This window comes from Acomys russatus, chromosome 18 (assembly GCF_903995435.1).
Source record: "Acomys russatus chromosome 18, mAcoRus1.1, whole genome shotgun sequence".
Taxonomy (NCBI): Eukaryota; Metazoa; Chordata; class Mammalia; order Rodentia; family Muridae; genus Acomys; species Acomys russatus.
The window spans coordinates 40,232,584-40,304,308 of NC_067154.1; the positions used below are offsets into that span (position 1 = coordinate 40,232,584).

A 71,725-nucleotide genomic window follows, 5' to 3' on the forward strand; every position below is an offset into this window, starting at 1 on the left:
GCCTTCTGTCTTCAGCTTTCGAGTTTCAGGTCCTTGCACAACACCTAAGACGTGCAATACTTTTTTTTCGCCCTAATCCTGGCAGAGAACAGTTCGGAGAGATCTCCCTCCGCGTCTCCACCCTGATTTCCCCTCTTCCTAGATTCCACCCGCTCTTCTCCTTCCCTCCGCCCAGTGTTCCGCCGGACCAATCTGTCAGAGAAGTTGTGTACAAACTGCGCCGCAGCCCTGCGCGCGAAGCTCGTGGCCCGCGAGGGGTGCGGTCGGCCGGTCGGAGGCGGGACCTCGTGGGCTTCCTTCCCATTGGCTAGCCTCTGGCCCTGGAGCCTTGCTATTGGCCACGACGCTGCCAGTCGCGTGAGCTGGTCCTGCCCCCCTGGAGTTGGGTGAAATAGAGGCGGGCGTCAAGTGTCAGTAGTCGCGGGGCAGGTACGCGCGCTCGCTGCTTGCTGGTGGAGCTAGGAGGTGGCGGGAGCGGGTTCCGGCGGGCGAGCGAGCGAGCGCTGGGGCGGGGCGGGAGAAAGTGGCGGCCGGAGGACCTCGGCGGTGACGCGTGGCCGAGCTCAGGAGCCCCGATCTTCGTGTCCGCCTTCGTTAGCTCCTGGCTGCCGGCCCAGGGGTCCCCCCGCGCCGAGTCCGCCGTCCCGCGCCAGCCCGGGCCAAGTGGGAATCGCGATCGCCTAGTGCCCCGACCGCCCATGGCCACGCGGGTGCTGACCATGAGCGCCCGCCTGGGACCAGTGCCCCAGCCGCCGGTCGTACAGGACGAGCCCGTGTTCGCACAGCTCAAGCCGGTGCTGGGCGCTGCGAACCCGGCCCGCGACGCGGCGCTCTTCCCCGGGGACGACCTCAAACACGCGCACCACCACCCGCCTGCGCAGCCCGCGCCGCCGCCAGCCGCCGGCCCACGGCTGCCCTCGGAGGAACTGGTCCAGGTAAGCAGAGTGGCGGGCCTCCCTCCCCGGGCTCGGGCGTGTCCCGCCACTGCGAGGCGCCGGCGACAGGGGCCGCTCCAGGCTGGGGCGCGCGGGAGCGGGTGCCTGGGTGGACAGCCCCGCCCTGCGCTCTCAGACGGGGCGCTACGGAGTGAATGGGGAACGAGGCTGGGGGCTGGGGCCCACTCCTACCTGCCCAGAAGAGGCTAAAGACAGCCGCGCGCTCACGCGCACCTTGTCTGTTTCCTTGCGTGGGGATGAAGGCTTGTAGCCACGCTCAACTTAAATTGCTTCACCTTGACCGCCCTCCCTTATGGCCCTCGCCCTGGAAGTCCACCTGCCTGCGTCCTCTGGGATGAAGTAGAAATGCAGATTGGAATACTGGGCTTTCATATGCCTCCATAGTTTACCTTAGAATGGATTGTAAGGCCCTGTTTGGGAAACTAAGAATCAGAAGAGCTAAGGTTGTATTTGAACACTGCTTTTGCCTTAAAAAAACACAGGGACAAAAAAGGCCGGGGATGTTGTTTTCCTCGTGTGCGCGTAAATTTCCTCCCAGAGTCGCGTTGAAAGCTGGCAGTTGGCTTTTACACTTGCCCAGCAGCCGAATTAGAGCAGCGCCTGTTCCTTTCGCCCACGCACGGGAGTCATATAGCCCAGAAAAAACTTCCCGGGACTTTTAGCTAGTCCCAAGGAAAAAAAAATTGGAAACAGACCCACATGCAAACAGCTGGAAGAGCTAAAATCAGAAACCACTAACTGCCACAGGAGCGCAGTGCACGAAAGGGTTTAGTTCGGTTTATTTCAAGACGCTTTGGTTTAATAGCCTCTTGCTGTATTGTTTATTTGCACCCAACACGCCTTTTTCTCCGGGTCTGCAGGTGTCGTCGTGCTTTTAGAGGACAGTGGCATTTGTCAGATGTGACTCACATGGCTACAACATGAATTTTTTATTTTTAAGTCGCGCATATCCGGGAAATCCTGCCCGTCCTTGTCCACATCCAGATCTTAAAGATCTAAGGTCTGAGATGACTTTCTCTTGAAAATTAAGAGCAAAAATGTGACTTCTATTCACCGACTACGGTGCAGTAGTTTTCTGTTCTATGAACCATTTCATTTAGTTGGGTTATGATCTTTTTTCTAACCACTTTTCTATGTCAAGAAAAATTGAGAGAGGAAAAAAAAACCGAAAGCTTTCGTTATATTAGGAGAGAAGAGATCTGGCAAAATACAGGCGGCTGGTCAGTAACTGGAGTTTGTATGTTTTTCAACAATCAGGGCCGGGGAGTCTCTTGGTTCTTTCACTTTGGTAGTTTTTTCACAGGAGATAGCAAGAGGGTCGGTGATGACTGCGCTTTTTGCAGAGGAAGGGGGAATGTAGCATTGGCCTACGGAGAGGACATGATAAATGTTTTGCTGATGACTGTGCTGGCAGGGCACAGCCTCTCCCCACCCACGGGCATCTTAGCACCCGTCTACCAAAGGAGTGATTTTCTCCTTGATAATTAAAGATCTGTTTTAGATAGGGATATGAATAGGAACATCTCATTATTGTATTAACCAATTACAGAACCTGCCGGTTAAAATCAACATTTAGGTCAAACGTTGAACGTGCAGTTGGGTTTGTTTCCATGGAGAACAGGGGTTTTGCTCCAGATGTTGGGAAGTTTTTATTAACCAGAAAGGGAATGAGATGGCCAAAGAACATTTTTATATTCGATAGACTGAGATAAACTAACTACGCTCATGTAAAAGCCCTTTGAAATAATTATTTTAAGATTTGCAAAAGTGTTAGTTTTCAAGTAAAGGATATGTAATGTAGTAGACCTGAACAGAGCGGGGGCAGCTTGGCAATATTCTGATACTGCCCTTTTTTTTTTTTTTGGAGATGGGGTTTCTCTGTATCCCTTGCTGTCTTGGACTCACTTTGTAGATCAGGTTGGCCTTGAACTCACAGAGATCCAACCAGTCTCTGCCTCCTGAGTGCTGGGATTAAAGGCCTGCGCCATCACATCTGGCTTGATACTGTACTTTAATTGAAGATTATCCTTGGGAGGTGGAGGATGGTGATTGAGACTTGATTGCATAGAGAGGAATATGTTTTGTCTTTGCTCCCCTCCTGTATGCCTTTTTCACTTTTTCTGGGGATGATTTGGGGGAGTGATTTTTTTTTTTTTTTTTTTTTTTTTAAAGACAGGATTTCTCTTGTAGTCCTGGCTGTCCTGGCCTCACTTTAGATTAGGCTGGCCTCGAACTCACAGCGAACCTCCTGTCTTCTGCTTCAGTGCTGGGATTAAAAGTGTGCGAACGCCACAGTGTCCCACTTGGGGAGCGATTTTTAACTAAAGACGTGTCATACAGACTTTCTGTTGGCCAATAGTTAGCATGGTTGACAAAATAAACTGGCGTTTATAAGCAGCCCCCGGTATGGTTTGTCGCTGAGTTTTCAGTCAGCCCTTCCTGGCCTTCCTGGACGAGTCGGGTAGATTTATGGGTATTTGTATCTCTTCTTTCAGACAAGATGTGAAATGGAGAAGTACCTGACACCCCAGCTTCCTCCAGGCCCAATAATCCCAGAGCATAAGAAGTATAGACGAGACAGCGCCTCAGTGGTAGACCAGTTCTTCACCGACAGCGAAGGCTTACCCTACAGCATCAACATGAACGTCTTCCTGCCCGACATCACGCACCTGAGAACTGGCCTCTACAAATCTCAGAGACCCTGCGTGACACAGATCAAGACAGAGCCTGTTACCATTTTCAGTCACCAGAGTGAGACGACTGCCCCTCCTCCGGCCCCGACCCAGGCCCTCCCTGAATTCACCAGTATATTCAGCTCCCACCAGACCACGACGCCAGAGGTGAACAACATCTTCATCAAGCAAGAACTTCCCACACCAGAGCTTCATCTCCCTGTCCCCTCCCAGCAGGGACATCTCTACCAGCTACTGAACACACCGGATCTAGACATGCCCAGTTCTACAAACCAGACGGCAGTAATGGACACCCTCAATGTTTCTATGTCGGCGGCCATGGCAGGCCTTAACACACACACCTCCGCTGTTCCGCAGACTGCAATGAAACAGTTCCAGGGCATGCCCCCTTGCACATACACCATGGCAAGTCAGTTCCTTCCGCAGCAGGCCACTTACTTTCCCCCGTCACCACCGAGCTCAGAGCCTGGAAGCCCAGACAGACAAGCTGAGATGCTCCAGAATTTAACCCCACCTCCATCCTACGCTGCCACAATTGCTTCTAAACTGGCAATTCACAATCCAAATTTACCTGCCACTCTGCCAGTTAGTTCACCAAACATCCAGCCTGTCAGGTACAACAGGAGGAGTAACCCTGATCTGGAGAAACGACGCATTCACTACTGTGAATACCCTGGTATGTGGGCTCGGGGCAGCAGTAGCGTCTTATGTTATGTGTGCTTGAATGCTTGCGTGTGAACCTTGGGCTTGAAAATATGTAGGATGGGTTTACTTGACTCTTAAAAATAGATAAATCACCTGTTTTTTGCTTCTTTGTTCGTTTTTTGATTTTTGTTTGGTTTTGTTTTGTTTTTTTCCGAGATAGGGTCTCTCTATGTACCCTTGGCTGTCCTAGACTCGCTTTGTAGACCAGGCCAGCCTTGAGCGATCCGCCTGCCTCCCGGCTCCCGAGTGCTGGGATTAAAGGCGTCTGCTGCCACGCCTGGCTCTCTTTTTTGTTTGTTTATCCAAGACAGGGTTTCTCTGTGTAGCCCTGGCTGTTCCTTAACTCTGTAGACCAGTTTGGCCTTGAACTCACAATAGATCACAAGTGGTGGGATTAAAGGAGTGCGCCACCACTGCCCAAGGTCTTAGCTCCTAGATAACAATTTCCAGTTTTTTTTTTGGTTTTTCGAGACAGGGTTTCTCTGTGTAGCCTTGGCCATCCTGGACTCACTTTGTAGACCAGGCTGGCCTTGAACTCACAGCGATCCGCCTGCCTCTGCCTCCTGAGTGCTGGGATTAAAGGCGTGCACCACCACGCCCGGCTCAATTTCCATTTTTTTTTTTTTTGTTTGTTTTTTGTTTTCTTTTTGTTAATGGCTAGAACATTTTCTATGGAATAAGTTAACTTGGATTTCTTTCTCTTTAGTAGTAAACAAAACTTGGGTTTCATTTAATCTAAGGAATTGTGGCAGTACATTCTAAAAAGTCACCCGAGAGACAATAGTGTTCGTGGTGAAGTACAGGCTGTGTGTGTGTGTGTGTGCAGATGGACAGGCTGTGTGTGTGGAGATCGGAGGCAGTTCACGCTGTGGTGGTGCACATCTTTAATCCCAGCACTGGGAACCAGAAGCAGGCGGAACTCCGTGAGTTAGACCAGGCCAGGCCAGTCAGGATATTGTTAAACAGACTCCGGGTGGGGGTGGGGTGGGGAAGGTTGGTTCCATTAGTGTATGCTCATTCTGGAATGAGATACGAGACCCAAAATATAATTGGACAGTAATAAATATATCTCCCGGTTGCAGGCATAAGTGGGTTTATGATTAATACCTGGCATAATTTAGTGACTGGTGCATGATGTGACACGACATGCTAAATAAAAAACAAGAAAGTAGAATAGAAAATTATAGTCATCTTGGATAATGGCTTAGCAACGTCAGCTCTACGTCCACCAAATATGTGTGCGTGTGTGTGTCTGTAGTACGTACTATAGCAAAGAGTTTGGCTGCATTGCCTGTGTTCTTTGTTGTTGACAGGATTTCTCTGTGTAGCCTTGGCTATCCTGGACTTGCTTTGTAGACCAGGCTGGCCTAAATGTACAGAGATCCACCTGCCTCTGCCTCCTGTGCCCTGTGTTCTTTGCTCCCACAGTGACACAAAAAGCAGATCACCTCTGCCTTCTAATAATGTCAGGGGGCAGGGCGCCTTGAAACTTACTAGCCAAAGCTTCCAATATTAAGTCTACCGTGAGAGATTTTAAACACTGAATCATCAAATGTAAAAGTTTCAAAGGGCCCTGAAAATGACAAGCTGTTCTTCTGTTCCTTTTATTTTAGGTTGCACAAAAGTTTATACAAAGTCGTCTCATTTGAAAGCTCACCTGAGGACTCATACGGGTAGGCAATTTGCTTGTTAATTCTGTGAGTTGGGTAAATAGTATAAGTGGCATTCACCCCTTTAAAAGCCAGTACGTGTTTGATCTCTTCTTTCTTCTGTCAACTTTTATTTTTTAATGGCCTACCTTTTCAGCAAGGGCTTGGCTCAAAATTCAGTTCCCCAAGGAAGTCTGGTTCCAGGAAGACTGGTCTTCCCCTCGGTGAGACCTTGCCCTGTCACCTCACGTAGAATTAATGACCCCCAAAACGTAAACAAGAGTGTTTACTAATGGATTTTAAAACTTTAATGGCAATGCTATTCCTGTCTTGAAAGAAGGGGGAAAAAAAAATCCTGGCCAATCATCTTGCTTTAATAAAGCCCTTTTATGCTAACAACTTCCACTTACCATGTTAAATACCAATGTTTAGCACATCTTTAGTTTCACTGGTGGCTTCAGGTATTTGTGTTTAGCCTATTTATTTACTATGTCTGAAAAATAAGCCTAAGATCTGCAGAGTATGAAATAGGGTGGGTCAGAGTGAAGGGCAGTAGTCTAAACAGCACTCCACACCCAACCCCAGCCCTGCCATTGAGAGGACCTCATTTTTAGTCTTTGATTTCATCATTTGCAGCATGCTTTTATATTTAGTCTCTAATTTTTTTGGGGGGGGGGGAGGTGACAGGGTTTGGTTTTTTTATTTTGAGACAGGGTTTATCTGTAGCCTTGGCTATCCTGGACTCATTTTGTAGACCAGGCTGGCCTTGAACTCACATTGATCTGCCTGCCTCTGCCTTCCAGGCTCAGTCTCTAATTTTATAATGTTTTGTTTTGTTAAATCCACAGCAATCCCTTGTAGGATCTATTAATTTTGAAGCCTCATATCAAAAACACTTAAACTGAAATTCGGTAGCATACTTTAATAAAGGGCTCCACATACCCATAATATTCATGTATTTGGATGGCTACTATTATAATTTTCTTTTAAAAACGGAATAGCCCTAAAGGAAAGAACAGATATAAAAGTGACTGCAGCTTTTTTCCCCCCTCAATAAATACACCCTCCTTACCTAAAGTTCAAAGAATAAGTTTGCTAATAAAAGCAGTGACCTAGCAAAATGTATTATTCCGTCATTGCTATGGAAACCGAAGTATTCAACAGTTCCTTTGAATGGGTGGTTGGATTACTGTGAGGACTCCAATCTCCCTAGGCTAGATGTTACTATGGAAATTGAGTTTTGATAAATGAAGTAGTTATCTCTAACTGCTGCATTAAAAAAGTAAAAGCCTTTGAACAAAGGTCAGTGCTGAGCTAGAGCGCTGAGAGTATGGCTGCAGACATTTTGTGTGCATGTTAGGAAGGCACGCTTGATATCTAAATGCTAAACACTTATTCAAATCCAAACGGTAGATAACCCGCTTTCCGAGAATAGCTTTTTTTTTTTTTTTAAAGGAAGCCATCTCTCGCATTTATCTTGATAGGAATCAATTGTTTGGGCCAGAGGTTTTTGTTTGCAGGTAAGCAAGTAAGTAAAAGCTCCAGCCTAAAATTTGTCAAGCACAGTTGACAGGTGCCAGAAGATTCCATAGAGAAATAGTAAGAAACAGATTAAAATATCCTTTTGCAGCGTGCTTGTTTCTGTTAGGGAAACCGTGAACTTGGGTTTTGGAGCTTTTGGTTAAGGAGAAGTGGAAGCAGCTTAGAAATGTGTGAGCTCTTGCTTCTCCCTTTTTTTTCCTCCTCTCTCCCCCCTTCCTCTCTCACCACAAGTCCTTGACACTGGAGATAGGACACAGGGAATGCACTTTAGAGGTTAAAGTCCCCCTAATAAAAGTGTGCAATTGCATATAACGATGTAATCAACTGCTTATTGCAGGGGTGTCGTCAGGCCATATCTAAATAGCCTTTTCACCCCTGTCAGGGTTTTTACTGTTGTGAATGCTTGTACCTGGGATCCTGGAACTTGACCTGCTGGCAAAGAAATTTAATAGTGGGTAGTCTGAACAATGCCTGTACTTTAAAAAAAAAAAAAAAAAAAAAAAAAAAAAGGAAAGAAAGAAAATAAAAAAAAAGAAAAGCAAACTGAGACAGGATCTAGGCCTAGTTAGGCTTCCATGCAGGGACTTTTTCACTTGACCATTAAGTACTGTGGCCTTAAACTAATGAGTAAGAGCGTGTAATGCGGTTTAATAAAGTTTTGTCTCATAGTCTTTCAACTGCCTTGGGGAGGGTTTGTAACAGACTCGCTCATCTGGATAAACCCGTTCTTAGGTAATCATAGGGCACTGAGGCTTTCTCCTCATTTCTAGTTTCTAGACAATGCCTTTTAAAATTACCTGTGTGCTCGCTGCCATTGTGTCCTCCCTCCCCCCATCCCTGCTCAGCAAATGCACATGAAGCCAGAAGAGGCTTGTGGGGTGATTGTTTTCTTTTTCCTTCTAATGCCCAGGTAGATGCAACAGGTTTTATTTTTTGTCTTAATTTTATTTCCTTTCGGAATAGTACCTCTGATTTAAGAGCTTGTTTTGTTTTTCTTTCTGTCCCGTTTCCTCCCACTTGGAAAACTTGTTTGTTAGACTCTAAAAACTCCATGGCAGGACTGATTGTGTGTTTGACGATATAAAAGAAATGCTTTTCTAATGATCGCTGGCAGACTGCGAAGCACCCCAGCTTTTCTGTGGAAAGTAATTGTAGTTGCTTTTAAATGTCAAGTTACCATATGTCTCAATTGATTTAAGCAATTACAACAACCTTCAGCTATGGGTCTGTTTAACCAGTGATTTGAGAGTGACAGAGGGAATCTAATCAACTGGCCTGTGTCTCCTGCCCATAGCAGGGACAAAAGAGTAAAGCACCAGTCTACTATTTTTTTTTTTTTTTTAAGACAGGGTTTCTCTGTGTAGCCTTGGCTGGCCTCACTCACAGCGATCCGCCTGCCTCTGCCTCCTGAGTGCTTGGATTAAAGACATGCGCCACCACGCCCGGGCTCCAGTCTACTTTTTGAATCATAAGAATAACATGCAAGTTTCCTAAGTTCGTGGACTTGGATTTCTTTATAGAGAAACATACAAAAGCTTAAAGCTCTCCTATGTAGTATGGTCAGACAATCTCCAACACATAACTCTAGCTGCATTTATCTGTAGGTAAGATAACATGCTTGTGAGTTCATATAGGCCTGGGTGAGAGAGTGCTTGTGTATGTTTTTAATATTCATGCACCTACTAATATGTTTCTGCTTAGAATTAGTTAGGGCTGCTGCTAGGCAACAGTATCAATAAGTGGTCTATTCCCAAATCAAAATATTTGTACTCTTAATAGCATTTAAAAGAATATTTCATTGAAATTTTCTGCCTTGTGATGATTGCAAAGGAAGGGCCCACATTGCCTTCATTCTAAAATGTCTCCGGACTGCCTTTCAGACAACGCCACAACCCTGCCGTCGTGAATCACCACCGGGAAGCTGTCTTTTGTAGGCAGCTGATAATACCGTTTGTGTTCATTCATATGCTTTACTGTCTTTTAAAGACAGAACTTTCTGCATCCTAGGCTACCTTAGCGATAAGCTACCCTCCAGACACTGTCCCCAAACTCCACTCTGAAGAGGTAGATCAATTGTTAGTTAGCCTTGGCTTCTGGAGCCACCGGAACCAAATTATCTAGTGGCATTTATCTGTAAGATGTTACCGTGGGTACTTTGAAGGATGTGATTTTGGGTTTCTGCCTTAGTTTCTAAGTTTGACTTGGACACTACATGTGCTGCGCGTACATGTAGAGTCAGGTCTTCGCTGAGGACTCATGTTCCATTGGTCATATGTTGACATCTGAGATGTTTTTATTATAGGGATTTTCCAGCAGAGAAGAACATTCAGATTATTCTACGGAAGGGGGCGGGGCTTTAAAAGAAGGATTTTATTTCAGGCCATAATGGATGAAGAAGCTCATAAAACAGATGGATAGCAGGTAGCTGCATATAGACACAGTATCTAGTGATTTTCATATATTTAAAAGCATTCAGCCAGACAGGGTAGCTCATGCCTTTAATCCCAGCACTCGGGTGGCAGAGGCAGGTGGATCGCTGTGAGTTCGAGGCTAGCCTGGTCTACAAAGTGAGTCTAGGACAGCCAAGGCTACACAAAAAAACAACAACAAAAAAATATTTTTTTATTGGAAAGCATCACAACCCAGCATTGGGTTAATTAGCATTCTTTACTTTCAGTATTGTATTTCACTTGTAGCTTTGGGTTTTGTTTTGTGTTTTTGGTCCTGGGGTTTGTGATAGAGCCCTGGCTGTCCTGGACCTGCTCTGTAGACCAGGCTGGCCTAGAACTCAGAGACCTACTTGGCTGAAATTTATGTTTTTTGATGAAATTTATTTTTATATTGAATTTCAGGCATTCTTTTAAATAGTGGCTTAAGCTACTTGTTCGCTTAGGCCCCGGGAATGGTTAGTTATGAGCAAGAAAGCTTAGAAAAAGTTTCTTTTCCGGGCATGGTGGTGTACCCCTTTAATCCCAGGACTTGGGAATCAGAGGCAGGTGGATCTCTGACTTTGAGGCCAACCTGGTCTACAAAGAGTACAGGACAGCCAAGGCCACACAGAGAAACCCTGTCTTGAAAAGCAAAACAAAAGTTTCTTTTTAATGACTCACCAGGAAGACTAACCTTTGCTTTGGTGGTGGTGGTGGGTTCTTTCCGTCTGAAAAATAATTACATAGGAAATTGATCCAAATATTGTTTTGACGAGACGATAAAGCTTATCAAAAGTTCAGTCTAATTTAATTCAGTAGACAATTTTTGATTGGTTTTGTGAAGGATACCGAGAATGAATCTCGTCTCACCCTGTAGTTTTTCAGCTAGTGGGAGGAGACAGTGTCTACATAGATTAAATAGAATTGCTGAGGTTGAGATAGAAGCAGCCAGCCAAGGATGGTCCAAGGAACGCAGAGAGCAGTATATAAAGCTATATATTCTAACTACCTAGGAATTTTCCCTTGCCAGGTATTTTCAAGTTCTACCTGGTGGCCTACATCTTTTCTGGTGAAAGATTAGAAACAAAGTCATGTTCTAATTGAGGGGAAGTAACTCTGTGTCTGCCCATAATAGCTCATATTCACGGACCTCTTAACAGTTCTGATTAAAGGCAAGGTGTCTTGCTTTAGAAGCACAAATGTGGCCAGCTTGTGCCCAAAACATCTGCGTAGAGCGAATTTCCCTTTGGCTTGATAAAGAGGCAGGTAGGCTTCTGGGTAGGGTGGCCAGGTGAAGAAAGGGCTTGTGATATAAGCACTTTAGCACCTGAGCTGCCTCTCATCACCACCTGATACCAATTTTCTTTCTTTCTTTCTTTCTTTCTGGGTTTAAAAAACACTTCACTGCTTATTTTAGGTGGGTGTTTGGTTTGTTAGTTTATAAGATAGTTTGGGACATTACTAAAAAGCAAACCAATCGAAAGTAGCATCATGTTGTCTAGAGCCTCTAGAGTTGGGTGTTTAAATTTCCCCTGTGAGGACTTGTTGAGAAGCAGCCCATTGAGTGGAAGAGCATGGGGCCTTTCATTATTATTATGACTGTAAGTGCTCAGACCTGGACCATGCACTGTTTTCATGGAGGAACGCAGAAGCAAAGGGAGGGCCAGGAATACAAACTACAACATACCCCTCACTCCTCCCCTCCCCACCTAGAACCCATCAAACAACTAATTGGCTCAAGTGTATTTGATCCCGGAGACTGGATCCACTGAGCCCTAGTCAAAGTCAGCCTATGTGGTGAGGATACAGGCAGAGTACAGTGGACACTCAGTTTCCTCAGATGGGCCATTTGTTCTCCAGGAAGCTTTAGCTTAAAAGTAAAAGTGAATCTACAGTCTTGTTACAAGGGCAGGAGACTGCTACACAAACCCTAATAAAATCTTTTCGTGGAAAAGTACTGGCATGGTTGCATAAAGGAACAAGTCCATGAGCCCAAATCAATATCACTCTCCTCAGTTATGTAAATACCATTTTCTAAGATTCCCTTGGTGGTTTTTATTTCCCCGTTTTGATTATTAGCAAGTGTGGTATTTGAGAAACTAACACCCTTAGGAGGTCAGTGATGATAGGGGAAACAGCTATGGGTAGAGAGCATCTATCACTAGGCAGTGAGTACAGGCCTGTGTGTCTTCCTGAACCAACACTGGCTTCAGTTCTGTTGCTTTTATTATCTACTGATTAGACTGTCTTTTCATCATTGAGAAAGAAACATATGTAGATTTACTTATAAGCCTTAGAGTTACTTCATTTCCTTTGTTGCAACAATCTATGTAGACCTTTCTAGAAAAGGGCCTTGGTACAAGACTATTGAATATGTTCAACCGAGCAGAGAAGCCTCCCATTCTATTGTAGTAGGCTCAAAAGCAAAATTTGTTCATCAGAGAAAAATGTTGTAGCTTAGTAACGATTTTAATATGTGATGAGACAACTTTATTTATTTATTTTTGGTTTTTCGAGACAGGGTTTCTCTGTGTATAGCCCTTGCTGTCCTAGAACTCCCTTTGTAGACCAGGCTGGCCTGGAACTCACAGAGATTCCCCCCTGCCTCTGCCTCACAAGTGCTGGGATTAAAGGTATGCGCCAGCACCACCTGACATGAGACAAGCATCAAACCCCCCAGGGAAAGGACTGTCCTTAGTGTGGCATCTGTAAATGGCCAGCGCTAGTATGGAAACCCTAAAAGTTGAGTCTCTGTAAAGGGACAGAGAGCACCCCACACCCAGTCTCACTTTCCGGGCCCCCTTAGCCATCCATTAGCCATCCCTTTTCCTTCACTAGGGGCTGGAGAAAATGAACAAATTTGAACAGTATGTATGTACTCATTCCTTCCATGGTTCAGAGTGTCATAGTGTTTGCTAATGGAAGATGTAAGTGGGACATTGAAGAAAGTGGGCAGGCCCGGGACTCTTCCGAAGGAGCGAACCAGTCAGCTTCTGATGTGAGTGAGAGAGTTCCCTAGCTCACGCTGGGGCTGTCTCTGCTGACAGTTTAATACTATATGCTAGTAGCTTATCAGCATGGGGCATGTGCGTGTTCCAACTTGGACACATTTCTCAGAGACTGGGCATTCTCCGGCCACCTCTAGTTCTAAGGTAGGGAAGAAAATATGAGTTGTGAGATAAAGCAAGAAGGGTTTCCATTCCACACAACCTTGCCACTGTTTTCATTTTGCCTCTCCGTAGTTGACGCTAGCAGCAGGAGTGAGCAGGAGACCTAAAATACAAACACAGTGGATGTTGAAAGAGCTTAACTGAGCATTTCAAATTGGTGGTATTGGAAAGAGATTCTTTTAAAAAAAATCCAATTAAACTTTTGAAAGCTCTATCCTGTTGAAATATAACTTGGGAGGAAGTCAGTTTGCTTTCCCAGAAGTACTGGCCGTAGTGTTTCTGGCTGAGGAAAAAAGGCTTGAGTCTGCTCCTTGGCCAGAAATGGGGTACCAGCTTCCTCTGTAATGTTTTACTTGAACAGTGTTGACACTTAAACAAATCCCATAGAAACTGCCCCAAGTGGGCGATAGTCGTCCTTGCTTTTATGGTAAGTCTTGGCCTGGGCTCCTGCCCTTCCAGACACGGGTGGTATTCTTGGCTAAATAACCTATAGGTGCACATAAATTGAGAGCAAAACTCCCAAATGTTTTAGGAACTTTAATGGCTACTGTGTGTCAACCAATCAGTAAAGTCAACTTGACAAAATAGTGGTACAGTTTATTACTTTGCAGCCAATAAAAACAGAGACAAAAAGTCCAGTGTCCCCTGCTTCTAAGGTAAACTCTGAAAACTTCATTCTATACTGTGTAATTATGAAATTCACAAAGCTTAAATGATCCTTCTTGAATTGGGACTCCTGGGGAAACTTTTTAAAAAAATTTATTCAAACATCATAACTAGACCTCTCACCAATGGAACGACAGGAAAGCCATGCTTGTTACTGTAATTTATTTTCAATAGACATTTCTATGTGAAGGTCTCCTGTGTGACTGACATCTCTGAGCCTGATAGTTAGTTACCACTACCATTAAGTTTTTTTCTGTGAGTCCAGCATTGTGTGCGAATGTAAACAGAAGAGAAATGACTTTTCTGTTTCTTCAAAGCTGGAGTGTTAATGTAACTTTCTAGATTGAGTTTACTATGAGAGAGCAAAGCACACAGCCCTAAATTCACCAGACTCTGAACTACATGGTGAAATACTCAGAAGTGTGTGTGTGTGTGTGTGTGTGTGTGTGTGTGTGTGTGTGTGTGTATTCCTGCGAAGCACACCTGTGGAGAAATTTCAAATTGAGATGTTCATTTGACTTGTCTTTTTGGAGAGAGCATCTTGTAGCCTAGGCTGGTTTGAAACTCATAATCCCCCTGCATCAGCCTCCCCAGGACTGGGATTACAAGAATTTACCACCATGTCTGGCTGAGATGTGCATCTAAAAAACAAAACAAAACAAAACAAAAACTGGTAGGAACCAGAAAGGGGGGGAGGCCTGTGTGTGCCTTAGGACAGAGAGAGGGAAGGCTAGTGTCTTGTGAGTGACAGTGCAGTGGCATAGGGCCAGCCTCGATTCTGTTCTGGCCTTTGCTGCTTTGTCCTGTGAAGGGGCAGTCTAGGGTCCATTGACCACTAGCTGTGAGAGCTGCAGCTATTGTGGACATCAACATTGTGAACTGCGCAATCTCACAACAACACAGCTTCTGGAAGATGACACTGCTGGGTCAGACAGACAAAGGCCAGAAGGCTGCTCTGCTCAAAACTGCCCCAAGTTTCTTCCCTTTGGGCCCAAACTGGCCTTTTAGTAGCGATCTTTCTGCCTCAGGCAGGCCAGAAAGAGAAAACCTTTTTAAAAGGAAGCTGGGGAAAATGACTTATAAAGCCCCAGCAAAACAAATAACACTTGAAGTCATGACAAGTTTTCATGCACAAAGACTTGGAATTTGGGTATTTGCATAGGAAAATATCCGGTCTTAAATAGGATCAATTGTAAAACAGCATGTGGAATTATAAAAATTAAGTAGTTCTGGAAGTTAAGTGGCTGGTAAATTTGGGAGAACATTAGGGATCAAACAATTGCACACTGGGGTTGGCTCAAATGCAGAGAGCTGGTAAAAAAGAAAACAGAGAAGTTGGGCCAGATTTTTAGGTGTCAACAGTGTAAGCTTCCCCAGACCCGGCCCTTTTGCTTTATTGTATAAAATAAATTTGTTGTGGCCTAGACAGTTGCCAATTTGTTCATTGAGTCAATCTGGGATGGAGGTTGGGACAGGGTCTCTATGTAGCCCTGGCTGTCCTGGAATTCACTGTATAGACCAGGCTGGCTTAGAACTCAGACCCACCAGTTTCCCAAAGTGCTGGGATTAAAGGTGTGCCACCGTGCCCAGCCTCATAGAATACATGTTGATAACCTTTGTGTAGCAACATTTGACACAGAAAAAGTTCAATGCACATGTGTACCAGCAAATGCTAGGATTATGGGTTGTAAACAAAGCCTCCGTAGAGTGGCCCTCATCCAACATGCTGAAGACTAAGCCTCCTGTGATAATCCCAGCACAGAGGGAAGGCAGAGGCAGGTGGATCTCTGTGAGTTAGAGGCCAGCCTGGTCTACAAAGAGTCCGGGACAACCAAGGCTACACAGACAAACCCTGTCTCGAAACAACAACAAAAAGGCCAGACTGACTCCTTACCACTGTGAATTTACCAGTTCCGGAACTGGATTGCTTGAGGAATTTATCGCTTCTCTGGTTTGCTATGTAGACCAGGCGGGCCTTGAGTGTTGTGAAAGGTGGCTGCCATTCTCCACCTGTTGCAGGATGTAGTTTGTCCTCAAGAGTCTGCTTTGAGGGGCAGGCACGCAGCCATGTGAGGTTCACAGTGGGGATGATGGACCAAGGTGTGTGCCCATTGCAGGTGGTCTTGCTGCAGACCCACCTCACCCTGTCTCTTCCTTGTCACAGGTGAGAAACCCTACAAATGCAACTGGGATGGCTGCGACTGGAGGTTTGCACGGTCGGACGAGCTGACCCGCCACTTTAGGAAGCACACGGGCGCCAAGCCGTTCCAGTGCGGTGTGTGTAACCGCAGCTTCTCCCGCTCTGACCACCTGGCGCTGCACATGAAGCGTCACCAGAACTGAGCCGCCGCGCCAACCGCCCGACGCCTCACAGTCCGCTCCACCATCCTTTAAACCGCAGACCTAACTTCATATTAAAAAAAAAAAAAAAAAAAGAACTGGAAATGTATATTTTGTATATTTGAGGCCACAGGAATACATTGTATTGATACCAAAGTGTTTGGCCATTTTGAGAAGCTGGAAGCTTGCTGTGCTTACCCCTCGCTTTATTCAGCAAACTTCATCTCCACACAGGCAGCCGCATCTCAGCGTGGGGAGCCGGTAGGGGTGTTGAGGGGTGCGAATGCTGTCTTTATACAGACTATACACGCAATCATCATTTGTGACAATGTTTAGGATAAACAGACCAGTTGACAGGCACCCAGACAGATTGTCAAGATTTTACTTGACGACATGGACTGTTTTTTTTTTCCTCTCAAGATCAGATTATTCCCATAGAGGAGGTACCTGGCAATTCACAAATAGCCATTGAACAAATGTGGGGTTTTTTTTTTTTTGTTTGTTTGTTTTGTTTTTTATATGAGTTGCTTATATTTGCTATTCAAAATTTTGTAAATATGCAAATCAGCTTTATAGGTTTATTACAAGTTTTTAAGGATGGGGGAATCATACTTTTTTAAAAAAATTAGTGAGTACATTTACAGTCAGAATTTGGTACTTCTCAAAAAATGTTACCAAATCTGTTTTGGGGGGTGGGGGTGGGAGGGTGGGATGATCATTCAAATGAAAGTAAAATGCAAGTTTTACTGTGATTGAAATAAGATTATTTTAAATATGAAAGATTGTTTATGTGAAATTAAACTGAACAGCTTAAAGATAGTTACCCATCACAGCAGTGAAGGGTCTTACCATATTTTACATGGAGAAGGACTGACATCTTCGTCACGTGTCCTTGTTGAACTTAAGACCATGTTTTCGCTCACGGAAGCAGTTTTCTTAGACTGGCATGTTTGTTCATGCAGTACTGTGGGTTAAATGGCAATTTATGTGATTTTTGCATGTAATATCCAGTGAGACACAGTAATTTTATTGAAATTACAGTGCAATGTAGTTAATCTGTTAATACTGACTCGGTGTCTGCCTTTAATATCAGTGATAATGTTGAAAGCTTACCTATATGCAATATCGATAGGAATGTGACATTGATGCTGTTAAACCAAAGGGCAGAAATCATAATAAAATGCCAAAAGCGGTCTTAATTGAATTTAAGTTTGTTTTTAAAATATTGTTTATCATTATTTATTTTGTGGTAATATAGTACGTTTTTTTAGAGAACAATTTTCATAACTTGATAAATTATAGTTTTGTTTGTTAGAGAAGTTGCTTCGGCGTGTAAATAGGTGACAATGGTGTAAATAGTTTTGTAAGAGGCTTCAAAATGTTTATACGTGGACACCTACATCTAAAGCTAACTAACTCGGCTGCTCTTCTGCTTCTTTGTCCCTTATTTTTGTATTGTGGTCATTTCCTATGCAAATATCGGAGCAAGCAGCTGTATAGTTGTAGAATTTTTTGAAAGAATGAGATGTTTATATATTAACGACAATTTCTTTTTTTTGAAAATAAAAAGTGCCTAAAAGATTTTATGTTTTATGTGGTGTCTTCTTTACCTTCCGTAGCTGTGAGTGCGCACATGGGCGCTAAAACCAGCTTCTTCCATGGTTCGGATCAGAGTGGGTAATGGAAGAGTTAACTGGATGAGGAGGTAACAATGCCTCTAATCCCAGCCTCTAACAGGTCTGACTGAAGGACATCGTGAGATAGTACCTAGAAAAACAAAACACTTCGGACCATGCCTCCTTGAAGACATAGGATTTATTTAAAAGTTGAAATCAGGGCTGGCGTCTGATTATGTAGAGCTGGTAGAGTGGCTTGCCTATCGAGCATGCAGGAAGCCTTGGGTTCCATTTGCAGCCCTGTGTAAGCTGGGCAGCACACCTGCCGTCCCAGCCCACATGGAGGGAGGAAGGTGTGAAAGTTCAAAGTTGCCCTTTGCCACATAGTTCAAGGCTCCTGAGCTACATGCCCCAAAACTATGAAAATAGAAATAAAGACAAAGGGAGGAATAATTCCCAATCGCTATTTTGGGGGGAGGGGGGCAGTATTTTTATGTAGCACTGGCTGCCCTGGAGCTTGCTATGTAGGCCAGGCTGGCCTTGAACTCCGAGAACCACCTGCCTCTGCCTCCCAGGTGCAGGGATTAAAGGCATGAGCCACCACACCTGGCTTGGAATGGAATTTCCTCCCCCCCCCCTCCAAGACAGGGTTTCTCTGTGTAGCCTTGGCTGTCCTGGACTAACTTTGTAGACCGGCTGGCCTCGAACTCACAGCGATCTGTCTGCTTCTGCCTCCCTGAGATAAAAGGCATGCACCACCACACCGGGCTTGAAATGGGATTTTTTAATTGTGGGATTGTGCACACCTGTGTGGGCTGGCAGCCGGCAGCACTTGTTCCTCTAGCGGGCTTTCCCCCAACAGCAGCGTCTAGTATTAGTGCTTACTGTTTATCAACCTGAGCTCTTGGGATTTAAGGAAGTGAAGTCTTGGCCTGGCACGGGAAAAGCTCAACTGGGTCTGTAGCAAAGTGTCAGTGAAAGTAAGGGCTGTACCAGAGCAGCAGGGATCCGATTGATACCTGGAAGGCTAAGACCTCAGTTGAGGGCCTAGTAGACAGAGGAAAGGAGACGATGCAGAACTGTAGTCAGTCACTCCATCTTTAGCAACGGAACCCAGTGCTCTCACGTGTAATTCCCAAGACTGACTTCCCTCTGTAAGGAAGTGAGGGCAGGGGGTGAGACTACATTAGAGAAATCTGTTGTTGACACTGCTCTGGCCGGGTGACCAAGGTCCACACCAACAATGATAAGTCATGCTGACAATGTGTCCCCTTCATGTGACTGATGAAAATAAAACTCACCTCTGTGGTCTTTGAACATGTATATCCTGTGTCATGAGAGGCAACAGACAGCACCTGGGCATCCTATAACATCCTGCCAAGGCACACTGAAGCTGTTAAGGCATTGCTAATCAAAAGCCAGAAAGGAGTAAAAGACAGAACTGGGCATGGGGGTCACGAGAAACAGGGGAAACAGGAATGGGAGACCAAGGAAACTCCCAACAAGGAAGTAATTAGCGTACCAATGTTAGTTTACCCATTGTGATAATTGTATTACATTAATGTACACTTAATTACTTAATCTATTTTTGGCTTTTCCAGACAGGGTTTCTTTATGTAGCCTTGGCTGTCCTGGACTCTTTGTAGACCAGGCTGGCCTCCAGCTCCTCGTGCTCTCCCTGCCTCTGTTTTCCAAATGCTGGGATTAAAAGGTGTGTGCCGCTACTCCCTTTCTGGAAAGGAGAATGGTTATAGAGTTTCACTGTGTGGCCCAGGTTGGCTTGGAACTTGCTATTGTATCCCATGCTGGCCCCAAGGGAAAGATTCCATGATCTTTCTACCATATCTAGTTAAATAAAAGCATATACAATAAAAACTTTATTAAAAAAAAAAACACCTGACAACAAATCACTCTGTTTAGTAAGTGACCAAAATGGTGGCAGTTGGATCCCTAGTGTGCTCAGATTTTAAAATGGGAATTGCAGATGGCAGATTTGGCCTTTGTTTCTTTATTTCTCCCTCCTCTTTCCAGGCCTTCAATTAGCATGTAAGTCAGTAACAGTTTGTTTCCTATTGGTTTCTCCTTCTTCCATGGGAGAAAATTTTTTCTAGCCTTAAGTTTACTTCTAGTGATGAAAAATGAAGCCACAGCCTTCTTCCCTTCCCCCACTGTCCCCCACCCCCAGCACTTAAGACAGTCTCTAGCCCAGGTTTCCCTTGAACTCAGCAAGTAGCAAAAGATGGCCTTGAGGGTGGGTGAGGTGGCGCACACACCTTTAATCCCAGCACTCGGGAGGCAGAGGCAGGCAGATCTCTTGAGTTTGAGGCCAGCCTAGTCTACAAAGAGTTCCAGGATAGCCAGGGCTGTTACACAGAGAAACTTTGTCTCAACAAAATGAAACAAACAAACAAACAAAACAAACATAAAAAATAGCCTTGAAGTCCTTCCTGCTGCCTCCAACTCCAGAGTGCAGAATCACAGGCACCTACCATCTAGAGACAAAACAGACTAACTCAAATACATCCCCCGCCCAGCCCTGGCCACAGGCTTCTTGGAGCAAAGAGATAGGTATTCAGTTGTAAATTGTAATTGTGTGAGTTAGCCAGGGCCTTGCAGCTGTAAACCTTTGCTTTCGGTTTGGTCCCCAGACCTCACTGGCATTGAAGTTGCTAACAGTTTGGTAAAACTTGACTCCAGATAACAGAACAAGCTGTTTCTACTTCTTCCCTGTCACTTAACTGTCCCTTTCTCTTCGGAGGCTGCTCTTGAGCAGATCCTGATTCCCCTGCCTCCACTCACTCCCTCTGCTACAGTTTCCTGTGTTGCCTGCACATGGGCCCTTTCTTTTTGCTAGCTACCTGTTTGAATGCTTGCTACCATTATTGGCCAATGTCCTGTTGTGTTTAAGAGACACACAGCACATTAGCATTTGGTTATGTGTTCCGGTTTGGATTCTTCAGATTGTTGCTTCCTTGGCAGGGACCATTGCCACCTCTTTGGAAGAATTTACCCATTCTTGGATTAGTGCTATTAGTGGCTAATAAGGGGCGTGTTAAAAAGCAAATTACATTCTGGTTCTGTGTGGCTTGGCTTAAGCCGCTGTGGCAAGTAAATAAATCTACTGCTGGCCAATTTTCTCCTTTGCATGTGTTGCTGATACAGCCTTTGGTGGTGGATTTTTGATAAGGTAGATGAATGTCCAACTAGGATTATAATACAAGCAAACATGTAATGGCCTATAGATTTTTAAACATTATTAGTTTCCAAGGGACATACTCTTTGCAAAAGTCAACTTGCTCAGTGTATTTTGAAAACTTCAAGAACTGTAATTGCTGGTCACATATCCCAGCATTTCCCTGGAAGCAAAGCACAGCAGTTTGACATAACTGGAGCAAACACATCAAGTTCCAGCCGGCCAGAATGCTGCTATGTGACTTGATTTCTTTTCTTTTTTTTTTTTCTTTTCTTTTCAAGACAGGATCTTTCTGTGTAGCCTTGGCTGTCCTGGACTCAATTTGTAGACCAGGTTGTCCTTGAACTCACAGTGATCCGCCTGCCTCTGCCTCCCAAGTGCTGGCATTAAAGGCGTGCATCACCACACCTGGCTTGTGATTTGATTTCAAATCCAGTAACCTTGGAGTTTTAACTGTGCCCCCTTTTCCCTTCTTTCATGCAAACTTGAAACAACATATTATATTAAACATTGAATTCTATTTGTAGTACCAGAACAAAACAAAAGAAAGCAAAAAGACCTCAAACAGGCAAACAAACAATAAAAAAAAACCCCACAGCTAAAGACCAAAAGACAAATTTAATGGTATATCATCATCATCATCATCATCATCATCATCATATTATTATTATTATTATTATTATTATTATTATTATTATTATTATTTTATATTTATATTTAAACAGGGTCCATGTATATAGCTCTGGTTGTCTTAGAACTTAGTATGTAGAGTAGGCTGACTTCAAAGTCAGAGATCTATCTTCCTATGTCTCCTGAGTTTAGGAGTAAAGGCATGTGTCACAGCATCCAGCTTGAACAGAGAAATTTAAGTAGAGTTCTGAAGAGAGAAAAAAAAACCACAAAAATTCATACAACATAAAAGGAGTCAGAAAAGTGGGGACAAACAGTAAAATGAGAGTTCTGAATCTTCCTGAAACAATTATTACATTAAATGGTAAAGCTACAAGTAGACCCCCCCCCCTTTTTTTTTTTTTTTTTGAGACAGGGTTTCTCTGTGTAGCCTTGGCTGTCCTGGACTCACTTTGTAGACCAGGCTGGCCCGGAACTCACAGTGATCCACCTGCCTCTGCCTCCCAAGTGTGGGGAATTAAAGGTGTGCACCACCACCGCAGGGCTACAAGTAGATCTTTTAAAAGGTAAGTATTTAAGCGTTATTTTTTATTTGTGTGTGTGTGTGTCTGTCTGTCTGTGTGTGTGGGGGTGGGTGAGTGGGTGGATGGGTCTGTGTGCATACTTGCGCATTCATGCTGTTGCTTACATACAAAGATCAGAGGACAGTTTGCAGGAGTTGGGTCCCTTCCACCAGATGTTGGTCCTGTCTTGCCACGGTGTGGGTAAGGCTTCACAATAAGCATCTTTACCTGCTGAGCTGTCTTGTGGGCCCTGTATTCTATAACAGCCCCCCCCTGAGTACCCACTAACTCATCCTCATTGATGGGTAGGACCTCATGGGCTCTTTTCTCACACAGCAGGAAGTGGTGACAGGCCAGGTCTTGTGCAGGTCTGTGAGGGTAACCACAGCTGAAGTGAGCTCATGAGTGGCTGTGCCATGCACATCCAGGGGACACAGACTTGCTGTGCTCCTCTGTAGCTCCTGACCTTTGGTCTGCTTTTACTATGATGCTTCCCGAGCCTTGGAGGGGAGGATATAGATGTCATAGTTGGGGCCACCCACTCTGTAGTAACATAGTCGCTCTACTTGGACCAGTTGGGCTTCTCTACTTTAGCTGCCTCCCGACTTCAAAATGAAGCTTCTCTGAGGAAGGCTGAGGTCATCACTAACCTATGAGCAGAGACATAAAGTCAGTTCATGTTTGAGGCTGGAGGCTCCCTGTCTTTTTGGGGAAAGCCTCCTCTGGAGAGCATATTTAATTGCGTGGGTATCCTTTAATTGCAAGGATACACGCATGGTTCTAGAGGGAAAGTTTGAATGTAATCATCAGTACAAATATGACCCCCACACAGGGACAGGGTCTTTGTCATAGTCAGACACCTGTAGGTCAGTGAATTGGAGGAGATAGAGTGTGGAAGAATCTGGTACCCCTGTATCAGATCCTGGCCTGATGGTAAACGAAGATCAAAGTGATGGAAATTTTTCTCTTTGAAAAATCCGGGGCTAGAGAGTTGGCTCAGTGGTTAAGAGCACTGTCTGTTCTTCCAAAGGTCCTGGGTTCAATTCCCAGCACCCACATGGCATCTCACAACTGTCTGTAACTCCAAGATCTGATACCCTCACACCAGTGCACATAAATTAAAATTAAATAAAAATATTTAAAAAATAAAAATAATTAAAAAAAATTAAAAAAAAAAAATCCAGAGCTGGTTTCCCTTAACTGTATCCCTATAAGTACTTTACAAAGCATAGCTAATACCCATGACCACAGCCAACATCTAATCACCATAGGCAACACCTAATTACCATAGACAGCACTGTATCAAAGATCATACTGTACATCGTGAAGCAGAAAAGTAAGAGTTGTTAAGACTAGCTGAAAAGAGGCATTTCTGGTGGGGCATGGTGGTACATGCTTGTAATCCCAGCACTCGGGAGGCAGAGGCAGGCGGAGCTCTGTGAGTTCAAGGCCAGCCTGGTCTACAAAGCAAGTCCTGGACAGCCAGGACTACAAGAGAAACCTGTCTTGAAAAACCAAAACCAAAGCCAACCAAACTGAAAAAAAAGGCATTTCTGCCAAAAAATACTGGTCAGAATGAATCAGATGCCACTCAGTGAGGGACAGTCTTGTCACTTTGGTGATCACAGTGAATCTGTCAGAACAGCAAGCAGTTTTTCTTTTTTCTTTTTTTGGTTTGTTTTTGTTTTTTCGAGACAGGGTCTCTCTATGTTAGCCTTGGCTGTCCTAGACTCACTTTGTAGACCAGTCTGGCCTCGAACTCACAGCGATCCGCCTGCCTCTGCCTCTGCCTCCCAAATGCTGGGATTAAAGGCGTGCGCTACCACACCGGGCTGTCAAGCAGTTTTTCAGATCTAACAATAATAGTGTGTCCTCTGATACCCAGCTAGTAGTTTAGCACGCATTCCTTGCCTGCCTGTAATCCTCCAGTCCTCCTGCTTGTGTGGGAAACCCTCTAATCACTGAGCCATCTCTCCAGCCTAATGTGCTGATGGTGGTATTACCTTGCTAGAGGAAGAAAATGCTAACCAGGAAGTTGAAGCAGCTTACCCTTCCTAGTTGAAAAGTAGCAATAGAAAGCCAAATGTTCTAGGCAGGAGGTGGTGGTGCAGGCCTTTGATCTCAGCACTCTGGAGGCAGAGGCAGGTCGATCTCTGAGTTTGGGGCCAGCCTGGTCTACAGAGTGAGTTCTAGGACAGCCAGGGTGACACAGAGAAATACTGCCTAGAAAAAATTAAACAAAGAACAAAAAAAAAGAAAAAAGAAAAAAAAAAAAAGAAAAGAAAGCAAGGCAGGTGTTCCATCTTGAGCTCTACAATGCAGCCCTCTTACACGTGTAGGTGATTCCCTATCCTTGTAGGACATCCCATAATATACCAACAAACTAGGGGGCTGGACCCGCAGACAGTTTTCAGTTCATGCACCCATGGCTTCCCCAGGCTCCTGATCCATAGACGTTAGCCTTCTAGAAAATGATGATATCGGGTCCATCTGCTTGGAGAAGGGACTGCTGTAGATCCCCAACTGTCCCTAGAGATCCCCGGGAAGACTGTTAGTCAGGGACAGCAAACAGAGCCAGAGCTTGAGAGGCCACCCAGAAAATGCTCCGTTTACCAACCGGAGACAACTTCACGCAACAGACTGTCAGGTATGTTTCTGCTGCTCACACCTAGAGAAAAGGCAGGAATGGAGGAAAAGGGAGAAATGTGCCCGGGTCTTTTTGATCTGCTTTACTGGCCATAGGTCCTCCTCCCCCACCTGAGTCTTCCTGGGGCAGGAAGTGGTGACATCACCGTGGTTTGTCAGCACGCCTGGGCTCTGAGTCATCACCATTGCTGGCATAGCAATCCCTCAGATTTCCAAGCCTTAACAATGACCAACTGGGATCCAACTTTAATTTACCTGTCCTTCCACCTGCCTCCTACCCTTTAATTAGTTAAAAGTACATCTCAGACACTTTATTCTTCCATGCCTAACTACTTCAGTAGCTATGACAAAGACTGCCTTTAAAATATCGCTATGACCCAAAACGCTTCTGACTCCCCCTTTGAAGCCACATGGTTTGGCTTAGCACCTGTCTCTCTCGGTGGCCCACCAGCCTTCCATCCAGTGCGTGATTTCCTTTTGGAATGTCCTTGAGGATCCTTGTCGTAGCTGCTGAGCTTTGTTGACACTATCCTGCATTGACAAGTTCTATGTTGGGGGTGAAAGGTCATAAGAACTGTGAGGAAATGACAATTCCCCTTACCCATGGCCTCAGTGTTCGATAGGATTGTGGCTTCCAGCTGTTCGCTATCACAATGCCGTAGGAGAATTCTCTCTTCTCAGCCATGTGGGCTGGAGCATTAGTGATGGAACTGTGGTACATTAAATGTACAAATTTAAAACATTTTTGCAATGGAAATTCTCAAACAAATATAAAAGGAGACCTGGTAAAGTGAACAATTATCCTCTGTATTCAGCTTTCACAATGGCCAACTCACATCCAACTCTAATTTATCTGCCCTTCTACCTGGCCCCCACTTCCTACTCGTTAATTACTTAAAAGCACACCTCAAACACTCTATTATTTTGTTTGTAACTATTTAGGTAAGTATGACAAGGATGACTTTTTAAAACATCAATATAACATAAAATCATGTATGCCCTGCAACACAGAACCGCCTCTGCACTATAAACATAACATAATAGTGTTTGTTTGTTTGTTTTGTTGTAAGACAAGATCTCATGCAGCCTAGGCTGGCCCCAAATATGCTACGTAGCTGAGGATGACCTTGAACTCCTGACTCCCTGCCTCCACCTGGGATTACAAATAGGCAACACAATTCCTGATTATTTTGCACAGCTAGGGAGCAGACCCATGGCCTCATCCATTCTAGAGTAGCCCTCTCTATAACTTGGGCCACGTTCTTAGCCTAGAAATAATAATGCTGTAAGCAGAACGCGGTGGCACAAGCCTGGCGTCTCAAGCCTTTGAGGCCAAGGCAGCTTGGAGTACTTAGTGAGACCCTGTCTCAGAAAACAACGATCCTTAAAATCAGGTCATTTTAAGTTCCAATAGATTCTCAGAAATGGCTCAAAAGCGGCACTGATTTATCCTTTAAGCCATAGTGCTGCTCTTGAGAGCGGAATTCTGGAGAGACAGGCAAAGCTCATGGGAAGAACTCACACAACCAAAGCCGAGACACAAAGCAGAGCAGAATTGTCCCTGAAAGCCCAGCAGGCCCAGCCCCAGCTTGCTTGCTCTTAGCCCCGCTACAACACAATCTTGAATACCAGAGGACATCAAAAAGCATCTGTGCCTGTCTCAGAATAAAACAGCTGAGCTAAACAGCCAATCCAAACAGCTGTACCGTTTGGACTGAGCGTTACATTAAAATTAGATGTTTTCTGTCTCCACACTTTTGTTTCTTGGCAAGAAAAAAAGGAAAAAAAAAAAAAAAAAAAAAAAAAAAAAAAAGAAAAAGAAAAAGAAAAAAAAAACCAACAAAACAAAACAAACAAAAACACAACGGAAGTATTTTTCCTTCACCTATAAATGTTATGTTCAAGTGATTTGCACACAGTCTGAAGTGAAATGTTTCTTGTTGTGGGGATCTGACAGGCTGGGCTGTCGCTTATGAGCTGAGACCCTTTATTGTTCTTGCTATTCAACCCTTCATTACTTAGTATTTGCCTGTGTGCTCTGAATACCATTTATAACCCAGACGAGGAAGCTCAGTAGCAAATTTTCTGAAACTGTGTTTGAAAAAAATCATGGAGGGCTGGGCACGGTGGCGCAAGCCTTGTGGGAGGCAGAGGCAGGTGGATCCAATGACTAGCTTTAAAAAAAAGTTTCAGCTGGCCTTGGTGTTGCACTCTTGTAATCCCAACTCTCAGGAAGGCAGAGGCAGGTGGATCTCTGCTAGTTCCAGGCCAGCCTGGTCTACAACAGCCAGGGCTACACAGGAAAACCCTGTATTCAGCTGGGGTGGAGGAGGGGGAACGATGTGAGTTCCGGGCCAGCCTGGTCTACAAAGGGAATCCAGGGCAGCCAAGGCTAAACATTGTAACACTGTCTCAAAAAAAAATCCAACCAACCAACCAACCAAACAACAACAGCAAAAAACAACAACAACAACAACAACAACAACAACAACAAAAAAAAAAAAAGAAAGAAAGAAAGAAAAAAAAATCATGGAAACGCTACACAGAATGATTTAAACGTACTTTTTGTCTTGTTACTGAACTGTTGGGTATTGGTTCTGGGGCCCTGTGCTGCTAGGTAAGAGCTTCACCATGGAACTTTACCCCAGGTCCTTTGTGAACTTTATTTTTATATTGAGACAGAATCTCACAAAATCTGCCACACTGGCATCCAGATTCTGCCTCCAGACCAACTGAGGTCACAGGTGTGTGCCACTGTCACCTTTGTCATCTCATAAGGAAGAATTAAAATACACTTTGTTCTATTTTGTTGTTGTTTGTTTTGTTTTTGTTTTTTAAAGAAGGGTTTCTCTGTGTAACAGCCCTGGTAGTACTGGACTCTCTTTGTAGACCAGGAGCTTACAGAGATCCTCCTACCTTGACCTCCCAAGTACTGGGATTAAAGACCTGCACTACCATACTGGGATTACTTTGTTCTATTTTTAACGATTTAGTTATTTACTTATTTAGGTTTTCTAAGACAGTGTTTTACTCTGCAGCACAGGTTGACTGGAACTCACTATGCAGTCTAGGCTGGCCTTGAATATGTGACATCTTCTTGCTGTAGTGTTCTGATGCTAAAACTGCAGGTGTGTGTTTGTATCTTATTCCTTTTTTGCTTGCTTTATTCAGTTTACATTGCTGAATAATTAGCAAGCCGGGAGTGGTGGCACACAACTTTCATCCCAGCACTGGAGAAGGAGAGGCAGAGGCAGGTGGGTTTCTGTGAGTTTGAGGCTATCCCAGTTGAGAGTTCCAGGCCAGCCAGGGCTACAGGGTGAATTGTACCCAGGACCTCACACAAGCCAGACAGGTGTCCCACCTCCAGTCTACTTTAAAGCGACTTTCATTATTTTGAGACAGACTCTTGCTGTGTAGCCCTGGCTGGCCTGGTACTTGCTTTGTAGTCCAGAGGGGCCTTGAGTTGGTGGCATTCTTATGCCCTCTGCTTACTGGCTTCTGACATATGGTGTGTACCACCATGTTTTGTTTTTGAGCCATGTTCTCACTAAGTTGCCCAGGCTAGCATGGAGCTCAGGATCCCCTTGGACCCATCTCAGTAGCAGGAATTCCAGAGTCGTTTTGTCTTTTTAAAAAAATTTTTTTGGGGTTGGAGAGATGGCTCAGTGGTTAAGAGCATCAACTGCTCTTCCAGAGGTCCTGAGTTCAATTCCCAGCAACCACATGGTGGCTTACAACCATCTATAATGTGATCTGATCATACTGTATACATAATAAATAAATCTTAAAAAACAAAACAAAACAAAACAGGGCTGGTGAAATGGCTCAGTGGGCAAAGGCGCCTGCAGCCAAGCGTGTGACCTGGACCCCACATGGTGGAAGGTGAGAACTCCCCCAAGTTGTCTTCACAGAACACGTGGAAAATAAACCAACAAGACCGTAAATGTAAGCCCGGTGTGGTGGCACACGCCTTTAATCCCAGCAGTTGGGAGGCAGGGGCAGAGGATAGCCAGGACTATATAGAGAGACGGTCTCAAAAACACCCCCCCCAAATTTTTTTTATTATTTACATACACATTTATATTATTACACACATATACAATAAACTACCTATCGCGTTATGTCTTTTTAGAGAAATGCTAATAACGAAGCTGGATGTGGCAGTGCACGCCTGTGACTGCAACATCGTGGGGGACTTCAGGCCAAAGCTTCTCAATTCTCCGGGATAGAACACCCCTCCTCAAAGTTCCTAAGATATTGTGAACTGATGGCTTTGAAGAAAACTAAGAAAGTGGCATAATAGAAATATTGTCGATAGAGAGTTAAATATTTTATAAGAGAAGGAAATAAGGGCACACAACCTTTTCTATTATTAGAGGGATAAATGTAAAATTGCTCTATGAAATCGATCTATAAGTTTGTTTTTATTCTCAATGGACGAGATCCCTCCGAGGACACTTGTTTACACCACTGAGAGTTCATGCAGACGGTAGACATTCTTTCTCCTTTGTGGACAGGCAGACCGGAAAAGGTTAAGCTCATGCTAATGGCCTTTAACTATAGTCATCTGCTTAAAGACACTGTCTCAGTGCTGGGAATATAACTTACTTGGTAAAGGGTACCAAGAACAGTAGGGCATGGATTTGCAGCAGCAAATAAACTGGGCCTGGTGGTCTGTGCCTGAAATCTCAACACTAGAGAGGTAGAAGCAGAAGGAGATCAGGAAGTCAGTGTCATCCCTGGCGACATATTTGTGGCTAGCCTGCACTACATGAGACCTTGTCTCAAAAATAAGTAAGCAAATAACTACATAAATAAATACCCTAGCCCAAAAGCTGTAGGTGGTGATACACATCTGTGATCCCAACACGTGAGTTAGTGATATAGGAAGAGAAGGACCATCACTTAGAAGCTAGCCTGGGCTACCCTGCCAGACAGTATCTAAAAAAAAAAAAAAAAAAAAGCTGTCTCCAAATGCATTACGACACACTTTAGCTTTAACAACTCAAGCACCTGAATGGAAGGTTAAACCCTTGGGAGAAATGTGTCTCTAATTTACTCCACACCAGCATAGCCTCAGAATGAGGAGGCTCCCTGGGTGGCCTGACATGACAAATGAGGCGACCTGGTGCCATGTTGATGTTCAGTTTCTTTCCTTTTCCTTTGCTGCTGCTGCTTCTTCTTCTTCTTCTTCTTCTTCTTCTTCTTCTTCTTCTTCTTCTTCTTCTTCTTCTTCTTCTTCTTCTTCTTCTTCTTCTGTTTTTTGAGACAGGGTTTTTCTGTGTAGCCTTGGCTGTCCTAAACTTGTTTTGTAGACCAGGCTGGCCTCAAATTTAGAGTGATCAGCTTGCCTCTGCCTCCTGAGTGCTCGGATTAAAGGCGTGTGCTACCACCGCCTGGCTAATGTTCAGTTTCTTAATAACTCCTTCTGTCCTGGTCCACTCTTCCATGATGTTCGCAGACAATTGCACAGCTCAGTATATGAGCTCTGTTCAGAACTTAGCAAGCCACCATTGCATGGATGGGTGCCCGCCATCTGGGCACTCTTCATATACTGGACCGAAGAGACGCTTGTCCTGTCTCTGTGCTATGGAAACTTGGGCAGCATTTTTAACCTTAACACAGTAGAGGCTAAGCCTTGGATGTCACTGAGAATTCTTAGTCTATATAACATTTTGCTTTGTTTAAATTTAATTCCCCCAAGTAAGCTAGTCACGGCGGCAGGATTAGAAGTTCAAGGCCACCCTTGCTTGCATAGGTAGTACATGGCTACCCAGGGCTATATAATAAAACAGCAATGTCTGTCTCAGGAGGCTTCACTGTTCAGTAGACTCTGTTTTCCCAGAGTCTTGTTTATATAAGGATTAGCTCAATGTCCTTTCTGTCCTGCACATTTCTTGCTCTGTCCCTTCTCTCTAGGACCTGTCCATGTGGCCCAATGCCTAAGTCCACTAGTTAGGAAGAACTGACCTAATTAATCTAAAAAGCCCAAGAAGTGACATGGTAAACATTGCTGCCGCTAAGCTGTTCAAAGCTGGTGAGGATAAGTTGGTTCAGTTTTCAGGCTGTGTTTGCGCCTTATACAGGAATAGTTATTTGATAACTCATTGAAGGGTTTTTGCTTGTTTGTTTTGGTTTTGGCTTTCTGAGACAGGGTTTCTCTGTGGAGCCCTGGCTGTCTTGGAACTCTCTCTGCAGACTAGGCTGGCCTTGAACTCACGCAGATCCTCCTGCCTCTGCTGAGATTAAAGGTATGCATTACCACTGCCATCACTACTGCCACCACTGCTGCCACTACCACTGCCTGGCTTCATTGAAGAATTCTTTAAGAGAACTTTAAGCAGAGATGATATGTCCAAACAAATATTCCTAGGATGTACATATTTCTGTCTAGCAGTGACACTGTATGACATTGGTCCTCACCTAGCTCAACAACAGCTAAATCATCCATGTTTGTGAATGTTAACAAGTCAGTTCCCTTCTGTTGTCTGCTGAGCAGTGTCTTACCATATAGCAAGTACACTGAATAGCAGGAGTTTTCTTTAGGATCATTGGGACATTTCAAAGAGCTAGCCCACACTAAGTCTCCAGAGCATCAGCCGATATAAATATAAACTGAGTTCCGGTTTTGAAAAAAGCACTGTGCAAGGAGAGTGGCCGAGTCAAAGGCAGCAGTTATGAAAACAGTATTAAGGGTTACCACCGCTGTGCTTCTGTTTACTGCACCTGTCACAGCTACATGCTAGGGGTCTTGTCCTTACTGCCTTCTTTGTCCCTCACAAAGAACTTGCCCGAATAAACCTTACGAGTCCCATTTCATCAATGAGGAAGCAGATGGCTTCTGAGATAGCAATGGGAATCCTCGGCAGATATTCACACATCATGTTTTTCCTTGTCCTTTGCGCTCTTGGAGAATGCTATCTCAGCCTTTAATCCCAGCACTTGGGAAGCAGAAGCAGGCAGGCAGATCTCTGTGAGTTCAAGACCAGCCTGGTCTACCAAGAAAGTCCAGGATAGCCAAGGCTACTCTGAGAGAGAAACCATGTCTCAAAAACTGAGAGAGAAAGAGAGAGAGAGAGAGAGAGAGAGAGAGAGAGAGAGAGAGAGAGAGAGAGAGAGAGAGAGAGAGAGATCTCCATCTCATTCCTTAGTTTCAGCTCTAAAGCCATTTCCCTTGAGGATGTTCTAGATTACCTTTACTCCCAACCCCAGACAGGCTTATATGCCTAATACTGGAGTACTTGACTCTGCAATGCTTTTGCTATTGTATTTATGATATGCATATGCTATTTTTCATTTGATAGGCAATTTTCATTTTTTAAAAAGATTTATTATGAATACAGAATGATCAGATCACATTATAGATGCTTGTGAGCCACCATGTAGTTGCTGGGAATTGAACTCAGGACCTCTGGAAGAGCAGTCAGTGCTCTTAACTACTGAGCCATCTCTCCAGCCCCGCAATTTTCATTTTTTTTTGACGTCAGGGGCTCTGCCTTGATTCCCCCTATAATCTCAAGGCTCATCACATTGAAAGAATCCAATGACTAGCTTTAAAAAAAAAAAGTTTCAGCTGGCCTTGGTGTTGCACTCTTGTAATCCCAACTCTCAGGAAGGCAGAGGCAGGTGGATCTTTGCGAGTTCGAGGCCAGCCTGGTCTACAAAGTAAGTCCAGAACAGCCAGGGCTACACAGAAAAACCCTGTATTCAGCTGGGGTGGGGGAGGGGGGTGATATTTCTCTGACCCTGGGAATTGAGCACAGGGCCTTGTTTGTGCTAGGCAAACATTCTACACACGACATCCCTAACCCCCTGAATATCTCTTGAGGAAGTGAAGAAATGCAGGAAGGAACACTGGAACTGCCTTGGCAAGTGATGCTGGCCCACATCCTGAAAGGAACTTAGACACCAAGTTTTAGTAAATCAGTAATTCCTACTGTCTGTAGCCAGGAGCCAGGGAGTAATTTTGAACATGAGTGACTTTTTTTTTGTTGTTGTTGTTTTTGAGACAGGGTTTCTCTGTGTAGCCTTTGCTGTCCTAGACTCACTTTGTAGACAAGGCTGGCCTCGAACTCACAGCGATCCACCTGCCTCTGCCTCCCGAGTGCTGGCATTAAAGGTGTGCGCCACCACGCCCGGCGAGTGACTCCTCTTGAATGCCAGGCTTAGAGCAAGGGCCAGACTTGTAGGTACCAGGAGGCTCCTGTAAAACCATGGTGAAAGGTAGATTTTTAGTGGGAAGCTTAGTAAACCTATTTTTATTTTGTCAGTCATACATTCCCCATTGAAACCGAAAGCTTAAATGAAAAAAATCCAAGGTTCTCAGTTCCTGGTGGTCTTTTGTTAAAAAAAAAAAAAAAAAAAAATTCCCATTGTTCCTGGCTGGTAAGCAGGTGTTTTCCTACCTTGAACCAATGGTACCCATAAAGGAGCTCGGCAGAGGGGGCCTTCCTGCTAAGTGCCAAAAGTGCCTCTTTGTTTTGTAGTGCTCCGTTTAATGTCTGTCTGTAATTACACCCGTGTTGTTAAAAATCACCTCATTGAAGCTGAGCTGTGGTAGTGCGTGCCTTTAATCCCAGCACTTGGGAGGCAGAGGCAGGAGGATCTCTGTGAGTTCAAGGCCAGCCTGGTCTACAGAGTGAGTTCCAGGACAGACAGGGCAAAACCAGAGAAACTCTGTCTTGAAAAACTAGAAAACAGCAGCAACAACAACAACAAAAAAAACCACTTCACTGTTCTCATTCAGAAAATAAGCAAATAAACAAACAAAACAGCCCCCACCCTCAAAACCCAAAGCCCCTCTCTCTTTCTGGTGCTTAAACTTGGATAAGTCACTTATCTCCCCAAATGGTACTGTATCTTCTTTAAAATTAGACTTAATTTAACCTAAATTTACTTTTCCCCTCCTGAGTTAGCTTTTTGTTCGTTTCATTTTCTTCCATGACAGAGTCTCATGTAGTTCTGGCTGCCCTGAATTCGCTACGTATCTAAGGGAGATCTTGAACTCCAGACTTGCCCAAGTCCACCTTCCAGAGCTGGGATCCCCAGCAAGAACCAACAAGCCTGACTCCCAGCTAAGTTTAATTTCCTACCTTCTACAAACCACTTTAATGAGGTCTAAAAGTTAAAGTAACTAAATTGTACCAGGCCTGCATATCGGCCTTTGGCTGGGTCCTTAAGACAAGCCGGTCTTAACTTTGTTTTCAGACAGATTCTAAGCCAGGCCAAACTAATCTTGAAGTCAAGTGTGGCCTACAACGACTTCTTTCAGTAAGTTTAACTGGCTCTACTGACTGCTAAGGTTCCAGACTGCATCACTATGACCAGCTTGGTCTTGGCTTTTAAAGTAAATCATGTTGATGTTTGAGGTAGGGCGTTGGCTGCTGGTTCAGGGACACCCTGAGCTACAGTATGAGACCCTGTCTCAGAAATGAAATGAAATATAAAAAAAAAAATCCACGTCTAGGTCCCGTGTCTTCAATAATTTGGTACCAGGGGAACAAGGAGACATCTGTATTCCTGGCTTTTCTTCAGCTGAATTGACTCAAATTTTGATATGTTAAGGAGGTCCACGTGGGCTGTAAAGGCCTTAGGAATGTGGCTATATCTCTTGCTATAACCCCTCTGTAGTAAATCCTGGTGAAGACCACAAGCTCTGCCCTACCCTGTCCTTCAGAGTTATCTATGCAATTTCTCTCCTATCTCTCTGAATCCCGGGGCATACTCACAGAGTGACTCTGGGAGTCTAAGATTTGCTCTATCATTTGTATCAAAAGCAAGAATTTCAACTTGAATTCCTTTATCGTACAATCTCGGAATTGTTATCAAGCTTAGAGGCCATTCCAAGGGACATGTAAAATTGGAAGCCTATCTTCATTATCCAAAGGACAAGCAAGGATATCAAGATTAGCAGTGCTCAGAGCAGTGACCAGCAAACGTCATGTGTCCTCATGAGATACTGGAGCAGGGAGAGAAGTCTGAAGGGGGACACACGTGGCGGCCTGCACATGAAAAAAAAAAAGGCGCGGGGGGGTGGGCATCAAAATGCAGACGGAGAGTAGTGAGGAGAAGATAAGATGTGGGAAGACCACACAACACATCGTCCCTGAAACAAGAGGAGTGTTCCTTTACTTCTTGAACAGCCATGAGTCACCCCTTTGCAACCCTGATCTGAAGCCAGCAGGGTCCTGCATCTACCCGGCCCTCAATCCAGAGTCAGATACACTTTACAATAGAGACTGATAAATCTAACAATAGAGGGAGGCCCCAAGAGTGACTTCAGAGGCCGGGCGTGGTGGCGCATGCCTTTAATCCCAGCACTCGGGAGGCAGAGGCAGGCGGATCGCTGTGAGTTCGAGGCCAGCCTGGTCTACAAAGTGAGTCCAGGATGGCCAAGGCTACACAGAGAAACCCTGTCTCGAAAAAAAAAAAAAAAAAAAAAAAAGAAAAAAAAGAGTGACTTCAGAATGTACTAAACTATACTAGCACTAATGACAGTCATCTATCATGACCCAAGGGTTTGTGAAGCCCCTCTGCAGTTTTTGAACCTAAATTCTAAACCTTATATTTATCTATTTATGTGTGGAGCTGGGGAGAGGAGGTGCGCATGTGTCACATGATGCACAATGGAGATCAGAGGACAACTTGAAGGAGTTGGTTCTTTTACTACTACGTAGTAGGTCTGGGGCCCTAACTCAGGTACTTACGTTTAGCAGCAATCACTTTACCTGCTGAACCCCCTCACAAGCACTCCTTTTCTTTTGTCTTTTTTAATAGCACAACTTAAACTACTAAGTGAAAGTACATACATTAAGGTGGCGCACATCTTTAATCCCAGCACTCAGGGGAGGCAGAGGCTAGTGGATGTGAGTTCCAGGCCAGCCTGGTTTACAAAGAGAGTTCTGGATAGCCAAGGCTACACAGAGAAACCCTGTCTCGAAAAACCAAAAACAACAACACAAAAACAAAATCACAAAACAAGAAAAGAAACACATGTTTTATATTTAAGAGGAAGACTTTCATGAGCTGATTTATTGAATGAGTGTGTAAAATCAAAATTACTTTGTAAATATCTAAGGGAAACACTTAGCACCTTGTATACATCATCATACACAATACTGATTTACAGAGTCAACATAGGTCCCATATAATCATTCTTAGAAAGTGAAAAAGTTAGCTTAAAGGCCAGGGAAACGGCTCATCTGGTAAAGGCGCTTGCTGAGAAGCCTGGCCACTGAGTGGACCCACTGAACCCATGGCAAAGGTGGAAGGAAAAAACGCATAGAGAAAAAAAAAAAAAAAAAAAAAAAAAAAAAAAAAAAAAAAAGGCAAGAAAGCATCTTTTGGGTATATACCCAAGAGTGCTATAGCTGGACCTCGAGGTAGCACTATTGCCAATTCCTGAGAAATCACCAAATTGATTTCCAAAGTAATTGTACAAATTTGCACTCCCACCGGCAAGGGAGGAGTGTTCCCCTCTCTTCACATCCTCTCCAGCATGTGCTGTCACTTGAGATTTTGATCTTAGCCATTCTGAGGGGTGTAAGATAGAATCTCAGAGTTATTTTGATTTGCATTTCCCTGATGACTAAGGACACTGAGCATTTCTTTAAGTGCTTCCCGGCCATTCGACATTCCTCCGTTGAGAATTCTGTTTAGCTCCCTAGTAAGGAAGTGGGGGCTGACTCTGGTGGCCTCCCTGGCCTGCTTTTTGATCACTTTCCCCTGGCAGGGCTACCTCCCCAGGCCACAGGAAAGAGGATGCTCTCATTCCTGATGCAATTTGAGATGCTAGAGTGGGTGGGTGGGACTCCCCTTCTCTGAGGAGTAAGGAAGGGGAGATAGGGGGAAACAGGGAGGGAAGAGAGGAGCGAGGGCCTCTGATGGGCATGTAAAGTAGATAATTAATAAGATAAAAAATAAAAAAGAAAGAAAGGAAAGGAAAGATAAGAATTGCTTACAGGAGGCCAAACAGGATAGCCAGGATGGTGACTCACGCCTAGACGAGGCAGAGGCAGGAAGATCACTCCAAGTTCCAGGCCAGGCTGCTCTAAAAACAGAGTTCCAGGCCACCTAAGGATACACAGTGCAATCTTATCTCCAAAACAAAGCAAAACACAGAGAGATAAACATCTCTTCTATTACCTTGGGCTAAAATGAAGTCTAGTCAGATTTCTCTCTCTCTCTCTCTCTCTCTCTCTCTCTCTCTCTCTCTCTCTCTCTCTCTGTTTTTTGAGACAGTCTCTCTGTGTTAGCCTTGGCTGTTCTGGACTCGCTTTGTAGCCCAGGCTGACCTCGAACTGACAGCAATCCGCCTGCCTCTGCCTCCCCAGTGCTGGGATTAAAGGCATGCGCCACCACGCCCAGCCAGTTTTTCTCTTACTCTTGATTTTTTTCTCCTTTTGGTATCCTGGCAATATGGTTCAGTTGGTAAAGTGCAGGCTGGACATTAGGAGCCCCCTCCTTAGAACCCATGTAAAAAGCCAGGCATAATAACAGGAGCTTGTAAACCCTTGTCTTGGGAGGAAGTACCAAAATAGGCCGATCCCCTGAAGCTCTAGGCTAGCTGGACTGATAAACTGCAGGCTTGATGAGAGATGTTGCTTTAAAAAAAAAAAAATAAAATAACTGTGGTGGGCCCAGAGTGGTGGTGGTGCAGGCCTTTAATCCCAGCATTTGGGAGACAGAGGCAGGTGGATCTCTGTTAGTTAAAGGCTAGCCTGGTCTACAGAGTGAGTTACAGGACAGCCAAGTGTACACAAAAGAAACTGTCTCCCCAGCACTTAGGAGGCAGAGGCAGACAGATTGCTGTGAGTTTGAAGCCAGCCTGGTCTACAAAGTGATTCTAGGACAGCCAAAACTACACAGAGAAACCTTGTTTTAACCCCCCTGTCACGAAAAACAAAAAACAAACAAAAATGTGGCAGTGGGTGCTGGTGACACATGTCTTTAATCCTAGCACAAGGAGTTAGAGGCAGATAGATTTCTGTGAATTAATGGCCAGTCTGGTCTGCCAACTCTAGGCCTGCCAGGGCTACACAGTGAGACCTTGTCTCAAATAACAAACAAATAAACAGTAACAAACAACCAAACTAAGAAACAGACTGCATATGCCCCAGTCTGTATCCTCAGGCCAGGGGTTGGTACAGACTGAGAAAGATGAAATTTACTGATACCGAAAATCAAAACAAAGCATTCTTCACACTAAAAAAGCTGCAGTTAGCAGCTCTGAGGCAGTATAGTTTAAACCTAGTGAGAAGAAAATGACCCTGCAAAGGAGTGCTGTAGGACACTTCAGGGAAAATAGCAAATACTAAACTCCAAGAACAATGTAATCTGTGAAAAACAGTTAAATTAATTGAAAGTGAAAGCTCACCTGAGCCAGGTGGTGGGGGCTCACACCTTTAATCCCAGCACTTGGGAGGCAGAGGCAGGTGGATGACTGTGAGTTCGAGGCCAGCCTGGTCTACAAAGCGAGTCCAGGACAGCCAAGGCTACACAGAGAAACCCTGGCTCGAAAAACCAAAAAATAAAATAAAATAAATAAATAAATAAAATAAAGCTCGCCTAAATGAAATCCAGTGCTTAAAAATCATTGTATTTCAGTTAAACAAAATGCTCACTCTACGTGGTGTAGCTTCCAATGCAATGTCAACAATGGTCCCATTTCCCCCACTAAGATGCTTATTGTCACGGAACCCTGTCTTTCTTTGTAGCTCTTCATTGCTCTATTTATATTGTCTTCCTTTAGTTTGGACACAGAGCTCTATTGCCATCTCAACATGTAGAGTGTATGTAATATGTAGGGGAATGGGGTGGGTATGTGAGAGTTAGAGTCTTCTGGGTTTGAGCTAGCCTTAGCTCCTTATGTAGCTGGGGTTAGCCTGGAAATGCTGACTCTCCTACTTGCACCTCCTGAGTGCTAGGATTACAGGTTTGTAACATCCTGCCTAGCGCTACAATTTCTCCTTTTTAACAATTAGGTTGCATCTGTGATAGGCAGGGCCAATCATTAATGGATATTTTATAACCAAGACTTCTGTGACATTAGTCTTTTTTATTTATTTCTGTTCCCAGTGAAAGCTAAGCATATGTTAGGTATTCATAAAGTACTCTTTGACTGATTACAACTTGGTCTCAATAAAGAAGTAAATAATTTTGACGGAATTTAAAGCCAGGCGTGGCGGCGTGGCACACACCTTTAATCCTAGCACTCGAGAGGCAGAGGCAGCCTGATCACTGTGAGTTTGAGGCCAGCCTGATCTACAAAGCGAGTCTAGGAGAGCCAAGGCTACACAGAGAAACCCTGTCTCGGAAAAAAAAAAAATTTTTAAAAAGGAGGTGGGTAGTGGTGGCTCACACCTTCAATCCAGCACTCAGAAGGCAGAGGCAGGTGGATTTCTGTGAGTTTGAGGCCAGTCACAGAGAAACCCTGTCTCAAAAAAAAAAAAAAGAAAAAAAAAAAAAAAGAATTTACAGTTCATAGTTACTTCTAATCATATACATAGATGTATATGAAAACATCTCTGGATAGATTTTCTCTGGTAAAATCAAGATCTGCGTTCAAGCTTATTTAGAGCTTGGATGTCATACTTAGGTTATAGGCGGCTAGGTGGTAGTTTCAGTTCAGGTAGCTGAAGAGAGCGGTCTGGATCCTACCATTCCACCTCTGTCTCTGGAATGAGTCGGTGGGACCCTGGAGTGTAGGTGGCTTGGCCTGAGCCGAATTGAGAGCGAGGACTCGTTTGCATGCAAATGATAGCACCCGTGGCGTGACTGTACATACTGAAAATTCAATTGCAGGTGTATTTGCAAATTGGATTTTGAGGGGGAAGTTTAAGCAAATCCTTTTGAAAAAAGAATCCCTCCGAGGAGTGAGAAGTAAAGCAACAAGAAGAGTGGTGACAATCAAAAACCTGCTAAAATCTAATTTCCAGAGAAGAACCTGAGTGTCTAATGACATTTATGCTTTCATAGCAAGGTGTTCGGCTGTCGTCTCTTGTCAGTAGCTTTTTAAATAAGTGCCATGAAGCAAAATTCAGTTTCTTGTACTTCAGAGCTACATTTCTTGTCTTTTTTTCTTTCTTTCTTTCTTTCTTTCTTTCTTTCTTTTTTTTTTTTTTTTTTTTTTTTTTTTTTGAGACAGTGTTTCTCTGTGTAGCTTTGGCTGTCCAGGAACTCACTCTGTACACCAAACCGATCTCAAACTCACAGAGATTCATGTGCCACTGGGCCAGGCTTGCCCAACCATTAAAAAAAAAAAAAAAAGATTTATTATCTATTTTATGCGCATTGGAGTTTTTGTCTGCATGTATTTCTGTGTGAAGATGCCCTGGAATCGGATGGAGTTAAGGACAGCTGTGAGCTAGGAATTGAACCATGGTCCTCTGGAAGAGCAGTCAGTGCTCTTAACCACTGACCCATCTTTCCAGCCCCTAACCATTCTTTTTTTTTTTTTTGAGACAGGGTTTCTCTGTGTAGCCTTGGCTGTCCTGGACTCACTTGGTAGACCAGGCTGGCTTCGAACTCACAGTGATCCGCCTGCTTCTGCCTCCAGAGTGCTGGGATTAAAGGCGTGTGCCACCACTGCCCAGCTCCCCAACCATTCTTTTTTTTTTTTTTTTTTTGGTTTTTCGAGACAGTGTTTCTCTGTGTAGCCTTGGCCATCCTGGACTCACTTTGTAGACCTGGCTGGCCTCGAACTCACAGCGATCCGCCTGCCTCTGCCTCCCGAGTGCTGGGATTAAAGGCATGCGCCACCACGCCCGGCTTGCCCCAACCATTCTTAAACGTGCACAATGAGCTGCAGGTGCAGTTGGAAGGAGAACTCATTCTGTTCTTTGACCGCATACGTTTCCCTGCAGGAACCTGCAATGAACGATTGGCCTCAATCACTGATACATGGAATCAGCCACTGCCACGTAGTCACTTTCGCAGATCACTCATTTTTTTATTCATTTCTCAAAATCCTTGAAATTATGGCCAAGAAAAGGCTAAGCCAACCAGCCATTTAAAAGCCTCAGCGCCTGGTATGGCCATGAAGCTTGGTGTTGACATCTTTCTTATTTAATTTACTTTTTAGCTCACATTCTTAGATGCCTTCCTGGGGCGGGGGGGGGGGGGGGAGGTTGCTTGCGTGCACAGGTTTGTGTGTGTGTGTGTGTATGTTTCTACTGTTACTCCACTGTCTTATCTAAAGATTTTCCCCCTAACTGTTCTGTTTCATGCTTAACACTGACACAGCTATATCGGACACAAACAAGACACAAACAAGAGAGAGCAGTAGAAATAAAGACTCAGAGCCGGGCGCCATGGCTGTAATCTCAGCACTCTGGGGAGGCTGAGGCAGGTGGATTGCTGTGAGTTGCTGGCCAGCCTGGTCCACCAAGTGAGTCCAGGATAGCCAAGGCTACGCAGAGAAACCTTGTCTCAAAGAACTAAAAATTAAAAAAAAAAAAAAAAAAGATTTTAAAACAGAAAGAAAGGAAAAGAAAGAAAGAAAGAAAAAAAAGCAAAGTGGGAAAGAGGACTCAGGAGCAACAGATATACATTTTGGTCAGACTATGAGTGTAAGGAGAGCAACAGGCGATCCACCCCATGCTGTCACCCTTCGGCTCCTTTGTTGACCTTGTTCACAGGTCAGGGGGTCCAGGACCGTCCCCTCCAGGGTAAACAGTGTGACTTAAATTGGGAAAGGATGACATTATCCATTTCGAACATATCAACCAGTTTATAAAATAACCTTCAGTGTTTGGATTTAAACAGAGAGATTGTGATTTTATTTGATTCCTGCTGGATTCTCCGAATTGTGGTAGCTGAACCTGTTAAAAATAAATGCCACATTGAGATATGTTTTCTGAAAGCACTACTCAGTGTTTGCAAGACTTGTGGACTCGTGGGTTTCTGATTGGGTGTGTACACAGAGACCCCCTCCTATGTAAATACGTACCTTCTAAATGTACCCGAGAGCTTCAAGCAGCTCTTAACATCATATGACAAGAGGAACATTTGTTAATCAGAAAAATTACAACCTATTCATACTTGCTGTTTGATTATTCCCCTGCTGACCTCTGAGGTCCCATTGTTGATTGAATTGGTTATAGTAACTTGTATTTATTTTAGCAACCAGCTATTACGAATGCAAAGGCTTCTTATCTCCAGATGATTGATAGGCACATTAAGAAGTTGTTCAACAGGTTGCTTAGTTTGAAGAAATGCTTAAATCCTGATAGGTCACTTTTCCCCTCTTCTTCTTATCAGCAAAGAGCGGGAGAATTAGCTCAGATAAGCCCATAGTACGCGAAAATTTATTTCCAAAGTAAAACGTGCTTGCCATTTCTTTAAATTTGATTTCCTTGAGAAAGGAATCTGTTGGATTCTAGAAGCATCCTCCTTTTATAGACTTAGATGCATTTTGGGAGGTTGAGACCGGTTGCTTTCTGGGTGTTGACCAGGGAAGATGTACTGGGAGGATTATTGAGGAGCCATTGAAAGTGAGGAAGTGCCAGGCGGTGGTGGCACAGGCCTTTAATCCCAGCACTTGGGAGTCAGAGGCAGCTAATTTCTGTGAGCTCAAGGCCAGCCTGGTCTACAGAGCAAGTTTCAGGACAGCCAGGGCTAGACAGAGAAACCCTGTCTCTAAAAACAAACAAACAAAAAAACAAACCCAAGAACCAAAACAAAACAAAAAACAAAACACACACACACAAAAAAACAAAAAAACAAACAAAAAAAAGGTGAGGAAGCGATTTGCTGAGTGACTCAGGATTGTGTGTGTCTTTGCTTCTTTCTGTTTTGTTTTGATTTGCATAAAGCCTCCATTTTGCAAAGACTCTCAGGTGAATAGACGGGCATAATTTAGTCTCACAAAGACCTGACGTTTTTTCCTACTGGAGTAAATACTGCTTAGATCTTATTATTATTATTATTTTTCAAAGGGAACATAAGCACAGCAGAGTTAGGCAAATTGCCCGTGGTTCTCTGATAGGTGAGCGACAGGGTTTAAAGCTTCTCTGTGAGGCCATTTTGTGGTATACAGTCCCATCAGGGCTCCTCAGCTAGACCTGGCAGTCACTTTGTTTCATTAATGTCTCTTCCTGAGTACACAGGTATTACAGCAGGTGCGCGGAAAAGTCCGAATAGCATCACAATGAGTAGGTAAAAACAAATGACTGAAACGGTTTGTAAGGTAGCTGAATAATGTTGCTAGAAAATTTCTGCTGTGTAAACCCTTCAGCTTCCAAAGGGTGCCTGGTGGTACGTAAGGGCCTCGATTTCTGAGACTTTTTATATAGAACGATCCTCCTGTTTCAGCCTCCCAAGTGCTAGGATCACAAGGGTGCACCACTGACTCTGGCTTATATGTAGAATGACAAAATCTCAAATTAAAAAGAAATGGTCATTATTGCATGGATGTGTGTGGGTGTGTGTGTACGTACATGGTTTTGGACATGTGTATTTCAGAGGATAAACTTGTGAAGTAGTTTTTGTCATTCTTCTGTTTGGGGGTTCTGGAGGTAGAATTTGGATCCCCATCAGCCTTGCTTAGCAGGACCTGTTGAGCCGTCTTAGTGGCCTGAAGTTGTATGGTCTTTTTTTGTTTTGTTTTGTTTGTTTTTTGTGACAAAGTTTCTCTGTGTAACAGCTCTCTCTGTCCTGGAACTCTCTCTATAGACCAGGCTGGCCTCGAACTCACACAGATCCTCCTGCCTCTGCCTCCCAAGTGCTGGGATTAAAGGCGTGCGCCATCACTGCCCGGCTTCCATCTTATATACATTTTAAAAGGGCAAACAACCAATCGATACAATGATATGTAAGACAGTTTTGAAATTCAAAAACTGTGAAAGATTTTGAGAGATGATGAGTTCGAGGTCCTGAGGATGCAGTTAGCCGAGACTCTTCTAGATGTTTCGTGCACTTTATGGGCCCTTCCTCTGTTGACGAATGGGTGCTGTGGATAGAGGCAAAATGGTGGAGTGTCTATTAATTGAGTCAGAGGCTCCTAGTTCTTTCCCCCCTCTGTTACCCGTTTCCCTGGAGACAGTTCCTTGTCATTTTTCTCGAATTACATTAATATTAAACTGCAAGTTTGAATCAGAAAGAATGCAAAGTATCTGAAGAGTCATATTTATATCTTCCATGTGACATTTTCATCACATGGATAAATGCTTAAAAGGTTCCTGAGAGCAGAGGAAAATAAGGAAACGGAGTTCAGAAATAAAGTATAGAACTTGTTGGACTGGTTTCTGTTTAAAACTTGGTGGATTAGAGCTCTTTGTTTTAAAGCATCAGAACAGCGATGATTAAATATCAGATTCCTTCGAGTCCCTAGTTCCTGCTGGAAAGTTTTGATGCAAGCACTGTATTTATGAAAAGATGCTTCCCACACAACTTTCTTTCAAGCTGTTGTTTTCCCCCTGTCTACTCCGTTAAAGTTATCTGACAGTTACTGAAAGGTTAGATACCATTGAATTTCTGATGATTTATTTATTTATTAATTCAGTTGGTTAGGTTTTTGTTTTTGTTTTCTTTTTTTCCAAGACAGGGTTTCTCTGTGTAGCCCTGGCTGTCCTGGACTTGCTTTGTAGACCAGGCTGGCCTTGAAATCACAGAGATCTGCCTGCCTCTGTCTCCCGAGTGCTGGGATTAAAGGCATGTGCCACCACTGCCCGGCCCAGTTTACTTTTCTATATATATATTTTTTTCTTTTTTCAAGACAGGGTTTCTCTGTGTAGTCCTGGATGTCCTGGACTCGCTTTGTAGACCAGGCTGGGCTCGAACTCACAGAGATGCGCTTACCTCTGCATCCCGAGTGCTGGGATTAAAGGCATGTGCCACCACGCCCGGCTTCTTTTTTATATTGTAAATCAACCCTTTCCTTTTCTTTTAATACATCACAAGAAGCAGGAAACAGTGTGATTCCTTCAAAGCGGGTGGTGGCTTCCAGTTTTGACTCTGACATGTGACTTTGGATAAGTCAACGAATGCATGTGGCTCAGTCTGCCCGGCTGCATAATGGGCTAATAATTCTTCTCCTTCCACCTACTTCACAGGGTGGTGGGTTTTCTTTTCACTTTAAAGGACTAATTAGTTACTGTTTGTGAACCTGTCTCAGCTGTTGATAAAACACAAAGCACCATTATTTATGACTGTAATAATAGTGTCTTGGTCAGGTAGGTTTCCTTTCATCCAAAGATCCCAAAGTACTTTCCCACTGGGATCCGAACTTTACAGGGGGTGGCTGTGTGGTGGCTGGCTCTGGTTTTCACAAGGGAGTCATTAAGTCTCCTACTGACTTCTTTCATCATTTGCATAAACTTCGAAAGAGCAGCTCTCAGCAGAGATCTGGGAAAAACTTAGCAGGGCTTCTGGGTTGCTGCTGATGACTACTTCTAAAAGAGTCTGGGGTGGGGGGGGGGGGTCAGGAATGAGGAAAGCCAGTGTTTTCAGTCCCTCGCTACCAGGACAAATCCCAGGGTAACTGAGAGATGTCAATGTTTTCAATTCCCTGATCTATTTATTCCTCGGAATATTTAGCCAACAGGTAAATTAGGTTGAATGAAACATCCTCCAAGTGTGGGTTCCTGGGGAGCGCCTGTCACTTACCGGGTCTGGGACCTCTCTGGCAGCCTGGTTAGATTCTTCAGTTAATAGGCAAAGATGAAGTAAGTGCCTAATGTCACAGGCACGTCTACAGTCACTAAGAAGGAAAATGTGTCATGTAGTTCCCCCTACCCTCGAGTTAGTTACAATCTATTTGAGAAGATGAAACTTAGTCACAGGAACCAATGAATGGAGGTTGGAAGACAGCGTTTAATTAAAGCCAAACTGTGATCAGACCCGAGGGCATCGAAAGAAGACAGGGAGGGTTATGGGTCCAGACGGTGAATGTCAAGAGAGTGTTTCCCGCAGGAACACTATGGAGGAAGGAACAGGCGCTCCTGTTAGGATGTGAATTCCGGGAGACACAGCAGGAAGAGGGGAGGAAGCTTTGGTGTTCCAGGCAGGGAGGAGGAAGTGCCCACAGCGTAGGGACTTTGTAAGCGGGTAGAGGAGTTTAGAGTTAATTTAATTCACTTAAAAAAATTATTATTAAGTCTTAAGTACTGGGGGACATAATGAAAACGGGACTCTGGAATCCATACTGGCAACCGTGTGTAGGAGTCATGGAAGCGGGAAGGAGAGGTAGCGCCAGGAGCCCGGCTGGAGTGGAAATCTCTGCAGGAGGCCTGTGGCGGAAATGGACAGGAACAGTAAGAAAAGGGCTTCTTATTGAGCTCTCACTGTGTGCTGAAATGTATGGCATCCTACACCAGCACAAGGTGATACTAACACCAACCTGTGTGAGTACCAGTTTTCTGCTGTGCAAAATGACTGAGGCTGCCCTTTTTTTTTTCCTTCCTTCCTTCCTTCCTTCCTTCCTTCCTTCCTTCCTTCCTTCGTTTTACCTCTCTCTCTGTCTCTCTCTCTCACTTTCTCTGTCTTTCACTCTCTCTCTCTTTGTCTCTCTCTCCCCCCATCTCTCTGTCTCTCTGTCTCTGTCTCTCTCTTCTCCTGTCTCTCTGTCTCTCTGTCTCTGTCTCCCTCTCTTCTCCTGTCTCTCTGGTTTTGGGGGTTTTATTTTATTTTTTGACACAGGGTTTCCCTGTGTAGCCTTGGCTTTCCTGGACTCTCTCTATGCAGGCTGGCCTCAAACTTAGAGACCTGCTCTCTGGTTTTTTAAGACAGGGTTGTTACTTTTTGTAGCCTTAGCTGTCCTAGAACTTGCTCTGCAAATCAGGGTGGCCTCTAACTCACAGACCCCTGCCTGCCTCTGCCTCTGGAGGTCTGAGATTAGCCAATAGAAATTGTATATGTTAGAGGCCAGTCTGATCAGTAGAAATCCTAAACTACCATTGGACTTGGTGGTGTACACCTTTAATCCCAGCACTTGGGAGGCAGAAGCAGGCGGATCTCTGTGAGTTCAAGGCCAGGCAGGTCTACAAAGCAAGTTCAGGACAGCCAGGACTACAAGAAAAACCCTGTTTTGAACTCCCCACCCCCCATTCTCCCCCAAAATCCTAAACTACCATTTAAATTTTATTTATTTATTTACTTATTTATTTTGGGTTTTTTGAGACATGGTTTGTCTGTGTAGCCTTGGCTGTGGCACTGATAAGTATTCCATTTTCTCTCTTTCTTTCTTTCTTTCTTTCTCTCTTTCGTTCGTTCTTTCTTTCTTTTTTCAAGACAGGGTTTCTCTGTGTAGCCTTGGCTGTCCGAGACTCACATTGTAGACCAGGCTGGCCTCGAACTCACAGGGATTCATGTGCCTCTGCCTCCTGAGTAGTATTCCACTTTCTAACAGAGTCCAGAAGTTTGGAATGGCTTAAGCATGGAGCAGGATATCAAAGATACAGCCATAGCTCGGTGTGGTGGCCCAGGCCTTTAATCTCAGCACTTGGGAGGCAGAGGCAGGAGATCTCTATGAGTTAAGGCCAGCTGGGTCTACAAATTGAGTTCTAGGACACCCAGGGCTACACAGAGAAACCATGTCTCGAAAAACAAAACTCCTAAACAAACAACGAAAAAGACACAACTATGAGAGGCTGTCATTACCCTGCCAGCCCAGGTATAGAGAATCAAGGTGACAAACTTTGTCAAACTGGGAAGGCTTACACTACAGGCAACTTAGTTGCAGAGAGGACTAGGAACTCTGCTCCCTGCTCTGTCCCTGAGCTGACTCTGTGGGTTCATGCCATCTGTCCTTAATTGAGTTTCTCAGCGTGCCAATACTGAGCCAGGCATAGGGGTTCATGTCTATAATCCAAGAGGTTTGGGAGGATTGGAAAGGAGGATTGCTGTGAATTTAAGGCTAGCCTACTCTACACTGCTGCATAATGAAGTTCCAGGCCAGCCTGGGTCAACAGGTCAAGACCCTATTTCGAAAAACAAACAAACAAACACCAAAACCTGGGTATCTCATGTCCTTGATGTGGACTTTACAGAAAGGAAGTTTCCTGTAGAGAAAGCGCTGCAAAGGTAGATCTCCAGGCTGAGGAAATCTGTTGTTTCCCTGGAAATTCAGGGTTGTAAAATTTGCTTGGCCTCAAGTTAAATTCGGGATTGATTCTAATGAGAAAATAGGTAGGGGTAGAGGACGGTTGCTGTCTCTTCCGGAGGCCTTGCAAACGGAAGGGGTTGGACCCAAACTGCAGCTGAGCTGAAAACCTAGGATTCCTTAAATGCTGGCTGGCTGAACAACTGCTGCACACGTTCAAGAGTGTTAGGCACCGCGGCTAAAGTTGCAATTTGACTTAGGAGCCTACACACTGATTACATTTTGGAAGCTTTCAGAAGCCAGGAAATCATTACTGGATAAAAAAGGGCCACACAGGAGGAAGTTTTTATTGGCAAATAGCAACGTAGGCATTCCCAGGACCCTGTCATCACAGCACTAGAAAGAGCTAACCCGGGACTCACAGCGGCTGCTGCTGAAAGGTGTCCAAAGAGATAACAGTCTGTCTTAACGGCTGCCCTCCCTTGAAAATATGGTCCAAAAGCCATCACTGCTATCTTATTAGTTTTAATCCATTTTCTTCTTGTTATCTCTTCTGTGAACATGGAAAACAGTTATCATCTTTCTTCCAAAACCCTTTTCATATTCAAGAAGGCTATAATTACGCCCCCCCCCCCACAATTTTCTCAGCTTCAGATGGAATCATACATGTGTGTGTTTCTGGCATTTGTTGGCTCTTTGGGACACCCTCAGTGACCTTTATAATCCTACATACCTACACACTATTAAAAATATATTTAAGAAGAAAGACACTCCTTGCTCCCTGGAGACTTGCCATTTAACTTGTAAAAGTCACCATCACTTTGAGACCCCACCGTCTTGGTAACATGTGGCTGAATGGGTACCTTACTAGGCTCTTAGGAGAAGCAGCAAATGCGATTGTGTAGCGACTTTGTACAGGGCTCGACACACATGGTGGCTATCATGATTAAGCTGTTATTTATAACTATCCTGTTTGATAGCAATAGGACTCTTCCCCCCGCCCCCAGACAGGGTTTCTCTGTGTAGTCTTGGCTGTCCTACACTCACTTTGTAGACTAGGCTGGCCTTGAACTCACAGTGATCCGCCTGCCTCTACCTCCAGAGTGCTGGGATTAAAGGAGTGCGCCACCATGCCGGGCCCTGTTTGTTTTTAATCAGACTCTTACTATTTAGACCAGGATGCCCTCAAATTCATGAAAACCCTCCTGTCTTAGCTTCCTGAGTGCTAAGATTATGGGCATGAGCCAGGACACCTAGTTTTCATTCTCCTACCCTTCGCTTTGTTTTTGTTTTTCAAGACAGGGCTTCTCTGTGTATCCTTGGCTGTCCTGGTCCTGGACTCACTTTGTAGATCAGGCTGGGTCAAACTCACAGTGATCCACCTGCCTTCGAGTGCTGGGATTACAGGCATGCTGCTGGCAGCATTAAATTTTTTTTTTTTCTTCCTTCCAGACAGTTTCTCTGTGTAGCCTTGCCTGTCCTGGATTCACTTTGTAGACCAGGCTAGGCTGGCATTCATAGCGTTCTGCCTGGCTTTGCCTCCCTGAGTGCTGGGATTAAAGCCGTGCGCCACCATGGCTGGCTTGTTGATTTCTTTAAACAGTCACTCACCAATTCTTTTCACTTTTATCTTTGTCCTTCCATTCTTAGCTACCGCCATGCTGAGGATAAACGCAAGACTTCTGTCATGCTTGGCAAGTGCTTTCTACTGAGCCACACCTCGGGCACAAGCTCACTTTTGAAAATGAGTGCATATACACAGATCTACTACCCAGAGTGAAGCCACGTGGGCTGCCCCTGGCCTCCCTCGATTACCACTCTTGGGCAGAACTCTTGGACTTCTGTCTTCACAATTAGCATTTGTCTATCTTTTTTTTTAAATTAATTTATGTACATGAACACTATTTGTATGTATGCCTGCATGACAAAAGAGAACATCAGACAGAAGAGGGCATCAGATCTCATTACAGATGGTTGTGAGCCATCATGTGGTTGCTGGGAATTGAACTCAGGACCTTTGGAGGAGCAGTCAGTGGTCTTATCCATTTGAGCCATCTCTCCAGGTCCCCCAAAAGAGGTTTTTAATCCACCATAATTAACAGCACATTCTCTCCAGTCCATTCTGACTTGACATGGTGGCAAGTAGCTGTAATTTTAGCACTTGGAAGGCAGAGGCGGGAGGATTAACTTGAGTCTGAGGCCATCCTGGCCTAGTAGTGAGTAACAGACTAACCAAAGCTGTAAAGCAAGGCCGTGTCTAAACAAAACATAACAAAACTGGGCATAGTGTGGCACACCTTTCATTTCAGCATTCTGGGAGCAGAGGCAGGAGGACCTCTGTGAGTTCAAGGCCAGCCTGTTCTACAGAGTGAGTTCTAGAACAGCCAGCACTAATATAAAGAGAGACCTGTCTCAAAACAACAGAAGAAACAGAAGACAATTCCCTCATTTGATTTCTGCTTCTTGCTCCCGTCCCTGATGCGCTGCGAAGGGGCATCTATCCTCCACCTTGTCTGGAACTCAACCAAAATGGACTTGCTATCTTTCAATGGTTGACTAATATGGGACCTCCCATCCCAGGGACCCATCCATTTATTAGAGTCTATGAGGGTGAGAACCCTACTTCTTGACTAACTTCCGAGGGCTCCGGGGGCCAGCAGCACCATTGTTCTTCCACTGTGTCTCAGAGAGAAATATCCTGCATAATGCCATCCACACAAGACAGTGGCTGGCTTTTTTTTGTTTGTTGTTTGTTTGTTTTTGGTTTGTTTTTCAGACAACAGTAGCTGTTTTAGAATGGACTGCTCTGTGCCTGAAGAGACAGCCCATACCACACTATTAGGCAAGTGTGTTACTGACCCATTAAATTTTATAGTATTACTTGAGATTTTTAAAGTATATATATGTGTGTATGTGTGTGTGTGTATGTATATGTATATATATATATATATATATATATACATATTGTACAGAGGCAAAGAAGATAAATATCATAAAAAAACTCACTCTGATAGCTTATGCTTCCTTTTAATTTTTCTTGCTCTCTAAACTCTCTAACAGGTAGCCAAGCTTAGATACCTGATAGAATTAATGTCTGGGATACTGAAATAATTAAAAGACAACGAAAAGGCCAATTGGTAAAATACTGATCTAATGCACAGGACACACTGGATTCAATCGCCAACCCTAGCACCGGGGAGATGGAGGCTGCTGTGAATTGAGCGTGGCCTGAGCTGGAAAATGGGTGACATAAAAAGATGGCAATAATAAAAAATATAGCGTCCAGGAGTGCACTGAGTTTGAGGAACTCTGCAAAGAGCCCATCTGAGGGGTGCACCTGTCTGAGGGCACACCTGAGTGACTTTCCCCTCCCGCTGAACCTGACTAACGAGGAAGTAAGAGAACAGTGACTTGGAACACACACACAGAGCCACGCAGACTGGACTTTACGGCACTTGCTAATGAGAATGCACAGGATCCTTAAGCTGTAGAAACTCCTGTTCCTCCCTAGTAGAGAAGTCACACCTGCCCTGCAGCTTATTGTAAAGATGAATGTGATAATGTATGGAAAACACCGAGGACCATCACTGGCCCCGAGAATGCGCTTCCAGTTAGTGCTTGGTATTTAAAGCGCCTCTCTCTTACCAGAAGATAAAACATCTGGCACCATCTGCATTCCCGAAGTTCCGATATCTGCTAGCTGCTTGTAATGGACAGTGAAAGATCTTTGACCTATGTCTTAAATCTATATTTGGCAGCCCTGTAGGATTAATTGATGATACAGACTTCTTGTATGTATGTATGTATGTATGTATGTATGTATGTATGTATGTATTTTTTGGTTTTTCAAGACAGGGTTTCTCTTGTAGTTCTGGCTGTCCTGGACTCACTTTGTAGACCAGGCTGTCCTTGAACTCACAGTGATCTGCCTGCCTCTGCCTCCCGAGTGCTGGAATTAAAGGCATGCACCACCATGCTGAGCCTAAATTTTTTTTCTTTCTGAGACAGGGTTTCTCTGTGTAGCCTTGGCTGTCCTGGAACTCATTCTGTAGACCAGGCTGGCCTTGACTGAGAGATACTCCTGCCTGATCCTCCCAAGTGCTGGGATTAAAGGCATGGGCCACCAGTGCTCAGCAATGATACAGCTTTTTTTTGTTTTTGTTTTTTGTTTTTGTTTGTTTTTTGAGACGGGGTTTCTCTGTGTAGCCTTGCCTGTCCTGGACTTGCTTTGTAGACCAGGCTGGCCTTGGGCTCACAGCGATCCACCTGCCTCTGCCTCCCGAGTGCTGGGATTAAAGATGTGCACCACCATATCCATCAATACAAACTTTTTGTTTGGCAGTTTGCTTTTGATTTTTTGAGACTAGAGTGGGGAGTTGGGCCTTACTCTGTAGCCTAGGCTGGCCAGGAACTCATATGTAGCTCAGGCTGGCCTTAAACTTCTGGCACTTCTTCTACTTAAGCTCCCCAACTCCCAGATCCTTGGATTATAGGTTTGAGCAACCACACACAGCTACAATACAGAAACATCTCAGGATAAAACAACAAGTGGACGTTAAGATGGATATAAATATGTAAACCGGGATCTTTCCTCATCCCAAATGCAACCCTGCTCAAGAATTCCCTGATCCTTAAACATAGGTAACTTTCAGTAGTGAGGAGGTGGGAGATTAGGGTTCAAGGTCACCCTTGGCTACTTAGAATTGGAGGCCAGAGTAGGGTACTATTTATATATGTGTGTGTGTGTGTGTGTGTGTGTGTGCATATATATATGTATATTCTGGCAATTTTTCTCTTTGAAGACCATTAAGAGAAAATGAGACTTTATAGAAAAGAAAACATCTTTGTACAATAGCTTTTCAGATCCACTGCATTATTCCAATGGTTGGCTGTTGTTGGTGCGTGTATTTTTATGAAATTTTGCATACTAAAATGTTGAGCAGGTGCTGAGACCCAGATAAACACACAGACTGGCACCGTTCCTTGACGAGTGAAAAGTGGCCAGTACAATTCCGTTATTTTGTTTTTCCTTTCAAGCGTGCCCCCAGTTCTGAGATGGGAGGCAGATGGGACAGAAGGCTTTAAAAGGCAACGTTAGGAAAGCCGGAAACGCCACGCTGGCCTACTTAACTTCAAACTTCCCTGTATGACTCTACTGTCCAGTGAGGACCTAGAAATACCTGACCCGTCACTAACCTGTCATTTAACATAGCCACTGACAGTTGACTGTGATTTAATTACTCGTTCCCTTCTTCTTCTAAACAGTTGAATATGCAGTCACTATCATGGCTTCTTATCAACACAAGACATTAATAAATGCTTTTTTGACTCTCCGGTGTTTGGGAAACTTTTGGCATCTAACTGCCTGAGGACCGAATCCACAGGCTGTAGTCTTTTTACACACAGCCGAGAGGCGACTGACGCTTGGTGGTCTGGCTGCCTCTGACCCACAAGGGATGTTTTGTGTCTTAAATATTTGCTTCTGGGAAGTTTGAGTTCCATCAGATCCAGTCATCTGGGCGCTAAAAGATGGCAAGGACTGTATCCTGCTTCGAGTAGCACCAGTGACTGTCCCCAAAGCCACCATCCAAGGGTGAGAAAGGCCTCTTTCCACCTAGGCCTTCAGCTGGCCTAAGGAGAAAGGAGGACAGTGCAGTGGGCAGCCAGAGATTGCCTCTGTTTGATCATGACCTGCATGTCAGTTTTATTCCATGACATTACTTCCTGTATTAGCATAGGACAAACTGGATGATTCCCAAAATGCTTAGATTAAAAGCTAACAGCCAAGAATAAAAAATATAAACGCTGTTGGGCATGGTGGTGCATGCTTTTAATCCCAGCACTCGGGAGGCAGAGGCAGGAGGATTGCTGTGACTTTGAGGCCAGCCTGGTGTACAAAGTGAGTCCCGGACAGCCAAAGCTATCTTGAGAAACCCTGTCTTTGTTTGTTTGTTTGTTTGTTTTTGTTTTTCGAGACAGGGTTTCTCTTGTCATGTTTATCCTGGACTCGTTTTGTAGACCAGGCTGGCCTCGAACCCACAGAGATCTGCTTGCCTCTGCCTCGCGAATGCTGGGATTAAAGATGTGCGTCACCACTGCCCGGTGAGAAACCCTGTCTTGAAAAACAAAAACAAAACAGAGAAGAAAACACACTTAGTATCTGGTGTGTTTGTGGCTAAAACCAAAATGATAGTGAGTCAGGAAAAAAAAAAAGGTTTTTTTTGAGACAGGGTTTCCTGTCCTGGACTTGCTTTGTAGAATAGGCTGGCCTCGAACTCACTGAGATCTGCCTACCAGTGCCTACTGAGCGCTGGGATTAAAGGCGTGCACCACCACTGCCCGGCTGAATTAGTGAACATTTATTCTTTTGTATGTGTCTCTGCCACTGTGTCCAGATGAAAAATTTACTTTGAAAGAGATACTTTTCAAATTTTTAAAAAAATTTTTTGCCATCCACAACTGGATCATCATAACACTTGCCTGCCTAATTTTGTTGTTTTCCTGAAGTGCTGGTACACATGAAGAAGCATCTCCTTTTTTTTCTCTTCTATCACCATTCACAGGATTGACCCTTTACCCTGATATGGATGGCTTGGTTTCATTCCTTCAGCTGTTTGACCTGATTATCAATGAGAGCGCTATGAGGTCTGGAGACACCACCCTTGTCCTTTCAGATGTGCTCACAGTCAGCAGGCTCTTCCACCTCAGAATTGAATTTGGGGGCTGTAAGAACAATTCAGTGCCCTGGTTTTGAAATTTGATGACTCCTTCTCGTCACTGTCTGTCCCTTCCCTCATGCTCCCTCGCTGAACTCTCCCATGACATGAAAAGGAAGCCAGCTTGGAGGGGGAAAAAAAAATTGCAGTCCCAGGATACTCTGTCAGCATTTTAAGTTCAAATTGGGATTCTGTTTTATAAGACCATGCCTTAGTTTCTGTTTTTCTTAGAACCCAGCCCATTACTGAATTATAACAAGTGGAAAAAAAAAAAATGCTAAGAGGAAATTGGTTAACTATGGCAGCAGAAAAAGCTCAGGAAAAGGCTGAGCAATTGTTACCATGGCCTGGGCTTTATTTCCAGTCAGCCCGTTTTGAAGATATTGATGTTTTACTTGGGTTTTTGTATTTGTTCTTGCTTTATTTTTTATTTTTTCAAGACAGGGTTTCTCTGGTTAGCACGGGCTGTCCTAGACTCACTTTGTAGACCAGGCTGGCCTCGAACTCACAGTGATCCACCTGCCTCTGCAATTAAAGGCATGTGCTACTACGCCCGGCTGTTTTATTTAAAAAAAAAAAAAATTATAATGTATTAAGAAATGATCAAAGCTCGACTTCTGAATGTTGTACTTAGTCGTGTGCTATTGTGCCTGCTATAAACACAAGGGCTGTTTCTGTGCTTCTAAATTCTGGAAGTATGTCTATTTAAGAATTTTGTGGAGGGAAATGTTTGAAGGAAAAACACGTGGTTTTTAATTTCATCCCCCCTCCTCTTTTTTTTTTTTTTCTTGTTAAAATGGTCTCAAACTGGGCCACCCTGGCTGGCCTCAAGTTCTCTTTCCAGCTGATGATGATCTTGAACTTCTGACCTTCCCACTGCTTTCCAAGTGTCTAGGATTATAGCTTTGCCATCAGATTTTATGTGAGCAGGGGGCCCACTCAGGGCTCAGAGCTTGTTATGCAAGCACTCTCAACTCTCATGGCTGACCTACACACCAGTTCCTTCATTTTGTTTATAATAAAAATGCTTCATAATTTTGGCTTGCTCCTCTCTTTGCAGAAATAACTCAAAAAAAAAAAAAAAAAAGTGAAATAAAAGCTATCTGAGTCTTGATTTTCTTGGATACTGTTTGATGGTTTTCAGAGTTGGCAGGTACCTTGAGGGCAGAGGTACTGCAGGCCTTTATTTACTGCTGCATTGCTAGCACTGTATGTGGCACATACCCTAAACATGTTTGGTTATTGACTAGGTATGTATTTTTCTATGGAAATAGTATACTATATTCCTGTTTATTTGTTTTGTTGTTTTTATTTTTTTGGTTTTTCGAGACAGGGTTTCTCTATGTTATCTTGGCTGTCCTGGGCTCTCTTTGGAGATCAGGCTGGCCTCGAACTCACAGCGATCCGCCTGACTCTGCCTCCCGAGTGCTGGGATGAAAGGCATGTGCCACCACGCCCGGTTTATTTTTGTTTTAGGAGACAGGGTTTCTCTGTGTCACCCTGGCTGCCCTAGAACTCACTCTGTAGACCAAGCTGGCCTCGAACTCACAAAGATATACATCTGCCTCTGCCTCCCTGAGTGCTGGGATTAAAAGCATGCACCACTGAGCTGGCTATTGTTTTTATTTAGGAAGTGTGTGTGTGTGTGTGTGTGTGTGTGTGTGTGTGTGTGTGTGTTATGAAGGAGGACACTCGTGTCAAGGTCTGTGTATGAAGGTCAGAATAGAGCTTCACGGAGTTACTTCTATTCTTCCACCTTACATAGGTTTGGGATTTTGAAGCCAAATACATGTTGAGCCATTTCAGTTGTTCTGCCCTGCTTAGTGGTAGAAGGTTTGTGTAGCACACATGAGACCCTGGGTCGGATCCCAGCACCCCACCCATGTGCGTTTAATATATTTAACTTACTAGAGGTCACCCACCTCTCATACACTTGCTCAGAATGCCTGCCTTAGCCGGCAGTTGTGCACCATGATGTATATAAACACCCTTTAGATCACCGGGTCAGACAAAGATAGAAAGGAAACACTCACCGCCTGGTTTCCACCGACTCAGACTCAGATCACTTCCTTGTTCGGGTGTGAAAATTGTAAGTGAAGTCACTGTCTACCGTGAATTACCTGTATTGCAGTGGAAGGACCAAAGCGAATATACCTGTTCCTGTGTTCCAGACGTGGGATGACTCAGATGTGTATTCACATTTGGACACAGGTAGTGTTGCTTATCTTGTGGACTAGGGAGATTTCTCCACATGAGACGGAGAAGGTGGGAGCTGGCATGTTGCTAGATTAGCTACAGGGAAAGAACATAAAAGTTGCCCTTTGTAGTTAAGAACTGATAAGTAATCAATGTGTAAGGGTTGAGCATTTAGTGAATCACTAATAGCCTATGGCTAAAGGTCATTGCTGGGATAATTGAATTATGTGGGTTTTTTTGGGGGGGGGCTGGGCCTGGGAAAGTTCTTTTTTGTTTTGTTGTTTAGGTTCCCCAACTGCCCCCCCCCACCCCAAGATAAGATTTCTTTGTGTAGTTTTGACTGTCCTGGGTTCGATTTGTAGACCAGCCTGGCCTTTAACTCACAGCCATCCACCTGCCTCTGCCTCCTGAATGCTGGCATTACAGGTGTGTGCCACCACTAGCAGCCTAATTAGGTATGCTTTCAAAAGGTAGGATAGATGTGCAATGACCATGATTTAGTTACATAGAAATAAAAATAGAGTTGACAGGACCTTTGTAACATCCTAAAACCCGCTGGTGTGTGGAGGGTGTTGCACAATGCTGTCTTCTAGACACACCATGATCTCATGAACTGCTGCACTGCACTGGAACATTCTAGAAGGTACCATTTACTGGACTCAGTACACACACACACACACACACACACACACACACACACACACACACAGACATACACATGGGGAGGTGGGAGACAAAGATGAGAGAGAGAGAGAGAGAGAAAGAGAGAGAGAGAGAGAGAGAGAAAGAGAGAGAGAGAGAGAGAGAAAGAGAGAGAGAACATGGAAACATGGTAGAGAGGAGATGTGTTGTGTTGTGGGGTTGGGAGGAGTTGGGAAGGCTAGGGTGTCTACAATACATTATGTACATATATGAAATTGCCAAGAATAAACAAAAGATAGTTTTGAAGGCTAAACAAATGGGATGTTGACAATGCCGTTGTGCTTAGACAGAAGAGGCAGAAGTGCGGCTTAGCTCTGGGTCCTCAGTGGTTCAGTCTGAAGATATCTATTTGCTGGGTTCCTGCTTAGTGATGCCATCAGTCTCTTTTCACTAAACCATGCAGAGTCCCACTTGCATTTGTTTGGCACACTGTTGATCTTGCTCCTAAGGTGAATGACCAAACTCCTGGAGAATTCAGCTGAACGGCTTGATGCTTCAGCCATGCTTCTCTGGTGCTGCCTTCCCTGGCCACTGTCACATGTGTATGTCACACATGGAAACACCTGGATGGGCGTTCCTGCTGTGGCAGGTAACCTGTTTCATTAGTATAACCTTACTATTTGGAAAAGCACCCCAATTTTGCTATCCAATACCAAATGGTCAGCCCTGAAAACATATATGAAGTAACTGAGAAGGTTTTGCTCATGTATTTAGAAATTCAAATGTTTATACATGTGACAACTAATGAAAAAGAGGTCATGGATTTGAAAAAGAGCAAGAGGGGAGATATGGGAAGAGTTGGCAGGAGGAAAGACAGAAACAATGTAACTATACTATAATCTCAAAAAAAAAAAAATATGGCAAGTCAAGTTTAGGCAAATGGTGACTATAAATTACTTTAGATAAACTGAGTTTGATATGAGTAGTTTACATATGTCCAAACAAGCAGTCAAGTTCAACAATGCTCCAAGAAATAGCAGGCAGAACTATAGCCATTGGCATTCATAATGTGGGCTTAGGCCATTAAAAGTACTGTTGTGATCTTTCCGTTTTTACCTGTTTAGGAAAAATGCTAGTTGGTACAAATTTAGTTCCTGTTTTTCAGTTGCCTTGCTTTTCTTCGTGTACTTATTTTTCATGCAAATAATAAAATGTAAAACTTCACCTTACAAAAGCAGTGTGTGACACACAGGAAATTGTTTTCTTTTGAAATGTCACAGGCATTCTCAACCTTCTTGTTCTTGATAAATATAAATAATTTCATTTATTTTAAATCTTATGATAGAGCAAATCATATATTGTGTCTTTTTTTTTTTTGGTTTTTCGAGACAGGGTTTCTCTGTGTAGCCTTGGCTGCCCTGGACTCGCTTTGTAGACCAGGCTGGCCTCGAACTCACAGCAATCCGCCTGCCTCTGCCTCCCAAGTGCTGGGATTAAAGGCGTGGACCGCCATGCCTGGCTCCATATATCGAGTTCTATGTATGATTTGATGTTTTCACTTGGATTTTTCCTCATCAGTGCTGAGAATTTATTGTTTGTTAACTTTTATTTTGTGGTGTTAGGAATTGAAACCAGGGCCTTGTCCATGCTAGGCAAGTGCTGCGCCTTTGTACTTCAAGGCCAAAGCCAGCTGCTCTACAAGGTTGCAATGTGAGTACTCCATAGCATCCTACTCAAGACTTTTCTTGTGTTTTTAAATCATTCTTCTAGTCTCCTGCTCTGATTCTCTCTGCTTCCCCAAATTACCATGAGAATGATCCTCCAGGCCCAGTTTCTTCCAGTCTTCCATTTCTCTAATGGTTGCCTTGGGCTCATCCTGCGGGGTTTGGGTCTTGTGTATTAATTGCGCAGGTCAGTGTGGGAGGTGTTGAGGTTTCCTTTCTTTCTTTCTTTCTTTCTTTTTTCTTTCTTTTTCTTTTTTTTTCCTTTCTGACTCTTTCCGGGTTTGTGGGAAATCCTGGGGGAAGAACTTTCTGTGCTGAGACTCCCTGCGACGTCAACAGAAGCGATCCTTATAAACGGCGCTGTCTCTCTTTCCTCTTCACGCAACAATCAAACTTTCTCAAAGGCAGGGACTGAAGTTTATTTTCTGTTCATTCATTTCTCTACCCCTGAAGCGTGTGGACTCTGCCCCACCATAGCTACAGCTTTGAAAACGGCGGCCTCAAGGCCCTACGGTTATCACATTTAGAAAATATTTCAGGCCTTTCTGACCTGTCTTCCGGGAACCTCTCAAGACACCGCGTTCCTGGTCTATCTTTCCCCACCCTCGGGTTTCTGAGGCACTTCTCTGTTAATGAGCTCCTCTTGGGAAGAAACAAAACTCAAACCAAATCAGACGTAGTTATGAGGCTTTGAGGATGGGTCGAACTCTTCTTGTTTCTGCCATTTTGTTTTTGTTTGTTTGTTTTTTGTTTTTTCAAGACAGGGTTTCTCTGTGTAGCCTTGATTATTCTGGACTCGCTTTGTAGACCAGGCTGGCCTCAAACTCACAGCGATCCGCCTGCCTCTGCCTCCCAAGGGTTGGGATTAAAGGTGTGTGGCAATGCGCCTGGCTGTCCCATTTTTGTTGGCTGGATTTTCTCCTTGTAGGAGCTTCCTTTGTAGATTGGCAGAAAGAGAAGTCTGGAGTTAAAGTTTATGTCAGATGCGATCAGGAGGAAGATGAAGTGTTATTTCTAAGAGGTATTCTGGAAAGATGGCTTCCGCTAATACTTTATTTTACTTTTTTTTTTAAAGATTTATTTATTATTCTGAATACAGTGCTCTGCCTGCGTGTACGCCTGCCCACCAGAAGAGGGCATCAGATCACATTATAGATGGTTGTGAGGCACCATGTGGTTGCTGGGAATCAAAGTCAGGACCTCTGGAAGGGTAGTCAGTGCTCTTAACCTTTGAGCCATCTCTCCAGCTTTGAAGACATGGTCTCACTGTGTTTCCTTGATAGGCCTTCAACTCACAAAGATCCACCTGCCTCTGCCTCTGGAGTACTGAGACTAAAGGCCTGCGCCATCACTCTTTGGCTTCTACTTTGAAGTCCCCAGCAGAAATACTCTGCTTTCCTCAAGCCTGCAACCCCCGAAGACCACAAGAGCATTCTTCTGCAATTGCTTGCTTGCTTGCTTTTGTTTATTTGCTGTTATTTTGATCCTGTCTCACACAGTAACCCTGGCTGGCCTGACTTTGCATCCGAGAGATGCACAGCCACCCCTACCTCCTGAGTGCCCAGATTGCTGGCACACAGCATCACACCCAGCTTTTTAAGCTTTTTTTTTTTTAAATTTATAATTTCAGTGGGTGGTGGTGCACACCTTTAATGGAAGGCAAAGGCAGTCAGATCTCTGAGTTCAAGGCCAGCCTGGTCTACAGAGCACAGTCCAGGACAACCAGGGCTACACAGAATAAACCCTATCTTGAAAAACAAAACAAAACAAAAAAAACAGAATACATTATTTAGGCTGGGCGTCATGGTACATCTCAGCACTCTGTTTTTTTGTTTTTGTTTGTTTGTTTTGTTTTGTTTTTGAGATAGGGTTTCTCTGTGTAACTTTGACTGTCCTGGACTTGTTTTGTACACCAGACTGGCCTCAAACACTGAGATCTGCCTGCCTCTGCTTTCTGAGTGCAGGAATTACAGGCATATGCCACTATGCCTGGCTAATCTCGACACTCTTGAAGCAGAGGCAGGCAGGTCTCTATGAGTTCGAGGCCAACCTCTAGTGAGTTCCAGCACAGGCTAGACTACATAGAGAGAGACTTTCTCTAAAGAAGAAGAAGAAGAAGAAGAAGAAGAAGAAGAAGAAGAAGAAGAAGAAGAAGAAGAAGAAGACAACCCATAAATTAAAAAAATATTTATTTATTATTATGTACACAGTGTTCTGCCCGCATATAACACCTGCAGGCCAGAAATGGGCATCAGATCACACTATGTAGTTACTGGGAAGTGAACTCAGGCGGCTGAAAGAGCAGTCAGTGCTCTTAATCACTGAGCTGTCTCTCCGGCCCAAATAATCTGGATTTTCTTCCTATCTGTTTGTCTTTTCTTTTCTTTTCTTTTCTTTCTTTCTTTCTTTCTTTCTTTCTTTCTTTCTTTCTTTCTTTCTTTCTTTCTTTCTTTCTTTCTTGTGTTTTGAGATAGGGTTTCTGTGTTAGCCTTGGCTGTCCTGGACTTGTTTTGTAGCCCAGGTTGGCCTCGAATTTACAGCAATCTGCCTGGCTCTGCCTCCCAAGTGCTGGGATTAAAGGCATGCGCCACCACACCGAGCCATAAATTTTAATACATGCCTGGTGCTGCATGAGTCTGGTTTATTGTTGTGCTGTAACTAGGAAATATGTGCATGGCCAACAGAAACAGCAAAGCGGTGAGTCAACCAAAAGCCATACAGCCAATTATTTTATATAAAACTTATTTTTAAAACTTCGTGACTGCTCCTCATCAAAGAAACGTCTCTTTGCAACAGAAACCGTCACAGAAACCCACAATTTATCAAAATGAAGTGCTCTGCAGCCCAGTCTCAGCCTGACATAGCAGCAGCACAGCTTTTATGCCTGTGCGTCAGGAATCACCGTGGAAGAAGAGGGGGAAAGATTCTAAGAGCCAGAGAGGCTGCAGGTTGGCTGTGAGGCTGTGTCCCCTAGAAGTGTCAGAGATGCTGAGCCCACGACGCTGTGCCAAGATGGCTGCCTAAACATCACCCCCGACAATGAGGACACCAAGAGACATGCTGATGTGGAAGGGGAAAGCTCTCTAGATCTCAACCCCAGACAAACAGTTACTACCGCCAAGAAATGCTGGAGAGTGGGAGAAATAGTCTTCCCCGGGGAAGAACAGGCCAATTAGTTACCTCATCCCAAAATGGTCAGCTCTCAAATGATGATATACATGCCAGTAACATTATATAGACCAAACAGGTTGTATTTATGTAGTTAAATGTGTGTGGAACAGCAAGTCAAGAAAAAGAGGCCATAGATTTGAAAGTCGTCAAGGCGGGAAGTTTATACACTTGGAAAGAAAAGAAGGGCAGGTAGAAATGATTATGACTATGTTATAATCTTAAAAAAGAAAAACACTATTAAAAAAAAAAACCTTAGTCAGGCTTGGTGGTGCATGTCTTTAATCCTAGCCTGAGGCAAGCAGATCTCTGTAAGTTTGAAGCCAGTCTGAGGTACACAGCAAACTGCCGGACAGCCAGGGCTACGTAGAGCCACCTAGTCCCAACACATAGATAAACACATCATGACTTTTTTTTTTTTTTTAATAAACATTTCCATCTTGAATTTCATGAAAAAGAACTTTCTAGCTCAGAAACGGCCCCTGTTTCCAAGCGCCGCGCTTTCCTCCTGTACGCATGCGCTGCACTGCTTTTCCGGTGACTCTGGGACTGGGGCTACAGTTTCATCTTCGTTTTCTTATAGACAGTGGCAAAGTGTGGCCCAGTCTGCAGAAGACTATTTTCTTTTAAGTGCTGCCACTTACACCACCCATGTTCCTTCCTTTCTGTCAAAAGTTCCTGTCTTGCTGAGTTCCTTCATCATGTGTCACTTATATTTCAGGATTTGTTTTTTTTTTTCCCCATTCCCTTTTGATCTGCATGTTCAATACTTTCTTCAAATATAGCAGGGGTCCTGAGAATGTCTTCACACTCAAAGCAAAATCATAGCTGTCTGCTTGCTGAACTGGAGTCTCAGGGCTAATTTCCTAGGGAAGGAGAAATCTGGCTTCCATGGCACTCACCCCCACCCCCAACACAGACACATACTCCCAGCGCACAAATAAAGCAACTGTAACGCCAATATTTCCTCCTTTCAAGACAGGATTTCTCTGTGCAACATGCCCTGGTTGTCCTGGACTCTGTAGACCAGGCTAGCCTGCAACTCACAAAGATCCTCCTACCCCTGTCTGCAGAGGGCTGGGATTAAAGGTAAGAGCCACCACCACGCTTGACAGCGTCAGCTTCTTTTTTCGGGGGGTTTTTCAAGACAGGGTTTCTCTGTGTAGCCCTGGCTGTCCTAAACTTGCTTTGTAGACCAGGCTGGCCTCGAACTCACAGGGATCTGCCTGCCTCTGCCTCCCGAGTGCTGGGATTAAAGGCCTGCGCCACCACAGCCCCGGCCAGCTGTCAACTTTTTGATTTTGATTTTGCTTTTGAGACAGGTTTTCTCTGTGTGGCCCTGGCTGCCTCCCCAGCGAGATTTATCTTTTCTATTTTATGTGTATGAATGTTTTGATTGCATGTCTATGTGTGCCACAGGTGTGTGTGCCTCGTCTATTTTTGTTAAAAACCCTCGTTTTCGAGAAGGCAGAGGCAGAACGATCTCTGAGTCCAAGGCCAGCCTGGTCTATATAGTAAATTCCACAACAGCCAGAGTTACACAGAGAAACTCTGTCTCAAAAAACAAAACAAAAACAAACGCCCCCCAAAACCCAACAAAAACAACAACAATACCAAAACAAAAACAAAAACCAGAAACAAAATCCATCCCCCCCGCAAAAAAAAAAAAAACAGCAGCCAAACAAAGCCCTCATTTTCAGTAGAGGACCTTCAGGAAATGGTGGAACGGTATTGGGAAGTCTTCGAAACCTGAACAAGGGAATAAACATAATGATTTCCAAATAGTCTCCCAGCTCTGAGGTCGGGTGCTTTTCCTTGACAGACTGCTCTGCAGATAGAGTGGGTGGAGTCTATGTGAAAATGCCAGAAAACTGTGCCCTGAGGCTGTGAGTGCCAGGTCAGGGCCAGTGTAAACAATGGGAAAGCAGGTCAGAGGTCCAAAGAGGGCTGGATAAATTGAGGAAGCTAAAGCAAGGGGCTGGCTGGCTTAGTATGTGTGTATGTAAGAGCCCGCTGAGAAGAAAAATCTCAGCTATATAGGATCGCATTTGCGAGAGACTGGAAAGACTGAGGCGCTTCCGGTAATGGGAGGTGATTTTCTCTTTGTTGCTTTATTTTTATGGACCACACCTCAAATTTGGCATATATTTCTACAGATATCCTCAAAGACAAGCCATTCCCTTAGATAAACAGATACAGATTGGTTTTTGATCTTTGTTTTAAAGGGTTCCATGCACTGCCATCTCTGCGACCATCCCTCCCGGCCCCACTTCCACCCCCCCCCCCCCCCCCCCCCCCCCCCGTCACCCCCTCAACCCCCGCTCATAAGGACTGGCACTCTCAAAACATTTTTGGTAACTACATGCCAAAGCTGTCCCTACCAGGTGGTTTCCTTTCTTTCCTACGCTTCACTGTTATATTTATTCCTTATTTGACATTGAGGGTGTGCATAGGGATGTGCGTGTGCATAGGGATGTGCGTGCCGTTGGGGAGCCAGTGGAGGCCAGAGGACACACTGTGGGATTAATTCTCTTCTGGGTTCTAGGGCTTGTTGGGCTTGACAGTAAGGGGCTGCTACCTGCTGATTCATCTCCTGGACGCTGGTTTTTGTTTTTTCTTGAGAGTGACTGACCACCCCTCCCCCCACTCCCCGCCCCCTGCGCCCCAGACACACACACACACACACACACACCACACACACACACACACACACACACACACACACACACACACGAGGTGAGACAGCTTGAATGCAGTTCCCTACTACACTAATTCTAAAGTTGAGTTTCCCACCAAGTTGCAGGGCTCAGCACATCCGTCTCAGTGCAATGGATAAGCCTTGTCCTGCAGACACCACATTCGTGATCAGGAGTTCTCTGCCCTCTAAGCATGAGAGTGACTCTCATTACTGAGAAAGATTATTCAGAGACTTTGGTTTAAATATACAAAAATTAACTTCACCCTATTAAAATCATAAGCTATGTATTTAAGTTATAAGGTATCAATCGAGTCCTGATTTTGGTTGACACTTTTAATTGTTGATCTTCTTTATATGGCACATATACATGTTTGTTTGTTTGGTTTCTGAGACAGGGTTTCTCCGTGTAGCTTTGTAGATCACGCTGGCCTGGAACTCACAGCGATCTACCTGTCCCTGCCTCCCAAGTGCTGGAATTAAAGGCATGCACCACCAAGCCCGGCCCCATCTTTTGTTTTTTGTTTTTTGGGTTTTTTTCTTTTTCTTTTTGCTTTTTGAGACAAGGTTTCTCTATGTTAGCCTTGGCTGTCCTGGACTTGCTTTGTAGACCAGGCTAGCCTAGAACTCACATTGATTTGCTTGCCTCTGCCTCCAAAGTGCTGGGATTAAAGGCGTGCATCACCAAAACCGGCCTCATTACTCTTTCTTGTTCCTTCTTTCTTCTTCTTCTTCTTCTTCTTCTTCTTCTTCTTCTTCTTCTTCTTCTTCTTCTTCTTTTTTTTTTTTTTTTTTGAGACAAGGTTTCTCTGTGTAGCCTTGGCTGTCCTGCCTCCATGTTAGCCTTGGCTGTCCTGGACTTGCTTTGTAGACCAGGTGGGCTTCAGACTCACAGTGATCTGCCTGCCTCTGCCTCCCAAGTGCTGGGATTAAAAGCGTGTGCCACCATGCCCAGCTCTTCTTTTTCTTCTCTTCCTTCTCCTCCTCTTTCCTCTCCTCCTCCTCCTTCTCATTCTTTCTTCTTCTCCATTATCATCATCATCACTACCACCATTATTTAATATGGTTCACTGATGAGGAAAAGCGTGACATTTTTTCTTTTTGAGTCTGATACTTTTGCTTAGCATGATGATCCACTGTTCTGTTTATTTTTCTTGAAATTGCTATAACTCTCCTTGTTTATGGCTAAAAAATATCTATAGTGTATATATGCACCATTTTCTTTTTTGTTTGTTTGCACCATTTTTTCTTTATCTGGTCATTGACTGATCTATAAGTTGGCTTCTGTGAATAGTGTAGCAATAAATTCAGGTGTGTTAGTATTCCTGGCATGCTGACTTATGATTCTTTTGCATTAGTCCCAGCCTGGTAGGATCATACAGATGTATAATTTAATTTAATATTATTTTTTGAGGCACAGTCTTTAATATCAGCACTTGGGAAGCAGAGGTAGGCAGATATCTGTGACTTTAAGGCCACCCTGTTAAAAAAAAATACAAACCAACCAAACCAAACCAAACCAAAGAACAAAAAAACCAACCAACCAAGAAAAAAAAGAAAAAAAAAAAGAAAAAAAAGAAATCAACCAACTAACCAATTTATCAGCCAACCAAATAGACAAAGGAGTTCTTGAAACAAATAAAACAATCTGTGTTTTTTTTCAATTAATATATCTCTTCCACCAGTGGAAGTTCCATTGAAAATTTTATTAACTAATATTTTATTTCAAAATACTTTCAAAGGAAATAGTGGTATTGTCCAGTTGTAATCCCAACAACTAAGAAGTCTGAGGCTGGTAGGTCTTGAGTTTGAGATTAGCTTTGGCTACATAGTTAGACCATGTTTTGAAAAATGAGGAAGTTGCTGGGTGTGGTGGCACACGCCTTTAATCTCAGCACTCGGAAGGCAGAGGCAGGGTGGATCACTGTGAGTTTGAGGCCAGCCAGGTCTACAAAGGGAGTCCAGAACAGCCAGGGCTACACAGAAAAGCCCTGTCTTGAAAAACCAAACCAAATCAAACAAAACAAAACAAAAACAAACAAACAAAAAAACCCCAAAAAACAAAAAACCAAACCAACAACAAACAACAACAACAAAAACAAAAAGGAAAAATGAGAAAGTTTACGGTCATAAGACAGATCCATGTACTTTGAATTTTTAAAAGTTTTTAAAACAAATTAACTTTAAAAAAATTAATTACTTTTTTGTTTTTTAGTGACAGGGTTTCTCTGTGGAGCCCTGGCTGCCCTAGACTCTCTTTGTAGTCCAAGCTGGCCTCGACCTCACAGAGATCCACCTATCTCTGCCTCCCGAGTATTAGGACTAATGGTGTGCACTACCACACCCAGACAGCTTTGTATTCTTTAAGGAATAACACTTTCACACAACTATCAAATGTAATCAAGCCCAGTAAATTAATACTGATACCATATCACGCCATTACAGGACCTCATTGGACTTTCACCAGTTTACATACGTGTGTGTATATGCAGGTATAGGGCTGCAGTTCTAGGAACAGTTGCCAATGTGAGAATCCATGTAGCCATTGTTAAGTTGAACGCAGTGTTTCCTCAAGCTGCCTCTGCATACACTTTAAGGTTGTCCTAAAGTTGTTTCTATATACAGTGAATTATAACCTAATTGTAAACTGCTTCAACTCAATCATATCATATCAGCAGAGCGTCATTTATCCACAGCCAGCCACTGGTCTTTGTCCCCGTAAGGCACGTACTGGGCATTGCCCAATGCAAATGCCTTGGACTGCTGCAAAGCCAATTAAGGCATTCAAGAATAGACTCGTAGTTTCCTCTTTTAATCTCACCGCAACAAGGATCTAGGACTGTTCCACAAAGACACCCCTTTCGCCGTATGATTTTGAGGACCTGTCTGTTCTGTCCTCTCTTGCCACCTGTCCTTTACTCTCCAGTACCAGGTACCAACTGAGTTATTTGTTGAATGTACTTGTTTGAGGCCAGATATTACAGCAGGGGAGTTTCCTAATTAGTTTGAAGACAGGCGTATTAGTTGTTTACTAGATTTCAGTTAATGAAAAGATATTTGAAGGAAAAAATATCATACAATTCCATATCTAAATGACTGATTTGCAGAAAAGACACATGTGTGTGCGTGGGTGGGCACGTACACACACACACACACACACACACACACACACACACACACACACACACACAATCTTGAGCTGCCAAACTTCATAGCAGACATCATGGATTATTTGAATCCTATAATAGGACTTTGTCCATATACAAAGCTTCAAATGAGGCCTCAATACATTCTCTCTCTCTCTCTCTCTCTCTCTCTCTCTCTCTCTCTCTCTCTTTTTCTCTCTGTATTTGTGTGTGTGTGTACAAACACACATGTTTAAAAATTTGTGTGAAAGGGCATTTTTATACCCTCTGGAATCCAAGCTGGCAAGCGGAGACTACTTGATTGAGAACACCTTGTCTGCTTCTGCCTGGTTCTGTTCCTGGTTCCGCTTACTAACACTGTCCCAGGTAAACAGAAACATGACCCTCCTTAGCTCTTTCGACTGACTACAGTGAAACCTCCACTAATGGTACCAGGGGGAAATCGACTACTCCTGAAAGATATTTGCACATTGTTAGAGTTTCTTGACCTCAAGATATCTTTTTTGGAAGCGTTTAAAGAGCTAAAGAAAAGAAATTGCCCTTTAAGTAGACCTTGTGACAGAAGTAGGTGGGAAAGTAATTACACTGCATTCCAAACCTTTGCACAGGATAACTCCATGACAAACGTTAAAGCAAACACGCCGTAAAAATACCATAATATTCCTTCACCTTCCTTCAGATAAGAAAGGCTTATGCATTTTTATATCTTGAAAACCTTTGTTTTGCAGGGTTTGTTTGAGCACCTTACTTCTTACTGAGTGAAGGGACGATCGTTTTAGAATCTGTTTGCATGGGGGTCTCTTGAGGCCTAGCATTTAGCGTGTTTCGTGTTAGAAACCACAGGTAGGGCTTGTTTCTGTAAATGATTTATTTCCATGGATCTGTTCCTTTAATTGATTTGATATTTACTTAAGAAAGTTCTTTCTTTGCTCGACCCGTCATCTCTCTGAATGTCTTGTAGAGTGTGAAGCCCCAGCAGGACCTGCCTGGTTCCTTCTCAGACAGGGCATTTGAAGGTCCAGGAGTCTTCACACAGACCTGGGCACCATTTCATAGGTTTTTTTTTTTTTTTTTTTTTTTTAAATGTTTTGTTTTCTTCTTCTTTTCTTCTTTTTTCTTTTTCTGTGTTTGGTTTGGAGGTTGGTGGCCACATGGTACCAGGGTTGAATCCAAAGCCTCATGCAATACTGGGCAAGTACTCCATCTCTGAGGCCAAAGATTTGAATTGTCTCTTCTTGGACACAGGCTGTGTTCTGGGAAGGGGTTAATGTGTAACTAGTCATTCTACAATCCCCAGAGCAACCATAACAGTAGCCATAACACTCACCTTGGAGACTAACGTTCTTGAGTCTATAAGACTTATAAATAAAAGCATCCTTAGGAAGTCTTGCCAGTTGTATTGGCTCATAGATTGTATGAAACAGTGATTGTATGAAAACAGTGATTGTGTGAAAACTTAGCTTCAGCCGGGCCTCCCAAGGACCCTAGAGGCCTCAGTTGTCTGTAAGACCAGACATAGACTCTGTGCCAGATGTCAACCTGGATCCAGTCCCGCCACCCCCCCCCCTCCCAAGAAACAGGAAGCCCAAGTGATTTGTTTGAGCTCAGTTCAGATTGTGGGAGTAACGCACTCTTTGGGTCCAATTCCATATATATATATATGTGTGTGTGTGTAAACTTTTTGTTTTTTGAAACTGGGTTTCTTTGTGTAACAGTATATGCAATTTTTATATATAATAAATTATGTTATATATAAATATATGAAGAGAAATATATAAAATTTATATATTTATAAAATGTATATTTAAATATAAATCTATATTTTCATCACATATAAATATATATGAATATATATGTACATATGGTCCTCTTGTGCATAACAAATCTTCCAGAAGCTTTTTATTTATTTATTAATTTAGATTTTTGAGACAGGGTTTCTCTGTGTAACAGCTCTAGTTGTCCTGGAACTCGCTCTGTAGAAAAGGCTGGCCTCGAACTCATGGAGATCCGCTTGCCTCTGTCACCACCACCCGGCTCCAGAAGCTTTTTATAAAAGAGGAAGTGTCGTTTTTTTGTGTGGAGAAGAGACCACAAGCTCCAGGTCACCAGGCTAGAAGAGGGCTAAGGAGAAGAGCTCTCAATGGCTCCTGGTTGTGGGCTGAACTTGAGTACACAGCTCACAGAGCAAACAACCTCTTGCTCAGACCTCCTGCCTTAGTCTCCTAGTTGGCTAAAGGGAAGCATGGGATTCCTCATTTGCTTAGGAAAAACCACACTGCGGGGGAGGGGGCGGCGCGGGAAGGCTTGCTTTGTGTCCAAGGGACTTCCAGGGTAGCACCCTGAAGGCCACGTGCTTGCATGGTTGATGAGGTGTGCTTTCCTAACTGCTCTTCCGTCTTGCTCCTTATCAACCTGCCGCTTTGCCCACGCGTTGCTTTCAGTGAGCGTTGAGGGCAGAGCACTGCTCACTTTCCGGCATCACGGAAAAATATATGTGCAGGAAACAGATCTTTTCAACTGGCTTAAGCCTGTCTGTGAGGCTCATTTCAAGGCACCCTATTGTGCTCGGTCCTTATTGGAGCATGATAAAAATAGCATACTGAGGAGGCTGTGTCTATAGACGCAGAGTGAAAGGGAGAGTTGAGGCAATTGTCTGGATAATCCAAGCAAAAACAAAATAAAACCATCCGCCCGTTGAGAAAAGGACAAGCTTAGGAAGGAGCCTGCATGGTCGTCCAGCCTGGCTTTTTACATTGTTCAAATTCATCAGCTCTGGATATATTTACCTTTTTGACATAGATGGGGCTTAAGTTGCTGAAGAGGTTTTCTCCCCCAATATTATCTTAAGTACTAACCAAAAAAAAAAAAAAGCCTGTGTTTTAAAGTGTCCCTGACTGCTCTATTTTCCAGGCAGAGAGCAAATTTATCATAGGTGGCTCAGAAGTCGGGGGGTAGGGGTGGGGGGTGGATTTCTTTCTTCGTCTGGCTCTGTGTGTGTGAACTGATTCCGTTTTAACAGGGAGCTGAGGGCTGGGGATCGTTTATCTGTACACTCCCGTGTTGGTGCCCGGTGGCTTTATGCTTGGCTAAGTGCCTGTCATGTGTGTTGGTTGCCGGTACAACAGCTTGGCTCGCTTAGGAAGGTAAGGAGCCCAGTTTCCTTTGAGATAGCGCCTGGTAATATTCCACTGGAGCTGGCAAGGCATGTGTTCTTGGCCAGGGTGCCCCCTGCCCCCCAAGCCCTGGCTTTCCAGGTGGGGATGCTCCTTGCCTTTGTCCTTTTGCTCTTCGTTTGGGGGTTTGGTTTTCCAAGGGTTTCACTGCAGAGCTGAGGCAGGCCTCGAACTTGCCACTTCCAGCCTCAGTCAGTCTCCAAGTGTTGTGATTACAAGTGCGTTACCGAGTTCGGCGACCCGCTTTTGGGTCACCATCCCTCTTCCTAGTTCTGATTCTTCCTCTCGCATCTTCCCCAATGTGTGCAGTCTCTAAGGACCATGACTTGTTCTTTTCCAAGGTTTTTTTTTTTTTTTTTTTTTTTTTTTTTTTAGTCCAGCCTCTACTTTCCCCATCCCTTGAGTTTGAATTCTAATTTTCTCATCCCT

General features: G+C 44.0%; 1 protein-coding gene across 1 annotated transcript; it reads left to right on the forward strand.

The window, feature by feature from the left end:
* The first annotated feature begins 418 nt into the window (after window positions 1-418).
* Window positions 419-16,551, forward strand: Klf5 (KLF transcription factor 5). Its single transcript, XM_051160909.1, has 4 exons — window positions 419-935; window positions 3,452-4,325; window positions 5,968-6,027; window positions 15,975-16,551. The coding sequence occupies exons 1-4, from the start codon at window positions 699-701 to the stop codon at window positions 16,151-16,153; spliced, it is 1,350 nt and encodes a 449-aa protein (XP_051016866.1). The 5' UTR covers window positions 419-698; the 3' UTR covers window positions 16,154-16,551.
* Window positions 16,552-71,725: the final 55,174 nt, after the last annotated feature.

What these genes read in the sequence shown, in the direction of transcription:
- Klf5 (XM_051160909.1), top strand. Translation starts at nt 699, where the DNA reads ATGGCCACGCGGGTGCTGACCATGAGCGCCCGCCTGGGACCAGTGCCC. An exon ending in TCACTACTGTGAATACCCTG is followed by an intron (nt 4,326 to 5,967) that starts GTATGTGGGCTC and finishes CTTTTATTTTAG; the next exon opens with GTTGCACAAAAGTTTATACA. An exon ending in TCACCTGAGGACTCATACGG is followed by an intron (nt 6,028 to 15,974) that starts GTAGGCAATTTG and finishes TCCTTGTCACAG; the next exon opens with GTGAGAAACCCTACAAATGC.